The 67074-nt window shown below is 34.3% G+C and overlaps 1 protein-coding gene and 1 pseudogene across 3 annotated transcripts; one reads left to right on the forward strand and one right to left on the reverse strand.

Moving 5' to 3' along the window:
• Positions 1 to 19587: 19587 nt before the first annotated feature.
• On the reverse strand, positions 19588 to 24241 carry LOC130591118 (uncharacterized; annotated as a pseudogene).
• A 21941-nt stretch (positions 24242 to 46182) lies between these two features.
• LOC104907198 (uncharacterized) lies at positions 46183 to 50893 on the forward strand. 3 transcript variants are annotated; one of them, XR_008969025.1, is made up of 6 exons: positions 46183 to 46552; positions 46815 to 46919; positions 47148 to 47259; positions 48458 to 48564; positions 49842 to 50174; positions 50251 to 50893. XR_008969025.1 is itself a non-coding variant. In XM_048643031.2 (5 exons), exons 1-4 carry the CDS (start codon positions 47046 to 47048, stop codon positions 49872 to 49874), a joined length of 285 nt encoding a protein of 94 aa, XP_048498988.1. In that variant the 5' UTR covers positions 46940 to 47045; the 3' UTR covers positions 49875 to 50174; positions 50251 to 50893. The 3 variants fall into 3 exon arrangements, 2 of the variants coding, with proteins under 2 accessions (XP_048498987.1, XP_048498988.1); XM_048643031.2 differs by lacking the exons at positions 46183 to 46552; positions 46815 to 46919 and adding an exon at positions 46940 to 47078; XM_048643030.2 differs by lacking the exons at positions 46183 to 46552; positions 46815 to 46919 and adding an exon at positions 46931 to 47078 and having other exon boundaries at positions 48458 to 50893.
• The last annotated feature ends 16181 nt before the right edge of the window (positions 50894 to 67074 follow it).

The raw sequence follows: 67074 nt of genomic DNA on the forward strand, positions 1-67074 counted from the left end.
GAGGTTGAGCAAATTTTTCCGGACCATATTAGGTTCCTAAATGAGAAGGAGGTGCTGACAACCATTGATGTGATATACGAATGGAAACCTGAAAAATGTGGGAAGTGTGAACAATTTGGGCATTTGAGTAATAACTGTAAGAAGATGGAGGCGAATAGAGTGTGGCAAAAGAAGGTTACAGTAGAGATGCCACAGAAAATACAGCATACTGAGAAGGACATTGGGGAATTCAAAGAGGTGATTGGTCCTTCTAAAGTTAGGACTCAGAAAGCTAGTCCTGTACACATCCAGAACTCATTTCAGGGTTTGATAGAGGAGGTTCATGTGGGTGATGTAGCCTGCCAACTAGGTGAAAATGAAGATGGGAGGGTGGAAGGCCCTTCAGAGGGCAATGAGTAAGATTATCTGCTGGAATTTAAGGGGTATAAACAGTTCAACTAAGCAACGAGTAGTTAAGGAATTCATAGCTACTCATAAAGCTGGACTGGTTAGCCTCTTAGAAACTAAGGTAAAGGTGAATAGATGGGTGACCTTTACTTAGAGTTTGTCCGGGATGGTGCTTTACTATAATTCTAATTTCATAAGGGTGGGAGAATAATTCTGATGTGGAATCCATATTTCTTTAATGTGAGTATAGTATGTTGTACAAGTCAACTAATCCATTGTTACATTGAACCAAAGGTGGGCAGAGATTTTTATGGCACTTTGTGTATGCATTTAATGAGACTGGAAGTAGAATGGAGTTATGAAGGGACCTGGTGCACTTAGAAAGAGAATGAAGCATGTGTGTGGATGGTGACTTCAATAATGTTCTGAGTATGAATGAGAGAATTGGGGCACCTGTGAGAAATTCTGAAACTCTGGAATTCAGGAAGTGTGTGGAGCAATGTAACATGGATGATATGAAGGCTACAGGTTGTTTCTACACCTGGAATAACAAGCAAGAGGTTGAAAGTAGAGTGTACTCTAAAATAGATAGAGTAATGTGCAATGAGGAATGGGTTGAGGCTTATCCACATACTGAAGATTTTTTTCACCCTGAGGGTGACTTTGATCATTGTCCTGTAATCATGACTTCCTATCCTAACATGAATATGGCAAGGAAGCCATTTAGATACTTTGCAATGTGGAGGAATGCTGCTGATTTTGAAGCTCTGGTGATAGAAAGCTGGAACAGCCATTAATGGTACAATGTTTAAAGTGGTCCATAAGCTGAAGAGACTGAAGGGGGTGTTGAAGAAATTTAATGAAGAAGGGTTCCATGACCTGCAAGCAAAGGCTGTACAGCAAAGACAAATTTTAAAGCAATGTCAGGAACAGGTGCATAGACAACCTGAGAACATGATATTGAGAAGGCAAGAGGCAGAAGCTGCTATTGAATTAAGAATGCTGCAGAAATTATACATGCAATTTTTGCAAACAGAGAGCTAAAGGGGACTGGTTTAGAGATGGGGACTTAAACACCAAAGTCTTCCATAGAAGCATAAAAAGAGACAGTTACAGAATGCTATATTCAGCATTCATAATGAAGATGGAGTGTGGTTGGATGACCCTCAGGAGGTAAATGCTGCATTCCTTCAATATTATCAGGGGTTACTTGGCTCTAAAGTTGAGAGTAGGAAGACAATAAAGAGAAGGGTGGTTCAGTGAGGGCCTTTGGTGAGCCAAGATCATTGTGATTTGTTGTTAAGGCCAGTTAATGGTGAGGAAGTAAAACAGGTTGTGTGGTCTATTCATGGGGATAGGGCACCTGGCCCTGATGGATTGGAAGTCAGTTCTATAAGGACTGTTGGCACATAGTGGGGAGGGATGTTATAGATGCAGTGGTGGATTTCTTTCATAATGGAAGATTATTAAAAGAGATAAATTCAACCTCTATCACTTTGATCCCTAAAATCAAGTGTCCTAGTAATGTGGGAGATTATAGACCAATCTCATGTTGTAATGTGATATACAAATGTATCACAAAGGTGTTGTGTAACAGATTGAGAGAAGTTCTCCCTGATCTCATAATGGATACTCAAGGTGCATTTGTTCACAGTAGGAATATCATGGACAACATCATGATATGTCAAGATATGGTGCATCAGTATGGGAAAAGGAAGAGTAGGCCTAGTTGCATGAATGAAAATAGATATGAGAAAGGCCTATGACACTGTTGAGTGGAGGTTCTTGAGAGAGATGCTTGAAAATTTGGGGTTTCCTGATAGATTCATTGGATACATTATAACATGTGTGGAGACACCTAAGTTTTCCTTGATGATTAATGCGGTCATGCATGGGTATTTTCCTTCCCAAAGAGGGTTGAGACAAGGAGATCCCCTGTCCCCACTCCTCTTTGTTGTCTGTATGGAATACTTATCTAGAATTATGAAGAAGATAAGTGAAAAGGAGGACTTTGGGTTCCATCCTCAGTGCAAAGCAATGAGAATCACCCACTTATGCTTTGCTGATGATCTTCTCTTATGTTGTAAAGGGGAATTCACAGCAATTCATCTTGTTCTTAGAGGGTTTAAACTGTTCTCTGAAACATCAAGACTACAAGCAAATGTCAACAAATCAGCTATGTACTTCAGTGGTATGCAGGAGGAGGATATACAAAGGGCTTTAGACAGGTCAGGTTTCAGTAGAGAATTTTTAATTTGCCATTCAGGTACCTAGGGGTACCAATCTGCACAAAGAGAATATCAATAGCTAAATGTGAGAGTCTCACTGAGAAAATGGTGGCAAGAATAAGAACTTGGAGTACTCGAAATATTTCTTTTGCAGGAAGGGCATAGATCATCAATTCAGTTTTGATAAGCTTGCACTCATATTGGGCTCAGGTTATGATCTTACCTAAACAGGTGCTACAAGATGTCAGTAAAATATGTAGAGCTTTTTTGTGGTCAGGAAATCACTATAGTATGAAGGCAGGGTATGTGAAGTGGGAGAGTGTGTGCACTCCTAAAAGTGCAGGTGGGCTTGGTATAAGGAATGTGTATCTTTGGAATATAGCTGCTATGGGAAAGTATGTCTGGGCTGTTGAAAAGAAAATTGACAACCTGTGGGTTAAATGGGCTCATACTATACACATTAAACAACAGTCATGGTGGGAGTATAAGCCAAGAAGTAATAGTAGCTGGTACTGGAGACAGGTATGCTGTGTCAAAGATTATCTGAAAGGCCATTATACCCAGGCTCAGTTTCAATTGATGTCACAATATTCAATTATTGAGGTGAGTTTGAAAGGAAACACTGGAGTACTGTTATATGGGGAAGAATGGGAATTCCAAGACACCAGTTCTGCAGTTGGTTAGCAATTCAAGGAAGGCTAATGACAAGAGAGAAACTACAAAGCTGGGGGGTGTGTGACACTAATACTTGTTTGATATGTGATGATCATGTGGAGGATCATGGGCACTTATTCTTTAACTGTGAGTATAGCAGAAGACGCCTTAATGAAATCAAGCAATGGTGTGGAATTACAACAAGAAGTCAGGACTAGCAGCAAATAACACACTGGCTGGTTAGTAGAAGAAGAGGTACAAGATATAGGAGAATGGTTCAAGCAGCTGCATTAGAGGCTGTTATATACTGTATATGGCAGGCTAGAAACCAAGCTTTATGGGAGGGAAAAATTCCTTGTATAGATCATACTGTAAAGAAAAGCAAAGGTGATGTAAAGCATAGATGTATCACAGTCATGCCTAAGAAGATTAGTCAGACTGACAGGAGGTGGATAGAATCCTTGTAATAGCTTCAGGATCTTGGGTATGCAAGGTCGCTGTTAGGATGTATTGGTGTTTTGTTTGATATGAATTTCATACTTACTTATCAAAAAAAAAAAAAAATTATGGAGGCCTAATTCATAGTGGAAGAAAAGGAGGAAGTGGTCTCTTGTGAAGCAAAGGAAGCCACAATGATAGTGGAATTAGTAGAAGCACAACAACTCAAAAGTGAAGATCAAGAATTGGAAGAAGATTTCGAAGTTCCTATAATAGTATCTGAAAATTCTTGTTTTGCAGGTTTACCAAGGAAAGTTAAAAACTTTGATACAATTTTTGAACCTCTTCCAAGTTGGTTAATCAACACTTTTGGAGTTGAAGAACATATTGAAGATGAAAGGAGACAAGAAGAGGAGATTGTTGGTGAAAGTTCAAGCTTGCGATGTCCAAAAAGCACTTACAAGATTCTAGGACGAATCTTCTTTCAAGAAGGGGAGTATGATGCATACGCATCTAGTTGCTCTAAGCTAACCAATCCAAAGTTTTTAATAAGTTTATTTAATTATTGGTTATGGTTAGTTTTGAGAATAAAAAAGGTTTTCAAGGGCTTAATTTGCTCTAATCCAAGTGGTAATGAGCAAGAACAAGCACGACCTAAGCTTAGGAACAAGGGAACTTGTATCTGAAGCTAAAGTTCTTTTTTTTGGCTAAGCAAGATTAAGAGAGTTAATAGGAATTAATTAGCAATAATCTTGTTTAAGAGTTGTATAATTATCTTTAAGTAGCTTATTAGTACTAAACTTGTTTTGAATTAGCTTAGTTAGTTTAGCTATATGCTTAAACATGTAATGGAGCCTAAGCTAGTAACTGCCCATGAAAGAAGTAGAGGAGATTGCATCATCTTGACAAAGAGAAAGTTTTTTTTATGATGTAATGAAGAAAGAAGGTTAAGCAAGGAGCTTATTCATGCTTACATAGGTGTATACAGCCAAGAGTCCAATTACACCATTTCCTAGCAATGAAGGAAAGCTCCTTATTCAAGTGTTTTGTTTCACGTCATTTTAGGCGCTGGAACTGCTGCTACTTGTTCTGCTTTGGAAAGCCACTTTTCGTCATCATCTTGGGACGTGTGACCTATGTATGGAAATCTCTTCAAGTGTAGGAAACCCTCCAACTGGTTTCCTAGCCATTGGATAAGCTAATCATGAGATATGGGCAGAACGATGGACAAAGGTCCGAAAACCAGGTTCAGCAGCTCTTCCAACCTTTAGCTTATTTTAATAGTATTTATAGATCTTTGTTGGCTACGAAATTTTGACATATTGTATTATAAATAGTTAGCAGCTTGCTTGTAAAAATTAAGCCTTGTTGAATGGAAATTGAGAGAGTTATCTATTTTAGAAAACAGTTGTGTTTTCTGCCCAACTTTTAGCTTACTTTAATAGTATTTGTAGATATTTGCTGGCTACGAAATTTTGACATATTGTACTATAAATTGTTAGCAGCTTGTTTGTAAAATTTAAGCGTTGTTGAATGAAAATTGAGAGAGTTATCTCTTTTAGAAAACAGTTGTGTTTTCTGCCCAAAACTGGGAAGGTTTTGTTTATCTTCTAAATCTTTGATTGTATGCTCGTTTTTCATTGAATTGTGAGCTAAACTTCAAAGTAAGTTGAATAATAAGTTGTTTCACCTTATTATTACCTTTGTTTGGTCGTTATTTGGGTGGTGGAAGTGGTGGTTGTTCGTTCATTCGAACCGATTTGATACAATTATTCGATCCTTTGTTCTTTTTCATTTCGAATGCTCTCATGTGCTTAATCAATATGTATCATTTGGTATCAGAGCTATAGGTTGGTTGAGAGCATCTTAAACACCTCCTAAACTAATTCCTTAAGCCTAAACACAAAGCCTTAAACACAAAACTACCAGAAATTTAACTCTAAAGTTTGAGGCTATATCTGATTCATTTCTTTGAGTTTTTAGATGTATGATAAGTTATTTTGGGGGTTCAAGAAGTTATTTTTATGATGGTAAATTTTGAGGCTCGTCGGAGTTGATTTGCTATTAATCTGGGTTGGTTTTTCTTACGAGGTCCAAAACTGGCGATTTTTTTTAATACAACGAGAAAGCTTTTTATGAATTGTTCTAGTTCTTAAGCCATGGGTGCCTTATACCAGAACCACGAAAACACTCTAATTCCTAAATTTGATGGTTCACTTTGTCCATCCAAATTTCAGAAATGGCTTCACCAAGTTGATAAAGTTTATGAATGGTATGATCTTTCCGATTATGCTTTGATACAATTAATCAAATTTTCTTTTAGAAAACATGCTTTAGAATGGTGGGAAGACTTAAAGGCTAAGAGAAGAAGAGATGGAAAATAGAAAATAAGCACTTGGAGTAAGTTGAGAAGCGAACTCAAGAAGGAGTTTTTGTCATGTTCTTATCAAATGGGTTGTCTATGTAATTTATGTGCAAGAGAAAAACTCGATCTTTGTGCTCAACAACTTCAAAAGTGTATTTGTCAACTTCAAGCCATGAAAGAAGATCTCCATCAACTTCAACAACCTTTTGGAGACATTGAATTTGAAGTTACCAAAGAAATCATCCCCAATAAAGAAACAATTATGGAGGCCGAATTCATAGTGGAAGAAAAGGAGGAAGTGGTCTCTTGTGAAGCGAAGGAAGCCACAATGATAGTGGAATTAGTAGAAGCACAACAACTCAAAAATGAAGATCAAGAATCGGAAGAAGATTTCGAAGTTCCTATAATAGTATCTGAAAATTCTTGTTTTGCAGGTTTACCAAGGAAACTTAAAAATTTGATACAATTTTTGAACCTCTTCCAAGTTGGTTAATCAACACTTTTGGAATTGAAGAACATATTGAAGATGAAAGTAGACAAGAAGAGGAGATTGTTGGTGAAAGTTCAAGCTTTCGATGTCCAAAAAGCACTTACAAGATTCGAGGACGAATCTTCTTTCAAGAAGGGGAGTATGATGCATACGCATCTAGTTGCTCTAAGCTAACCAATCCAAAGTTTTTAATAAGTTTATTTAATTATTGGTTATGGTTAGTTTTGAGAATAAAAAAGCTTTTCAAGGGCTTAATTTGCTCTAATCCAAGTGGTAATGAGCAAGAACAAGCACGACCTAAGCTTAGGAACAAGGGAACTTGTATCTGAAGCTAAAGTTCTTTTTTTTTTTTTTACTAAGCAAGATTAAGAGAGTTAATAGGAATTAATTAGCAATAATCTTGTTTAAGAGTTGTATAATTATCTTTAAGTAGCTTATTAGTACTAAACTTGTTTTGAATTAGCTTAGATAGTTTAATTTAGTTATATGCTTAAACCTGTAATGGAGCCTAAGCTAGCAACTGCCCATGAAGGAAGTAGAGGAGATTGGATCATCTTGACAAAGAGAAAGTTCTTTTTATGATGTTATGAAGCAAGAAGGTTAAGCAAGGAGCTTATGCATGCTTACATAGGTGTATCCAGCCAAGGGTCCAATTACACCATTTTCTAGCAAGGAAGGAAAGCTCCTTATTCAAGTGTTTTGTTTCACGTCATTTTTGGCGCTGGAACTGCTGCTACTTGTTCTACTTTGGAAAGCCACTTTCTGTCATCATCTTGGGACGTGTGACCTGTGGATGGAAAGCTCTTCAAGTGTAGGAAACCTCCAACTGGTTTCCTAGCCATTGGATAAGCTAATCATGAGATATGGGCAGAAAGATGGACAAAGGTCCTAAAACCGGGTTCATCATCTCTTCCAACTTTTAACTTACTTTAATAGTATTTGTAGATATTTGCTGGCTTCGAAATTTTGACATATTGTACTATAAATTGTTAGCAGCTTGTTTGTAAAATTTAAGCCTTGTTGAATGAAAATTGAGAGAGTTATCTCTTTTAGAAAACAGTTGTGTTTTCTGCCCAAAACCGAGAATGTTTTGTGTATCTTCTAAATCTTTGATTGTATGCTCGTTTTTCATTGAATTGAGAGCTAAACTTCAAAGTAGGTTGAATAATAAGTTGTTTCACCTTATTATTACCTTTGTTTGGTGGTTATTTGGGTTGTGGAAGTGGTGGTTGTTCGTTCATTCGAACCGGTTTGATACAATTATTCTATCCTTTGTTCTTTTTCATTTCGAATGCTCTCATGTGCTTAATCAATATGTATCATTCGGTATCAGAGCTATAGGTTGGTTGAGAGCATCTTCAACACCTCCTAAACTAATTCCTTAAGCCTAAACACAAAGCCCTAAACACAAAACTACAAGAACTTTAACTCTAAAGTTTGAGGCTATATCTGATTCATTTCTTTGAGGTTTTAGACGTATGATAAGTTATTTTGGGGGTTCAAGAAGTTATTTTTATGATGGTAAATTTCGAGGCTCGTCGGAGTTGATTTGCTATTAATCTGGGTTGGTTTTTCTTAAGAGGTCCAAAACTGGCGATTTTTTTTAATACAACGAAAAAGCTTTTTATGAATTGTTCTAGTTCTTAAGCCATGGGTGCCTTATACCAGAACCACGAAAACACTCTAATTCCTAAATTTGATGGTTCACTTTGTCCATCCAAATTTCAGAAATGGCTTCACCAAGTTGATAAAGTTTATGAATGGTATGATCTTTCCGATTATGCTTTGAATCAACAAATCAAATTTTCTTTTAGAAAACATGCTTTAGAATGGTGGGAAGACTTAAAGGCTAAGAGAAGAAGAGATGGAAAATAGAAAATAAGCACTTGGAGTAAGTTGAGAAGCGAACTCAAGAAGGAGTTTTTGTCATGTTCTTATCAAATGGGTTGTATATGTAATTCATGTGAAAGAGAAAAACTCGATCTTTGTGCTCAACAACTTCAAAAGTGTATTTGTCAACTTCAAGCAATGAAAGAAGATCTCCATCAACTTCAACAACCTTTTGGAGACATTGAATTTGAAGTTACCAAAGAAATTATCCCCAATAAAGAAACAATTATGGAGGCCGAATTCATAGTGGAAGGAAAGGAGGAAGTGGTCTCTTCTGAAGCGAAGGAAGCCACAATGATAGTGGAATTAGTAGCAGCACAACAACTCAAAAGTGAAGATCAAGAATCGGAAGAAGATTTCGAAGTTCCTATAATAGTATCTGAAAATTCTTGTTTTGCAGGTTTACCAAGGAAAGTTAAAAACTTTGATACAATTTTTGAACCCCTTCCAAGTTGGTTAATCAACACTTTTGAAGTTGAAGAATATATTGAAGATGAAAGTAGACAAGAAGAGGAGATTGTTGGTGAAAGTTCAAGCTTTCGATGTCCAAAAAGCACTTACAAGATTCGGGGACGAATCTTCTTTCAAGAAGGGGAGTATGATGCATACGCATCTAGTTGCTCTAAGCTAACCAATCCAAAGTTTTTAATAAGTTTATTTAATTATTGGTTATGGTTAGTTTTGAGAATAAAAAGCTTTTCAAGGGCTTAATTTGCTCTAATCCAAGTGGTAATGAGCAAGAACAAGCACGACCTAAGCTTAGGAACAAGGGAACTTGTATCTGAAGCTAAAGTTCTTTTTTTTTTTTTACTAAGCAAGATTAAGAGAGTTAATAGGAATTAATTAGCAATAATCTTGTTTAAGAGTTGTATAATTATCTTTAAGTAGCTTATTAGTACTAAACTTGTTTTGAATTAGCTTAGATAGTTTAATTATATGCTTAAACCAGTAATGGAGCCTAAGCTAGCAACTGCCCATGAAGGAAGTAGAGGAGATTGGATCATCTTGACAAAGAGAAAGTTTTTTTATGATGTAATGAAGCAAGAAGGTTAATCAAGGAGCTTATGCATGCTTACATAGGTGTATCCAGCCAAGGGTCCAATTACACCATTTCCTAGCAAGGAAGGAAAGCTCCTTATTCAAGTGTTTTGTTTCACGTCATTTTTGGCGCTGGAACTGCTGCTACTTGTTCTGCTTTGGAAAGCCACTTTCTGTCATCATCTTGGGACGTGTGACCTGTGGATGGAAAGCTCTTCAAGTGTAGGAAACCTCCAACTGGTATCCTGGCCATTGGATAAGCTAATCATGAGATATGGGCAGAAAGATGGACAAAGGTCCTAAAACCGGGTTCATCATCTCTTCCAACTTTTAGCTTACTTTAATAGTATTTGTAGATATTTACTGGCTAAGAAATTTTGACATATTCTACTATAAATTGTTAGCAGCTTGTTTGTAAAATTTAAGCCTTGTTGAATGAAAATTGAGAGAGTTATCTCTTTTAGAAAACAGTTGTGTTTTCTGCCCAAAACCGGGAATGTTTTGTGTATCTTCTAAATCTTTGATTGTATGCTCGTTTTTCATTGAATTGAGAGCTAAAGTTCAAAGTAGGTTGAATAATAAGTCATTTCACCTTGTTATTACCTTTGTTTGGTGGTTATTTGGGTTGTGGAAGTGGTGGTTGTTCGTTCATTCGAACCGGTTTGATACAATTATTCTATCCTTTGTTCTTTTTCATTTCGAATGCTCTCATGTGCTTAATCAATATGTATCATTCGGTATCAGAGCTATAGGTTGGTTGAGAGCATCTTAAACACCTCCTAAACTAATTCCTTAAGCCTAAACACAAAGCCCTAAACACAAAACTACCAGAACTTTAACTCTAAAGTTTGAGGCTATATCTGATTCATTTTTTTGAGTTTTTAGACGTATGATAAGTTATTTTGGGGGTTCAAGAAGTTATTTTTATGATGGTAAATTTTGAGGCTCGTCGGAGTTGATTTGCTATTAATCTGGGTTGGTTTTTCCTAAGAGGTCCAAAACTGGCGATTTGTTTTAATACAACGAGAAAGCTTTTTATGAATTGTTCTTGTTCTTAAGCCATGGGTGCCTTATACCAGAACCACGAAAACACTCTAATTCCTAAATTTGATGGTTCACTTTGTCCATCCAAATTTCAGAAATGGCTTCACCAAGTTGATAAAGTTTATGAATGGTATGATCTTTCCGATTATGCTTTGAATCAACTAATCAAATTTTCTTTTAGAAAACATGCTTTAGAATGGTGGGAAGACTTAAAGGCTAAGAGAAGAAGAGATGGAAAATAGAAACTTATCTTCTCATAGTTTTTCTAGTAGATTCACTAGTAGAAAAAATGTTAATTGCGGCAGTTTTACCAATACACAACAATAAACTGAGTCAAAAGAAAAGGAAAAATAAAAAGTCAACCGGTGTAGTTCTGGATGGAAACCGCATCAATAGCAATAATTCGCCTCTGTAACTTATCTATAACTCATCTGAATTCCGCAAATTTTTCCGACAATCCACCATTTCCATCTTCAATCGAAATTTCTAGGGTTCCAATTCTTTGTAAGTTGTTCGGAATCAATTACAAAATCAGCTGAAATTTCGATGAAGAAATATGAATCTTTTCGTTCTTTTTTTTTTTTTTTTTTGTCTTTTTTTTCAAATTTGAGGTTAGTTGATGGTATTTTAGTTTTTGGATTCTTTACATTTTATTTTCATTTTTGTTGTTACTTTTTAGATCTCCTAATTTTTTTGGTTTGATATTATTATTTGTTTAGTTAGTACTAAGTCTAGTCTTTTCTTAATTATTTTCATTTTTGTTGCTATATTTTTCATCATATGTTACTCGGATCTTAATTCAAGTCGATGCAGCAATGAATCCTATAATGTTGCTTGGGTAAGGTATATGACATTAGAAATATATGAATATTGTTTTTTTTTAAAAAAAGCAACTTATTGTTGCTATTGTTTGGTAAAAATAACAGCAATAGGCTCACCTATTGATTGTAATAGCCCTGTTTTTTTTAAGAGCGTTTATTTAAAAACTAATTATAATTATTAAGTTAATTATGTTTCGGATACTTAATTATTTCTGAGTTGGAGTATGACATGTGTTATAATATATTTATTAATTAAATTTTGTGAGACTATTATTATTATGTAATATTTTTGTGTGAAATTAATTGAGTGGTATTTGCCAGAATTTAAAGCCAAAGTCGATTTTCCATTTCATTTATCATAGTTGGTTATTTTTGGAAGATAAACTCAAACCCCCCCTATTGTCGGTCAAAAATTGGTAAACCCAAATCCCTTAAACCCCTCCTCTCTCTACCGTGTCTTCTACTCCCAAAACCCCAAAACCAAAACCCAGTTACTCCTCTTCTCTCTCTCTTCTCGCGCGTCGGTGCCGGTGGCCACAGGCCGGCGGTGCTGTCGTCTTCAGTTATTGCTCGCCGGAATTCTCCTTTCTCTCCGTTCGCGTCGTTGCTGTCGATGATGTTTTTGCTGCTGTCCTATTTTTCTCTCTCCTCTATTGCTTTGATGCGTTGTGTTGTGCTGCTGCTTGTCTCGCCGGAGATTCGTCGTCTGTCGTCATCATTCCTCTCTTCTACCGGCGGTTGTGTTCAGTCGCTGCTGCCGCTGTTGTTGTGGTTGACGGTGCTCAGTCGCCGTCGAAGACTCGAACCCCCCTTCTATGCCCTGTTCTTCGCTGCTCCTAGTTAGCAGAGGTATATCAACCTCTTTATTTTCCTCTTTAAATTCTGATTTCCAGTTTTGTTTAGCCTAAGTTGCTGTTGTTATTGTTGTGGTATTGATGCATGGTGTCGATGTTGGTGTTTGTGTTATTGTTAGTGGTGAAGTTGTTGTTGCTGCGTTATTATTGTTGTGGTTGCTCTATTAGTTAGTTCGGTGTTGTTATGGTGGTTGGTGTTGCTAGGCTGGTTGTTGGCGTGGTTGTGCGTTGTTGATATTTTAATGGTGGTTGTTGTGTCGTTGTAGCGGTGGTTTACTATTAGTGGGTTATTGAAGTGTTGTAGTGTGTTGTGTTACTGTTAATATTACTAACTATCGTTATTCTCAAAAGGAGGAATGTTTTATAATTTCTTATTTGTGTGATTAAGTTTGCTAATTAAGTTTGGTTGACTCAGTTCCATGGTTTAGAGTTATAGTTACGAAGTGAGAATTAAGAGAAGATTAAGGTAGATAATTTCTGTATTGGAATTGGGTATGGTTTGGCTTCCTAGTATAAAATTAATTAGCTTCTAATTGGGAGATCTAGTTTAAATTAGTTCTTATTTAGTGAGGATCCTATTGATTATTGTTATTATTGTGAGGTTATAATGGAGTGATGATTATGGAGTTTCAGACTCATTTGGAGATGAAGATTATTGAAGGTGTTGTTGGAATCGGATCGCGTATGAGGTAACTTTTATGTTCAGTAAAATGTATTACTTATGCCCATGTGTGTGAATCTCTTTGTTATGTTTTCGTAAATAACTTCGTACTATGGCCATAGATATGAATGTGATGATGAAATGTCATTGTTTGATTATGAATACGCAAATGTTTTGCTGGCTTAGTTTATGAACTGAAAATAGAAAGTGGGCAAGGTATGAGTGGAGGATGGTTACTTCTTTTGACCTGATATGGTCGGCTACGCTCCATAACGAACCTTGGGGGTAGTATTGCTGGGCTCCATAACGAACCTTGGAGGCAGTGTTTGTCCTTTGTCCAAAGCTTGTACTTGCCACTGATTTGTTTAAGAGAGTGAGCTATGCCAGCGTTGTAATGAGATGAAAATGATTTGAGAAATAAAATGTCTATAACGGGCTGAAGTAAAGGTTACGAGTTTTCCACTCATTTTGGAATTGTGTTGTTTTGTATTTCTCCCTGAATTTGCAGGTTTGGTATCAAGAGCTCGAGAATGGAAGTGAAGCAAGATTAAGATGTCGTCGTGGCTTAAGGATTAAGTTTGTATTCTAGATAGTTGGTTTTTATTATTCGTTGTATATATATTTTGGGAATTTTAGTTCAATTATTGGTGTATTTGAGGATATTTTTCCGCTGCGATTTTATTAATTAAGAGTTAATTGTTGTTTATGGTTATTAAGTGTGTTTCGCTAGCAGCTCGGAAGAGCGGGCTGTTACATTGATGCTGTTTTTACAAGCAACAAGAGCAATAGGTTGCTTATAAATTTTTTATTATTATTATTGACACTACCCATTGCTACGATTTTGGGTAGGAACTACGCGGCGAACACCACCGCAATATGCCACTTAATGACCGCTGCAATTAGCATTTTATTCTACTAGTGATTAGTTTTATGAAGTTAATAGGTAATCTTATGTAATGCTAGGACTTGACATTTAGACTTATTTCAATTTTTGGAGACTTACATGGTTTATCACGAGTTCACGACTCTTAGGATGCTATGACTATGAGTCCCATTTACGGACGAAAGTCAATTTTGGGTCGTCAGTACTAGGGGTGCTTATCGAACGAGTCGAGCCCGAATTGCACTGGACTCGCCTCGAACTCGTTTAACTTTTCATAGGCTCGACTCGACGAGTGTGGGGGAGCCAAGCTCGACTCGAGCTCGTGATTAATTTTTGCTACTCGAGCTCTGCTGGTGAGCTCGACTAGGCTCGAACACGTTTTCAGGCTCGGCTCAAACTCGGATTTGATTATGGGCACTTAATATAACTTTTAATGATGTCTCTTGGTTGAATAAGTGCAGTTGACTATGGTTTTTTTTGGATATTTCTTTACTTGTTAAAAACCTTTATACTTTGTGTTGTTTTCTTTTGGAAGATATGAAAGCCTAAGTTTGAGTTTTTTTATATTGTGTTAGAGTAGCATATCCGTCCTGACGTTAATTCTGTTGACGTCTTTTAGTCAATTCAAAGTAGTATTTGTTAAGTATGTTAGTTGCAGAAGGATGTGGTATTACAAATGCAGTTTCTACATGATATATGTTCTTATTGATATTAGTAGTTTTTAAATGATATAGTGAATTGTTCATAAATAATATGTGTTTTTGGCGTGGTGCACACTAATGTTTACATGAACCGGTTACACGCAAGTCAGTTTGTACCTAAATAAGGAAAACAAAGGGTTGGCCTAAAACATCATTGTGGCATGTGGTGAGGAGACTCACTGGCACAAGCAAGTGACGAGTCACAACCACATAATTGCACTTTTGAGGGTTGTGTTTTAGTCAACTCCCAGCACATCTAATGGTATTTTGGGTATCTTTCAACTCCATAAGCCTCACATAAGGCATATAATAGAACTATCACGGTATGAATTTTTTGGTAGATTACAGTAAATAGTTGCACTGATAATAAATTTATGACCATATAATAGAAGTCTGCTGAAGTGGATGGAAATTAATTTGTCCACAAAAAAATTATTTTTCTTTGTAACTTTTTTGTGTATATTTATCATCAGTTCATCACTTTAAATAATGATATTAAATGGTTCTACAAAAAAAAAATTATGTCATCTCGCACAATATAGGGACCATGTGCTAAATTAAATTATAAAAATTGAGAATCTTTGTTAAATAGGAAGAGACCAAGGAATCGTTAATGAGTTTTTTTTTCGGAAAATAGGAAAACACGAAGCAAAACAATAGATAGAAATTAAGCTCTTTGAATATGCATTCAATACATACACTCAATAAATTAAAAAGAAACAATCCGTAATTAGATTTAGTTTTTTTTTTACTTTAAACAGATAACTAATACTCCCTCCGTTTCACAATATAAGGCACGCACGATGTTCGAGGTCGAACTTTGACCGTTAACTACTCTCAATTTATGTTGATAGAAATTTTTTTAAAAAAAATAGTATTATAGTATTTTTCAAGACAAATCCAACGGTATAATTTTTATAATTTTTACTTATCGTACTTGAGAGATATTTGTCGTCAAAGCAAATTTTCGTAAAGCGTAAATACCTTATATTTTGAAACAGAGGGAGTAGAACAAATAATTTATATTTTAAGAGCCTTATATAATTACTCATTCTAGACATGGTCGTAGCTGCGAGCTTGTCTTGGCGTCCAACCGTTTGAGTCTCTTAGGGGACTCAAACGGGGGTAATTTGGTCATTTTATGCGTTGGAAAATTTCACGCGCGTGTGACAAGGATTTGCTTGGTACCAATGCTAGGTTATAATGGTACCATTCTCCGAAAATATTGATACCTTGGTACCAGTCCTGATAACAATTTAATACCAATGTCAGGTTATAATGGTACCATTATGTTTTTTTTTTTGGTGTTTGAGTCTTTTTTGGACTCAAACAGTTGATTACCAAGCCTTTCTCTCTTAGTTGCCACCCAAACTATTTTATCTTTTATTACCATCTACAAACATGCTAAATCAACTACGCAAACACAGGCATATGGTTGGAAATGTTTACATTGAAGCCATTAAAAGTAAGTTTTGATTTTCCATGCAAAAAGAGCATAGAAGCAAAGACAGTAAAGAAAACAGGTGGCAAACACATAATACACCACAAAATTAGCAAGTGGCAGACAGAGCACCTCCCTTTACGACATCCCATTTAGACTGGTTTAGTGGTGTAAATTCAAAGTCAAAAGTGATTATTTGCAAAACTCAAAACCGTCATCAACTTTAAACTTCATCAACATGTACCGTTTAAACTTCTTCACACTCCACAGTCCACCCATCAATTCTTGGTGGAGTTTGCTCTTGCATCGATCTCCTGTGTGCTACATCACATAAATTCATCAAAAAAATAACTTATTAATGTAGTCCCTTTCTTCAAAAGTAGTTTTCACATTATTTTAATCCGATTAAATATAAGTCGATCTCTCCCTTTTATTTATTCACTTTGCTTTCTATAGTCTCCAAGAACAAACACTCATTATAATCTTTCTTTAATATACTTCCTCCGTGTACAAATATTTGCACAATTTCATATTTTTACACTTGCAATGGAAGGTTCCAAACGTTAATATCTTTAATTATTAATGAGTTAAAATTATAAAAAGTTAATATTAAAAAATATACATTGAAACGAATCTAACAAGATCCCATATGAATATGTTTTTCCTAAAATATAAATCACCAAAGATAATAAAAGTGTAGGATGTGAATAGTAAACACTATGCAAATAGTGCAACTTTTGATGAATGGATGAAGTATGATAGTGAATAATAGAATATTAGTTGTTTGTGCCAATTTTAGTCTGACGACATTCATTGACTTGGGACGGGAACAGTACACACTAATGGATGATGATGATGCAAATGAATATGCAAGTAAATAAAAGCAAGAAAACAGAAGGGATACAAGAGATAATGACGTGGAAAACCCTAATAAAGGTGGGTGAAATCTACGGGTGGCAATGATTCCAACAATCCAATAAGTAATATTCTTCACCAAGTACAATCATCAATTTGTAGTGGAAGATTAAATGAAAGAATTGTTATTCTAATTACAATTAGATGAGCTTAATTTCTAATTATGAAAAATAACCTAGACAATATTAAATGGTTTGCTTGTGAATTTCTTTCTCCTTCCTTAGATAATCCTTTTCCTTTCCTAGCTAATTTCAAATGGGATTCTTCTTGATTTTCGGATTTAGTTAGGATAATCTACTCCTTTTCTCTAGCTGGTTAAATAATGGGAGAGTACCTCCTAATATTGTGGAACCACCTAAAACATGCCCCCTTTAATAACAATAAACATGCTTGATTGGAAACATATCTCCATCCTCCGCTCTTATAATATTTTTATACTAGTGACATATGATCTCGACATAACCTATAGACAAGAACTAGCAACAAAAAATTATCATGTCATAACAATAGCCCCCAAACATCGAAATTAAAATAATAATTTAACAGTTCTGTAACATTTATCAAAAACGCTTCCCAAGGTAAGGGTATTAAATTTCTTGCAAATGATAAGATAAGTGAAAAATTACAAAGATAAAATTGTCGATTGTCCCACTGTTGATGGGTATTATCAAGGTATATGTACCTCATGCATGCATAATTATCTTACTTTTGCTTCTCAAACCTCCAATTTCTCTCTCTCTCCTTCTTTCTATCTTGTCAAATCGGTTTCCCTTGGGCTTCTCCGAGCTAATTCTGGCATATGCGACATCACCGACAGTTAGATATAGCTGTAACATTTCACCTTCCTTAGGTTTTGACAGGAGGATGGTGACATGAGGTACTGTTTCAAACTTTGCAACGCTTTATCATGCTCGTCCGTCTAGTCGAAACCTTTGTTCCGTGTTAGGACGTTGTAAGATAGATGACATTTGTCTGCAGACGTGAAGTAAAGCGATTTAGTGCCACCACTCTTCTTATCAGTTTTTTAAAACTTTTTTAATGTCCTTTGGTGACTGAATTCTAGTGATAGCTCCTACCTGGTTAGGACTGGCTTCGATTCCTCTATATGTTACTATGTAATCGAGGAACTTAACTATAGACTCACCCAAATGAACATTTAGTTGGGTTTAGTTTTATATCAGATCCGCATAGTTTCGACTTGAGAAGCATGTCGCCGATGTAGGCTTACATGGTGTTGCCTAGGTGGTTCTTGAACATGTTGATCACGATTCTTCAATATGTTGATTCTACATTCTTTAGTCCAAAGGGCATAACTTTATAACAATATATACCTTTGCCGTCATAAATGTTATCTTTTTATTGATTGTCGGGATGCATGCATAAGGATTTAATTTTAGCCGGAATAGGTATCCATGAACGTCAACAATTCATGTCCAGTAGTGGCGTCGGCCATGGCATCAATGTGTGGTAATGGATATAAATCTTTTGGACAGGCTCTTTTTAAGTTAGTGAAGTCCATGCAGTCTCTCCACTTATCATTTTTCTTACTGATGATGGCGACTTTGGCGAGCCAGTCGAGATACTTGACTTCTCTTATTTTGCATGTCGCTAATAATTTGTTGACTTTGTCGTTTGTTATTTGGTTTCTCTCTAGCACGAACTTTCTTTGCTTTTGCTTGACTGGTTTGTGACTTGAGTCCGCATCTAGCTTATATGAAACAATATGTGGATCTATACCAATCATGTCATCATCGGACCAAGCAAAGCAGTCAACATTTAACTTAAGTACTTCTATTACTTGTTTCTAATGTTGTCAGCCGCTGATGATCCGATCCTCACTATTTGTGAGGCCTTGGTTGGGTCTGACACCACTTCATCTATTTGATGACCATCTATATCATCTGGAGTTAGGTCGTACTGCAGTTGCTATGCCCCTAATTTGGATGGTTTCAACGTTGTTTTATAACATTCTTTGGCTACCTCCTGTTCACTCTTGATCTCCTGGACTCCACATTTCGTCGGAAACTTGATCGTCTAGTGATACGTCGGGGGTACAACTCACATGGCATGGATCCATGGTTGTCAATGATGATTTTACACGCAGACAAGAAATCGACGATGTTGAATTCCGTCGACATATTCACTCCAAAAATGAATGTTGGCTGCTTGATTTCTCCAATGGTGTACAATGTGTCGTCACTCAATGGACGAGAATTGTCGACCTTCTAAATATGCTCTCGTCGTTGAGTCCCATATCTTCTAAGGCATTTTTGAATAGGACATTTGCGGAGCTTTTGTTGTCGATCAGGTCCCTTTTTATTAAATTGTTGGTGATAGTCAATGAGATCACTAGGCCTTTGTGGGCTTTTCTTCAAAAATAGTCTCCAAAGTCGTTGTCAGCAAAAGTTGTTGTCGTGTTTTTTAACTCTTTGCATCGTTTTGGACGAGCCTCTATGAGGACAGCATTATTGGACGTGCTTTCCCGCACTATTCTCTTTGTTGTAGAATATGTTAATCCACAAATATCTGAACCACCATAAATGACATTGATTTCCCTAACATGGGATGACGGTCTAAGAGGTTGCTGCTTTTTTCTGTCTTTATTAACGTCTTCTTTTCCTTTTTGGGTAAGGAACCCTTTAGATGCCCTTATTTTAAGACATTGACGAGTTCCTTTCTTAAGGCAAAATATTCATCATTCTGATGTATGTGATATTGATGGAAGTCACACCAACTTGTCTGGTCTTTTGTGATATATGTTTATCACTCTTTTGTGGCTAGTTCACTGGAGGTCCAAGGTTACTAAGAGCGTTGACGATGCCTCCTATGTCGACATTGAATCCATATTCCTCGATCATTGGTGGCATGTTAGGATTGCTCTTCCAATCATCATACTCTAGTCCCTGCACATTATCAACATTTTGTACCAGATTTGAGGGACTAAAAGGTTTTAATCCCCAATTATTATTTTACCGTCAAGGAGTGAAGGGTCTCTTATTTTTGTTATTGTTGTTAGTAGGGAGTTTCCCTCTAGCGATGAGATCATCCTCGAGCCTCATAAGCACCATAGCTCTGGATGTGACATCTTTAAAAGTAGCGCATGAGTATTTGGTGAGCTTCTTGTAGAGGTCAACGTCGTCTTGCTACCTTTTTTGGAGGCTTCTATTACCATATGCACGTCGCAGTCTTTGATACCTATCATTTCATAGTTAAACTTGTTAAAATATTTGCGAATAGTTTCATTTGAGTTTTAAACGACTCTATATAGGCCGGTAATTTTCTTCTCGAGTTTACGACTATTGGCGAATGTTGCTAGCACTGGTTAATGAAGTTGGTGAATGATGTTACTGTCGACGGTATGAGGTTGATGAGCAATTGAGTGTTGGTCCTCTCAAGGTTAAACCAAAGCTTTTACACAGGCATATTTCCCTCTGATTTCAAGGAATAAAGATAGACCACATATCATACTTTTATTTGGCAACATGCTCATGAAGATCAGTATTCCCGTCATAGTAGGAACCTTGAGCCTCTTTAGGATCCGTGTCACCAGCAAGGCACATAAAGTGATGTGATGTCACAGATATTTTTTGCCATTCCATCTTTCTGTTAACTGAGACACTCATTCTCTTGCCAGATAGTAGCTTCTTCAGAGTTCAACTTATCAAGGGTAAATTTCATTTCCTCAGGATAAAATTGTTTAGCAACTTCGAAACCAAATGACACCTTTATTGAATAGTGTTTGAGATCCGAAGGAATTTAGTCATTTCCTTAGGGTAGGATCCAAATTGTTTATACCAATATTTGCCTTATAACGTCAAATGACTTAGGACAGGATCGACTAAACTAATGCATGATGTTAATGATGCATAATTTGTAAGTAAATAAGAGCAAGAAAATAGAAGAGATACAAGAGATAGTGAAGCGGAAAACCCCATAGAAGGTGGGTAAAAATCGCGCGTGACAAATAGTCTACTAATCCACTAAGCGATATTCGTTGCCAAGTACACTAATTAACCAATTTATAATGCCAGATTAAATGAAAGAACATTTATTCTAATTACAATTGAATGAGCTTTCTAATTATTGAAAATAACATAGAGAATATTGAATGGTTTGGTTGTGAATGCTTTGTGTCCTTCCTTTAATAATCCTCTTCCCTTGATAGCTAAATTCCAAGAGGATCCTTAGCTGCCTTCACGCCTTGATATTTGGATTTAGCTAGGATCCTCTACTTCCTCTCCAGGTGGTTAGATAATGGGAGAGTGCCTCCTAATATTGTCGAACCACCTACGAACATCCTCCTCGTGTTAACAATAATCATGCTGAATTGGAAACATATCTCCATTCTCCGCTAATTGTATACTGGTGACATATGATCTCGACATAACCTGTTGACAACAACTAGCGACAAAAGAATTCATGTCATAACATATTAACATTAGTGTCATAATAATTCTGCAAACAAATGGGTCAATGATCATTTTATAATGCGAATTATTTCCATTACTAATTATTAAAGGTCAAAGTTTATAAGACCATATGATTTAAATAAAGAATAACAAAAAGGACCAGATGAAATATGTTACCAAAAATAGATATAACATCATGTATAGTATATATTATAATATTAAGGAGGAAATATTGACAAGAATAGTCCTAAATATAAGAATTCCACTAATATCATTCCGAACTTTTGATTAATCCTCGACGGTACCAATTATGGTGTATGATTTAATAAAATGGTCCTAGAAGGTTAATGACCTATTATAACAGGTAAAACGTTCTAAACCACAAACCTCCACCACTTATGCCACCCGTAGCCACCACCCTCCCTTGCACACCCACTTCCTCCCCCACCCCTGAAACCTCCTCCCCTACCCTACCACCACCTTCTATACCCCCAAAACCCCTCTCCCGCTCTTGAAACCTCCTGTCTTATCTTGCCACCGCCTCCCTTGCCCTCGAAACCCCCTACCTTGCACTGCCACCCCCTCCCCTGCCCCCGAAACCCCCTCCTCAACCCTCAAAACCCCTACTTTGCCACTCTTTCTCCCGTCCTTGAAATCCCCTTCAAAAAAAACAAGTTTTTAAAAATATTTGACTGGTTATTGGTGAATCCGATTCATTTTTGTATAACATACCCCAAAGTCGGAATTGTTGAGGATTAATCAAAAGTTGCGATTGTTATTGGTTGAAAGCCCAAAGTTAAGATTGTTCTTGTCAATTTTTTCTATTAAAGATGGTTGACAAATAAAGTTAAGCTAAAGTAGTATTCCCTCTCTCTCAAAGTAAAATTTTCATTTTCTTCGAAATTATACCTCATTAATTTGATCAATACATACAAAAACAATATAGACGAAGCTAATTGTTAGATTCATCGTGATGTGTATATTTAAATATAAATATTTTGATATTTTGATTAATTTTTTTTAGTAAAGATGAAATATCCTACTGAAATGATACATTTCGCAAGTATAATAACCAATCAGGTTTACAAGTCATACTCCTTGGAAGGGAAGGGAATGGTAAGGGAATTATCACCCCCGAAGATTCCTTAGGAGATTTAATCCCATGATCTTGAAGTCATGAGGCTAAACCTTACTCCATGTGTTGCTTAGTTAGTTTTAATATGAACTTTTTATAACTTTCATTAATTTTTTTTGTAATATGAATGGCTCTTAGCACCTTTTGCGGGTATAACAAGCCATATTTGAAAGTTAGAGTCCTTAGGAGAAACGGGTGATGGTAAGTAAAACCTTACCGCCATAAAGCAATTTTATTAATTTATATCCAAATTAATGGTTAATTTTGTATAGTACCTTAAATTCTATTCAAGGAGCAAATGATAACCTTAATACGCGATGGAAAAAAAGTATGCCACGAAAAAAATATAGTACTACTATGTTCTAAGACCAAGAGATTGGCTTAAAACACTTTAGGATGAGAGGAGTATGTGTCATTTCCAAAGTTCATTCTTATTCGAGAGAAGAAACAAAAAGAAACATAATTCAATTGTGAGAAATTGGCCTCTAGAAAAGGAAATATTGAATGAATTGATTGGAAATTATAAGATTTTACTAAAGCTTATATTTTGCAAATACTTTCTTTGCTTTCAAGTATTATAACTATTATTTGGATCTGGGAAATGCCTTAGATGGGATAGTACCCCCGTCCCAAAATATAATTCTCATTTTTTTTAAAAGTCCCAATACATAACTTTGACCATCAATATCTGTATTTCCGTATTAATAAAAATTATAAAAAAGTTGATTATAAAACTACATATTGAGAATAATCTAACAAGATGACATATATATATATATATATATATATATATATATATATATATATATATATATATATATATATATATTATATATATATATATATATATAATATATATTATATATATATATATATCAATAAGAATATTGGTAAAAGTTTTAAAGTTTGACCATGAAATATGAAACGAGAGCTATAATTTGGGACGGAGAGAGTCATTCTTAACAAACTTGTATACTTTTGTAACTTAGGCCTATTCTCTTCTACATACAACAATTGAACTAAACTGATTGCAACTAAACTGAAATGATTATTAATAATATTAATACTATTGTTGTTGTTATTGTTGCTGTTGTAGTTGTTGTTGTCACTGTTGTTGTTATTGCTGCTGTTTTTGTTGTTGTTGTTGTTGTTGTTGTTGTTTTTGTTGTTGTTGTTGTCGTTGAGGTTGTTGTTGTTGTTGTTGTTGTTAGTGGTGGTGGTGTTGTTGTAGCTATTGATGTTGTTGTTGCTGTTGTTGTTGTTGTTGGTGGTGGTGGTGATGGTGGTGCTGCTGTTGTTGTTGTAAATGTAGATGTAGCTATAGATGTAGCTGTTGTTGTTGGTGGTGGTATTGGTGTTGATGTTGATGTTGCAGCAGTTGCTGCTGTTATTGTTGTTGTTGTTGATGTTGTTGCTAGTGTTACTGATGTTGTTGTTGCTATTGTTGATGTTGCTATTGTTGTTGCTGTTTTTCTTGATGTTATTTTTGATTTTGTTTTTTGTTCTTGTTGTTGTTCTTATTGTTGTTGTTGTTGTTCTTGTTGTTGTTGTTGATTTTAATGATGTTTTTTTGTTGTTGTTGTTTTGGTTGTTGTTGTTGTTATTGTTGTTGTTGTTGTTGTTGCGGCTCCTATTGTTGATGTAATTGTTGTTGTTGTTGTTACTGTTGTTTTTATTGTTGTTGTTGCTGTTCTTGTTATTCTTTTTGTTGTTGTTGTTGTTGGTTTTGTGTTGTTGATATTGTTGTAATTGTTGTTGTTGCTGTTGTTGTTGTTGTTGATGATGGTGTTGCTGTTGTTGTTGATGATGTTATTGTTGTTGTTGTTGTTGTTTTTGTTGTTTTTGCTGCTGTTGTTGTTGTCGCTGTTGTTGCTGCTGGTGTTGTTATTGTTGCTGCTGGTGTTGTTATTGTTGCTGCTGGTGTTGTTGTTGTTGTTGCTGTTATTGTTGTGACTGTTGGTACTGTTGTTGTTGTTGTAGTTGTTATTGTTGTTGTTGTATATTTTTGCTTCTATTTTTGTTGCTACTGTTTTTGTTATTGTTGTTGTTGTTTTTGTTGCTGATGTTGTTGTTGGTGCTGTTGCGGTTGTGGTTGTTGTTGGTGTTGTTGTTGTTTTGCTGCTGTTGTTGTTGCTGCTACTGTTGTAGGTGCTGTTGTTTTTGCTGTTGATGCTGCTATTGTTGCTACTTTTGTTGTTGTTGTTGCTAATGTTGTTGTTTTTGTTGGTGGTGGTGGTGGTGGTGTTCCTGCTGCTGTTGTTACTGATGTTGTTGTTATTGTTGTTGTCGTGGTGGTGGTGGTGGTGGTTGTTGTTGTTGTCGTTCTTCTTCTTCTTGTTGGTGGTGGTGGTGGTCGTGGTGGTGGTCGTGGTGGTGGTTGTTGTTGTTGTTGTTGTTCTTCTTCTTCTTCTTCTTGTTGGTGGTGGTGGTGATGGGGGTGGTGATATTGATGAACCTGTTGATGTTGTTGTTGTTGTTGTTGTTGTTGTTGTTGTTGTTGTTGTTGTTGTTGTTGTTGTTGTTGCTGTTGCTGCTATAGTTGTTGTTGGTGTTGGTGTCTACCATGGATGATGTATAATGGAGTTCTTATTCTCCTTTAAGGAGGGAAAAACTTTCTAGTTACGAATCGGGTATGGAACCTATGAGGGATGCTTGCTTATAATTTTGAATCCTTTATTATATGTTTGCTTTTGTTTTTTTTGTCTTTGATGTTGAAACGGTTTTTCTTTATCCATGGGTAATGAGTTTTGATATATCGGGTGTATCCGTATTTATAGAAGCTTTAATTTTCGTGCTTATCCTAATTGTTGGTTTAGTTTATGCCTGGCGAAAAGGAGCACTGGAATGGTCTTAATTCCCAGATATTCCGACAATAAAAAGAAAAAAGGAAAAAAAAATACGATTGAAACAATTATGAATTCCATCAAATTTCCAGTACTTGATCAGATAGCCAAAATTCAGTTATTTCAACTACATTAAATGATCTTTCAAATTGATCAAGACTCTCCAGTTTATGGCCCATTCTCTACGGTACTAGTTATTGCTTCATCGAATTTGCTTCAATAATAGGTCTGCGAGTCGACTTTAATTTGATCGTTATGGACTGGTACCAAGTTCGAGCCCTTGATAAGCGAACCTAATTAACCGCCAGTACTATAACAATGAAAGTGAAATGGCCCCTTCTTTAGTGCGATTATATGAGCAAATGCCTGAACCAAAATATGTTATTGCTATAGGAGCATGTACAATTACAAAGGGACGTTCAGTACCGATTCTTATAGTACTGTTCGAGGGGTCGATAAACTAATTCCCGTGGATGTCTATTTTCTAGGCTCTCCACCTAAACTGGGAGCAGTTATAGATGCTATAATAAAGTTTCGTAAGAAAATATCTCGGGAAATCTATAAAGATAGAATTAAGTCTCAACCAAAGAATTGATGTTTTACCATCAATCACAAGTTTCTTGTTGGGCGTACTATTCATACCGAAAATTATGATCAAGGATTACTATATAAATATAAATTGTCATCGACTTCAGAGATTCCTCCTGAACCATTTTCCAGACACAAAAGCTCAGTATCTTCCCACAAATTAATGAATTAAACAAGATTCTTGTTTTTTTTAATTGAAAGCAACATGTCAATTTTCCGAAATTATTATTATTATTATTGTTATTATTATTATTATTATTATTATTATTATTATTATTATTATTATTATTATATTTTATTATCTCATTATCATTATCATTATCATTATCATTATTATTATTATTATTATTATTATTATTATTATTATTATTATTATTATTATTATTATTATTATTATTATTATTATTATTATTATTATTATTATTATTATTATATGTTGCTTTGATGTATAGTATAACGTTAAATGAAGCACTTGATAAATTTGGGGTTTACAAATCAAGACTTGTGTTTTTAGTGCATGGTAGAATTAATGGTGACATTGTTAACTAATACTCTTAACTGTTCAATTTATTTTATCTTATTTTTGAAAAAAATAAGTTTCGATAAGATAACTTCAGATAAGATATGATAAGATAATATAGAATAAGATAAGATAAGTTCAGGTAAGATACAATAAGATAAGACAAGATAAAATTAGATAAGATAAGATAAGATTAGATAAAATAAAAATAAGTCAAATAATATGATTAACTACATTAGACAATACAATTAAGGAAAAGTTGTCAAGAATAAGTCAACCTTTAAGCCATACGCTAAAAACAAGTCAACCTTTTGATTATCCTAGAATAAGTCAACCTTTAATACCAATTTGTTTTAAACAAGTCATTGCATGTTATTAACTTATTTAACCGCTTAAATATGATATGTGTAACCCTCCAAAGGAATGAGAAAGAAAACAAAAAAAAATTGATTCAGATTATTTGTAATTTAACTTGTTTAGAATTGATAAGTACTAAAGATAGACTTATTCAGGAAATAATCAAAAGATGACTTATTTTTAGGGGACGGGACAAAGATTAACATATTATTGACAATTATTCCTATAACTGACTATAAAATAAGTTCAGAAAAGATAAACAGTTTTTCCACCAAATACCTCCGACAAATTAAAAAATTCACCATATACCTTCAATGTTCCAAAAATTCACCTTATACCCTTGAGTTTTCAAAAACGTTCACCAAATGCCTTTTTAACCCACTGTTAGCTTTATTTACCTTTTTGCCATTATTAATCATAATCTAACCCTAACCCTAATCCTAAACCTAAACCTAAATCCTTACCCTAACCTTAAACCCTTACCCTAACCCTAACACCACTTCTAACCATAACCCCATGGCAGCCCCACCCCTTCCCCTCCAACCCCCAGCCCCCACCCCTCCTCTCCCCCACCGCTGCAGCACCCCTCCCCCTCCCCTCCACTATCGCAACCCTCACCCCCACCTACTCCCTTGATTTCGTCGGAAAAACATAGCCCAAAGATACCCAAAGAAACACAGCTGGGAAATCGGTGATGAAAGGAAAGGCAATTGTGGGGGGAATCAACGATGAATGAAGAGGGGGTGGGGGGAATCGACAGTGAACGAAGAGGGGGTGGGGAAAATCGACGGTGAACGAAGAGCAACCCAAAGAAATCAACGGTGAACGAAGAAGGGGTGGGGGAAATCGGCGATGAACGATGAGGGGGTGGGAGAGGGGTTGCGGCTAGGGGGTGGGGGCTACGGCTGGGGTGGGGTGGAGGGGGAGAGGGAGGGGTGGGGGCTGGCAGAGGGTTAGGGTTTGTGTGGGCTAGGGTTTGGGTGGGTTAGGGCTTACATGTTAGGGTTAGGGCTTAATGATAGCAAAATCGTAAATAACGCTAACGGTGAATCGAAAGTTAGAAAAAGGGCATTTGGTGAACGTTTTCGAAAACTCAAGAGTATATGGTGAATTTTTGGAACATTGAGGGTATATGGTGAATTTTTTAATTTGTCGGCGATATTTGGTGAAAAAACCGTTCAGATAGGATAAGATAAGAAGATGTCACAAAATATAAGGTAAGATATAATAAGATAAGATAAGTTCAAATAATATAAGTTCAGATAAGATAAGATACGATAAGATAAGTGCAGATAACAAAAGATAAAATAAGACAACTCAAAAGAAGTTGAATCAAATAGAACTGATCATATCATATTAAACTATTTTATTTTGTAAAGCAAGTTGTTGTGTGATGCAATATAATACACGACGTCATGTCAGCATATATAGTTTGGTGGCACGTGACGGACATCTAACGTTCTTCACACGTTCTAATAATAGTATAGATTGTCAATTATATGTATATGTATATGTATATGTATATGTATATGTATATGTATATGTATATGTATATGTATATGTATATGTATATGTATATGTATATGTATATGTATATGTATATGTATATGTATATGTATATGTATATGTATATGTATATGTATATGTATATGTATATGTATATGTATATGTATATGTATATGTACATACACACATATATATGTGTATATATATACATATACATATACTTCGTGAGAACCACGCTTATGATGAGGACCGTGAGAATCAATCATTTTTCCTTATTTATCGAAGATTTGGCTAATTTTCCTTATTTTATATTGGCGCGCGTGCACACACACACACACACACACACACACACACACACACACACACACAGAGATAAATATATATATATATGTATATATATATATATAGATATGTATATATATATATATAGATATGTATATATATATATATAGATATGTATATGTATATATATATATATAGATATGTATATATATATATATAGATATGTATATATATATATAGATATGTATATATATATATATATAGATATGTATATATATATATATAGATATGTACATATATATATAGATATGTATATATATATATATGTATATATATATATATATATATATATTATATATATATATAATATATTAATATATATAATATATATATATATAGTATTATGTATATATATATATATGTATATATATATATATTATGTATATATATATATATATATGTATATATATATATATATATGTATATATATATATAATATGTATATATATATATATATGTATATATATATAATATATATGTATATATATAATATTATATGTATATTATATATATATATATATATATATATATATATAGATATGTATATATATACATATACATATGTGTATATATATATATATACATATGTGTATATATATATGTACTAGCTTTTTATGCACGCGATGCGTGCGATGACATTTTTAGGCCTAATTATTACTAAGTAGTAAACAAAAAGAAAATGCAAGTTAGTATTTTAAGTTCACCTCCATTTTGTGAATACTTTGAAATACAATCAAATAGTACTCCTTCTACAACCTGTTATTTCTTTTGCAGTCATTAACTCTTTGCATTTAAGTAGCATTACAATATTACTCCCTTAGTTAAACTTATCTATATTGAACAAAAAAAATTGAGTCCATATTATCTGTTACGTTGAATTTCCAATGCAACAATATTATAATTTGGCTAATTTATACTTTGATCTACACTTGTATTTGAAACCCATATTATAATTTGGCTACTTTATACTTTGATCAACACTTGTATTTAAAACCCAAAATTTTGAGTGACGTGTTGTAGCCCGTAGGCACATCCTTCTAGAATTTTAATAAAAAATATTTCACTACCTTTTCCACTATTTGGCAACATCAGTATAGTTCCACTACTTTTGCTAGTCATTTTCTCTCTCCTCTCACTACAAATCTACAAACCATATTATCAAGGAACCTAGTTCATCAAACTATACACTATACAATAAGAAAATCAACCTTTTCAAGTATTAAGCAAAGCAGTAGATCTAATTCATCACAAATCTATCAGCCGTATCAACCACTTTTGAAGGAAGCAAACCAACTTCAGTTATTTCTTGGGTTGATTTTCTGACAAAGAAAGATGATTTCTTAAATCAACTCCAGTTTAATCTTGGATCGATTTTCTATCATCCCAAAATTTAATTCGAAAAGTATGAATCAATTTCAGTTTTTTTTTCCATTGCCTAACATCTAAATTATGATTTCAGAAACTTATATTTAAAATTTTCATCAGTCTCATATTTAAAATTATATTTGAGATAAAATTGTAAATTTTCATTCACAATTTGATATTGGAATTTTTGTAAAAAACAAAAATCGTTTCTTTTATCTTGTTTTCTGATTTAACATGAAAATAAATTAAATTTAAATTGTATAAAAGCCCTTTTTTGCATTTCAAAATTTTACAGTTGTCTTGATGCTTAATTTCAATATTTGTTTTCGCAAAATAATTTAATTTTTTTTTCTGAAAATGGTTTTAGCAAATTAATTTAATTTTTTTTTCTAAAAATTGATTTTTGCAAAAATCGTTCGCGAAAACTTTGATTTTGGATATTTTTTTCAAAATTTATTTGTTGAAAATGGTTTTTTTGCAAAAGTTATGAGCATAATTTTTAATATTGGAATTTAAAAAAAAAAAACTAAATTTGTTACTTTTATCTTGTTATCTCCTTTCATGTGAAAATAAAGGGTTAAATTTAAGTCTTTTTTTAACTAATTGCTATCATCTCCCTTTTTTCTGTTAGTCGCTACATAACAATTGCTATTGTTTTTTCAACTAATTTGAAATAACTTGGAAAATTAAAAAAATAATTATGTACCTTTTTGGAAGTTTGCAAATTGCCCAATGGACAAATGTGTGATATCCTCGTCGAATTTTTTTTTTTTTTTTTACAGATTTTTATGCATAGCGTGTATAGGTAAATAATAATTTGTAAGTGAAATTTGTGAGTTATTGAGAACAATGATTTGTAAGTGAATTTTGTGAATTTTTTTTTTTTTTTATGTATTTACGCCTTACTATATTAGTTTTGGTTTGTAAGTTAATTTTTAGTTTTTTGTAATGTTTAGTGATTTGCGGGATATCTTGAACGTGATTTAGAAAGGGATTTGTAAAGTTTCCTAACATAAGTGATTTGGGAGTGATGTTGAAATTAATTTCCGGTAGCTTTGTTTGAATCCCCATTTTGGTATTGATATTATTTTTGTAATTTAGTAAGGGAAAGGGGGGCAAAATAGTCAGTTCAAAAAAGGACACCATAGGTCCCCCCTTCCCTTATGTAATAGAGATATATATATATATATGTATATATATATATATATACACATATGTATATATATATATATATATACACATATGTATAATATAATATATATACACATATGTATATTATTATATATATATATATATATATATATACATATATATATATATATATATATACATATATATATATATACATACATACATATATAATATATATATATATATATACATATATATATATATATATACATACATATATATATACATACATACATATATATTCACATACATATATATATACATACATACATATATATATACATATATATATATATATAATATATATATATATATATATATATATATATATATATATACATATACATATATATATATATACATATACATATATATATATATACATATATATATATATATATATACATATATATATATAATAATATACATATATATATATACATGTATATACATATATATACATATATATACATGTATATACATGTATATACATATATATATACATGTATATATATGTATATATATATATATATATATATATATATATATATATATATATATATGTATATATATGTATATGTATACATATATATATACATATATATGTATATATATATGTGTGTGTGTATATATATATATGTGATAAAAGTTATTCGGATAAAATCCAAAATCCAATCCAATCCGAATTAGTAATTCGGATCGGATTCAGATTGAGATATTTAGAAAAATTAGATTTTCGGATAGGATTGGATTGAGGGTAATTGGATCCAAAAATGCAATATAACTGAATAGCAATATGCCCTATAATCTGTATCTGGATTGGGCATAAGTTCTTGACTGATTTTTTTTATAGAAAAGCCTAGTCCATAGCCCAATAGGCGTATCATTTCAACCTTTCTCCTAAAACCCTAACAACACTTAATTCCTCATTTCCAAAATTTACTATGCTATTGTTTTGCTTAATTTATTTTATCGAAAGCTACAGTTTGAAAAAATTGAATTCTCGGATCGGATCCAATCTAGAGTATGAAAATTCGGATTAGATTGGATCTGATTGGATCGGATTCAAATTCTAATCGGTTTGGATTCGTATTGGAAAGATTTTGTTCGGGTGAGATTGGATTAAGCCCTAATCCCAACCGTACACCGAACTTTAAGGTGCAATCATCATATATGAAATTAGGTACCAATTATGAGAATAATGTCATTAACTAACTACCTCATATTTATCAGTTATGTTTAGCAAAAGTAAAAACAAATAATGCCATGTTATGTTATTTATAGCAAAATTCAAAATGCGGACCCTGTGTGTTTTAAATTTGCAAGTGGTGACTCTTAATAAAGTAACTTTGGTTACCTTATGTTAATAACAATTCCTAAATTAAAGAAAAAGGTTTTGTTTAAAAATTATATCTTTGTCCATTCACGATATATTTTCAATAAGGTTAGATCTCGAATCTATATCCTATCCTAGCTCTAGTTTTCATAGGGAGATTGCTATATCTACCCACTGGGTAAACTACCCATTAGAAATAGATAATTAAAAAATAAAAACACTAATATGAACCCGGTGCACACTAATTAGTGTGCACCCGATCCATATCACGTGAGTTTAGGATAGTTATTGTTACACTTTTCTGTTTTTGGCGCCTTCAATTTTTATCTCTCCTCAGATTTTCTCTCTCATCAGATTTGTTCAGATATTCTCTCTCGTGTGATTTTCTCTCTCCTCATAACTTCTTCCCACTACTTCGTTTTGTGGTAACTTCTACATTTTTTCTCTCAATTAAAACTTCTTTGCCTGAACTTCTTCATTTTCTCTCTCTTCATGTGTAATCTTCTCTGCCTTAAGTTCTTCAATTTGAGTTCTGGTTAATCCTACTCGTTTGAATTTAGCAATGGGAAAGAAGACGATCGGTAATCGGAATTTTCCAAAACGTAGAGGTTTGCGTTCATCTCTTGGTGATCGTGCAAAGGATCCCGAGGTTACTGGTGTTACTGGAGCTTCTCATACTGATGGTAATTATGTTGTTGATTTTTGTTTTTACTATAATTTTTTATAATTTTTGGATTTTTGATCTTTTTTAGTTTGAATTACTCTTCGTTCATTCTTTGTGCGATTTTTATTTTTTGCATGATAAATTTATGTTGATTTTTGTTCGATTTTTGGAGTTCTGCTTTTTTAAGTTTATTTTTGAATTAATATTTTGTAATTGTGTTATTCCTGTGATGATATAGTATATTTAACATACACTATAGTGTATGTTAAAATGATATACTGTTTGGATAGTGTTTGTTGATATGATATAGTGTGTTTTGACATTATAGTGTATTTTCAGATGATATAGTGTATGTTAAAATGATATAGTGTATTTTGAAATGATAGTGTTGCTGTGATAGGTTTCTAACGGTGTTTTGGATGATAGTGTATTTTGACATCATATAGTGTGTTTGGATATGATATAGTGTATGTTAAAATGATATAGTGTATTTTTACATGATATTATGTTAGTGTTTTGTTAGTGTTTTTGGCTATGATAGAGTATGTCTTGACATTATATAGTGTGTTTTAGGCTAATATAGTGTATGTTCTCTATAATTGTTTGTTGTAGAGCACATTGGACAGCAGAATGGAAGAAGTGATGCTTCTAATCCTGGTGTTAGTGAAGGAATTCATTCTGGTAAAGTTCCTGGTAATGAAGGAACTGATGCTGGTAAACAGGTTGTAACAAAAGAACTAGTAAGAAGAGGGTAAAAGCTGTAGCTCTGAAGGATACCTTGCAATCTTTGAAGAAGAGGAAAATATCCACTGATGCTCAAGAAAAGACAGTAAACCCGTTCAAAACTAATTGTTGTAGTAAAAGGCTTTTTGAGTTGAATGAAGCTTTTAGTTTTGAGCTGAAAAAAGTTGTTACTGAAATTGGTTTTGGATCTTTGTTGGATTTAAAGATTTCCAGGACTAATAATGCTTTGAGTAAATGGTTGGTGGAGAGGTTTGATGGTGGTTCTGGGATGTTTAAGGTTGGTTATGGAAAAGAGTTCAGGGTGAACCAATTTGATGTGTATGACGTGCTTCAGTTCCCTCTAGTTGAAGGAGAGGAAGTGATGGATGTGTCTAGGGGACCTAATGCAGAGAATCCGCATTTTGAGTTGAAAGCTAGTTGGAGGGAGTACTTTGGAGTTGATCGGGAGAAAGGCCAGATTCCTTTGAGTGTTGTTTATTCGATGTTAAAGAAGTTAGTTGATGGTGGGGAGGTTTTTCAAAAGCTTTATGTGTTATTTGCCTTTTCTTCTTTTTTAGCTCCAGTTGCAAATAACACACTGGATTTGAGGCTTGTTCTTGTTGTAAATGAGGTTCGGAGAATTTATCGTTTGAATTGGTGTAAATATATTTTAGGTAGGATGATGTATGCAAATGTTTTGTTCAAGAATTCACTGTGGTCTAAAGGTGTTCGGGGGCATTATACTGGCTGTATAATTTTGTTGCAATTGATTTACTTCCATCACCTACAAATTGGTTATGGGGTGCCTCCAACTCGACTGCCTCTGTTGGCTCATTGGGATATATAATGAGTCAATTGCCAAGAGAATTCGTCGTGAAGTATTATGTGATAAGTTTGGCAGTGGTTTGCTTGATGAAACTTATCCAATAAGTGTCAAGTTTTACTTCACTGATGATGGGTAAGTTGATTTCAGCCAGATGAAGTCGGTTCAAAAAAAAATTGAAGTTCAATATGTACCACGTCCTCTATTGAGTGATGATACAGGAAGTGGTGGAAGTAGTGGTACTGATGCACCAAAGAAGGTTTCGTCCAAGAGAAAAGTGAAGGGCAAGCTTCATATTCAGTTTGAGCTTCCACCAGGAAGTCTCACTGATGAAGAAATTACTGCTCAAGCTAGACATGTAAGTTCAAATTTTTGATACAGTAGAGTTTTGAGTGATATAGTGTGGTTATATGTGATATAGTGTGGTTATATGTGATATAGTATGGTTATATGTGATATGGTGTGGTTTTAGGTGATTGTGTGGTTATGTGATGCTGGTATGTGATATGTTTTTATTTGATATAGTGATGTTGTATTTGATATAGTGTATTTTAGACTAATATAGTGCTGGTCTATATGATATAGTGTATGTATGTGGTATAGTGTGTGGTTTTCATATTTGATAGTTGTAAAAATTGAATAATGTGTCGTTTTGATATAGTGTAGTTTTGAATGATATAGTGTAGTTTTGAATGATATGGTGTATGTGATAGTGTATGTGCTTCTGTTCTAATAAAGTTGGTGTTATTTTCATATAGTGTAGCTTTGAATGATATAGTGTAGTTTTGAATGATATAGTGTATGTGTTTATGTTATAATATAGTTGGTGTTTTTTTCATATAGTTGGTGTTATTTTCATATAGTGTACTTTTGAATGATATAGTGTAGTTTTGAATGGTATAGTGTATGTGATAGTAATTTGTTTTGATTTTTGTAGGAGCTTCATGCTATGTGGTTGCTGTGGAAGAGGGGTTTGGAAGTTGTCTCTCATTGCCACATAAATTCGTTAAAGAGTTGGAAGGACTCTTATGTGGCTGGCAATCCTCCTTCTGATAATCCTTCCCAAGATGATCTTGACAAAATTTTGTCAAGTTCAATTTATCAGAATTACTTTGATGAAATGGTATCAATTGCATATGTTGTGAAGGATTTGCCAGCTGGTTGGGAAGAGGTGTTTAATCCTTCTACTACTGCATTCTCTAGCTTTATAGTGACTCAAATGAGTCAGAAGACCAATGATATCATCAACAAAGTTGTCAATAACGTTTTTTATGATGCAAGTGACAACATGTCTGTGGAGGAAAATACATGGACTGTTTTCCAAAATGTTGTGTCTAGGGGTCCAGCCAAGTCAACTCTAAGGCTGAATGAATATGCAGTTGAGGGTCCTTTCACTCATCTTTCTAAGATGATGAAAGATTTTGAAGATGTGATGCAAGATCTCCCAATATTTTTAAGGGAGACTGTTGATTATTGTTCTGAAAATCAACATCCTTTTAGATAGGAGGTAAATTTTTGAATGAAATTTTTTTAATGTATTATTTTTATTGAGAATATTCTTACAATTTGTGTTACTTGTTGCAGTGAAGAGATATTTCGGTTGGATGAGGTGTTCTTCTCTATACCTCGGAGTGAGATTTGGTCGATTGCTACTGAGACTGAGATGTTCGAATCAATTTTAGATAATTGGGCAAGAATGTTGAATATCAACGAACTCAATCTCTCTTCTCCTCGAAAAAAGTTTTACTTTACTTCTTCTCATGGTGTAAGAACTTTTTGTAATATATTTTTCCTGTTGTTGAATTCTTTATCTTTGCATGCATTAATCATAATATGAGTTCTTATGCTACAGGCTGCATTATTCCATGTGCTTGAAGATGAAACTGATGCTAAACGCATTGATGATTTGATCCCATGTTGGAAGTTTCAAATTGAAGACTTGAATAACATTTCAAAAGTGGATGCTGGTGTTGAATTGGTGAGACAAATTCTGTTTTTGAAATTATGATTAAGGCATTTCTTAGTATAAATTGACAAATATATAGTGTGTTTGTATATAATATAGTGCTTTTAGATATCATATAGTGGATTTGTTTATGATATAGTGTGTTTCTTTTTTATAGTGTATTTTTATGTGCTAGTGTAGATATAGTATAAGACAAACGTATAGTGGATTTATATGTGATATAGTGTATTTTTTTATGATATAGTCTTACATAAACATATAGTGCATTTGTGTGTGATATAGTGTGTTTGTATATGATATAGTGTAGTTTATACTTCTTTTCATTTTGTAGGTTTTTTTTTCCTATTTTGCTGAAAGGAGGTAATCATTTTGTCCTGTTTGTGCTGGACACAAAGAAAAGGATTGTTTTTTATATTGATAATAAGATTTGGGATGATGATGAGGAATATAAGAAAATGATGAAGACTCTCAGTTCAATCATTGCTAATGGATTTTCAAGTCTTTTCCAACATTATGAAATCCCACAATCTCAAGCTGATGATATGGGTTTATGGAGAATGACAGAAGTCAAAGTGTTAGTCGAGTACACACTTGAGCAACTACAAGAGAGGGGGGGGGGGGTTGAATTGTTGTTGGGGATATTTTCTATCTTTTTGCGGAAATAAAACAATCTTTAACTAAGAAAGAGATAAGTACATAAACTTGAAAGAAAAAAGAGCACGAGAATTTTTACAAGGAAAACTTCCTAGGCCCAATAGGAAGAAAAACCTTGACCATGAGGGATTTTGACTCAATTCTCTTTAATATACTTAGGCCAAAAGACTCTCTTTTGTACAACCTAATCTTGGACCTTCTTTGTTCCCCCTAAACAAGTGACTTTGTCTCTTGACTTCACTCGAAGTCTTTCTTTTTCTCTCTTTTCTTTCTCTTTCTCTTTTTCTCTCGAAATGATTACAGGTTTTGTGTCACACAACCCAATCTCTAATACAATGAATAATAATGAAAGAAGAGATGAAACCGAGAATACTTTCACATAAAATATTACAATAAAATTCTGAAAGCCTATCTTTTTTTGTTCGTTACACACAACTATTTGTAGATAACAGATTTCCCATGATCTTCTCCACAAACATAGTGGGAGCTGAATTTCAGCCTCACTCATCGACTTTCTAGCCGTTAGTGAATCCGTTGGAAATTATGTTGTTACGGTTCCAAATCTTCAGCCACGATCACACGCCCTAGAAGTAGGTGGGCTGTTGTGGGTTGTGGTAGTTCCTAAAATCTAGGAACTACTTCAACAACCCTCCTTTTTAGGTGCAGGAAGTTCGCGCCTCACAAATCTTCTCATCAATTATCTGTTTCAATTTCTGCGCATATACTAACTTCCAAGAGCATTGTAGATTCATATATTTTCACAAATCAACGCCCATATATATATATAATATTAATTATTGGACAAAAACACAAATACAGTTAATAACTTAATTTTTGATTAAACTCCAAATCAATTCTCCATAAGTTATAAAACATGATATTTGTGATATAAAATAATAAACCTAAGATAAAATAACAAACCAAAATTATAAAATAAATAAATCTAATAACACAAAATAAAATAAATAAAACACACGAAATAAAAGAAACTAAATTAATCAAAGATAAATATTTGTCATCTTCAAAATAGTGAATACAACAATATTCCCCCTTTTTGATGATGGCAAATAATTGGTAATAAAAATTTCAATTTTTCGTTTTTAGCAAAAGAAAATAAAAACAGAAAAAAAATAACACACAACTTAAGTAACTAGACTCAACTAGGACTGGGAACAGGATCAGGATCTACTAGGAACAAGAATGAGAAAAACATGCATAGGAACTAAGGAAATAATTTGACTTATACCAATAACATCTCTTCCCCCTTTTGTTATTATCAAAACTAAGTATATGAACCTGCAGCACGAGAGAGTCAACAGTCTAGGCAACAAGCAAGTAGCTCAAACATGTATCTTATAATATTAGCCATCCAAGCACACCAAAAATACGAACAGTATAAAGCAATATGGACAGCAGGTAATAATCAATATGCAGAGCACAAGAGTAAAGAGAAAATAGTAGAGATTAAAATGGTTCATGTGTCTCTAAAGGACACATAAAGTGATAATAGAAAAAGAGATTGTTTAACAAATATTACAGCCACAAAACTTGTCCAATTATGCATAGTTAAAAAGAGATTAGGGCTTGGGGCGCTTAAAGAGGGTGGTGACCACAGAATCAATTTTGGAGACGACACCATCTACTTTGTTCCTGATCCCCGTATCAGCTTGCTTAATGGCCACCAGTTGTTGCTGCTGCTGAGAATCCAGAGTAGAGACAGTGGCCTCTATGACATTAATCCTTGAGTGCAGGAGAGTCAGAGAGTCTTGAATTTCCCGGAGCACTCAATGTAGTCCAGTGGTAGACAGCAAAGGGAAATCAACAGTTGTGGAGGGAACTGGATCCGAGTCTAGGTGAATAAACACAGCTTCACCTTGATCCTGCTCCTTTAGAGACTTGGACCCAGCAATTCTTTGACTCTTCCTCACAGACCCACTAGGAACTCCCTCTTCACCCAGTTTTCTATACCACCCACTTCCACCTTAACAGGTGTCTCTTCCCTCTCAAAGTCCAGCTTTCCATTAACCAACCTTAAACTGAGTCTTGACAATGTGTCCTTGGTCAGGTAATTTTCAGGTTCAAGACAGAAGGAGGGACTGGCAGGCAATTTTACTTTGCAATTTTTGAAGATGGTAGAGAGAAGGTTTCCATAGCCAACTTTTGTATTATGAGAAATGCAATGAGATAGATGAGAAATTATCAAAGAAGGAAGGTTAATGTTGATGTTCTTGGCAAGGCAGTACATAATAGAGAGATCCATTAAACTAGCCTGGGTTCTTTTTGAGGAGCGGGATAAAACAAAACGCCACACAAATTGAAATAACAGTTTATGAAAGGGGGAAAGTTTTTTTTTTGATCTAGGGACAATGCATTCGGATTTCCATTGAAGAAAGCAAGAACTTTGTCATTAGAGACTCCATTGATGTTCAGTTTTGCTCTACCCTTAACATACTCTTTATAACCCTCAATTGGAACTTCAAACCACTCTCCCAACTTCTTCTCAGTTATGGTGACAACACTTCCATTTACATACTCACACAGACTCCCTCAGTGATATTAAAACTGGAACAAAATCACAGCATTTCTTTTTCATATAATCCATCATCTAAGCTAACAACTTTCCACCATTTTTAAAATTTTAAAATGTTCAGCAGTTCCATCCATTTGGACTTTTTGCACCATGCAACATCAATACAAAAACCCACAAGAACTTGAGATGATTTTGTTTTCTACCTCTCTTCGTAGGAATAATAATTTCCTTTTCTTGTTCACTTTCCACTTCATTTTCACCTTCTTCTTGTTTAGGAGAGAGAGAGACAGGGGCAGAGGATTCGACTTTTGACCCAGTTGAATCTTCTTTTGTTTTTGATGATTCTTGAGCGCTAATGTCGTCAAGTGATGATGTTTTCTCCCTTGGAAAGTTTTCTTGATCACCGAAATTTTTGTTGTGGGAAGACATGGTGAAAAGGTTTTGGAGAGAGGTTGAATGAGAGAGAGATGAATTGATGTGAGAGTAGAGAGTTGTGAGGGGTCAGATGTGATGGGTTGGGGTTTAAAAGCAATGATGAAGCCGTGTTAAAGTAAATAAAAGGGTAGGTCCAATGAAACGATTTATGGGGTTTTGGGAAGAATTTAATGAAATTTCTTCTTTAACTCAGATTAACAACTTGAATTGTGGCCATAATACATGTTAACGCATTTATGTACAGAATTTAGGAGAGATAAAAAATAATAAAGGAATTTTGGAGGAAAAATTAAGAAAGAAAAAAATAGAAAAAGGAAAAATTACTCTTGCATATAATAAAATTTGTCCACATTATACAAACTACTTACGTACCAAATTATGTGCAAGGACAATAAGGGTAATATTCAAAGACAAATGTGAGTCCTTATACTTGACCCTAGGTGTATGAAATTTATTCATGAAAGTTGCAGGGCATACTTAGTAAGAAACAATTCTTGGGAATTAACATCATTGGTACATTCAAACAATTCTTATCATTCCTAGTTCCAAACGTATCTTTTCAAACCTGTCCCTAGAGAGAGGTTTGTCAATATGTCAGCTATTTGATTTTCAGTTGGACAAAAATCAACTTTGACTAATCCCTTTTTACTTGTCTTTTAAGAAATGATGACGAATGTGAATATGCTTGACCTAGAGTGATGAACTGGATCCTTGGAAATGCATATGGCACTAGTATTATCACAGAGTATAGGAACACACTTAAATTTATGCCAAAGTCACGTACCTGTTGTTTGATCCATAATACCTGAGAACAGCATGCAGCAGCTGCCACATATCAGCTTCGGCTGTTGAAAAGCAACATGTTTTGCTTCTTTGAGCTCCAAGAAACTAAGCTTGATCCTAGGAACTGGGCAATACCTGAAGTGCTTTTAGATTCACCAAGTCTCCAGCATAGTCAGCATCAGAGTAGCTAACTAGATCAAAGATGTCACTTCGAGGATAGAATAAACAAAGATCATCACTTCCTTTCAAATATCTAAGGATCCTTTTGACTGCTGTCAAATGAGATTCCTTAGGATTTGATTGGAATCTAGCACATAAACCAACACTAAAGGAAATTCAGGCCTACTAGCAGTTAGATAAAGTAAGGACCAATCATACCTCTGTAGAGTTTCTGATCTATGGACTTACCACTTGGATCCTCATCTAACCTTGTTCCTTTCCTATTGGAGTATGGTTGGTTTTTGCTTGATCCAGCCCATATTTTTCAATAACTCCTTCACATATTTTTGCTGATGGATCATTGTTCCTCTTTCAGTTTGCTTGATTTGCAAGCCGAGAAAGAAGTTTAATTCTCCCATCATGCTCATTTCAAATTCACTACGCATTAACTCAGCAAATTCCTTACAAAGAGATTCGTTAGTTGCACCAAAGATTATATCATCCACATAAATCTGAACTACTAGAATGTTGTTCCTTTAGATCTAAGGAACAGGGTTCTATCAACTTTCCTCTTAAATAAATCATTAGAAAGTAAGAATTTTGAGAGTCTTTCATACCATGATCTAGGAGCTTGCTTAACCCATAAAGAGCTTTATCTAGCTTATAGACATGGTTAGGAAGATCAGGTTTTCAACCAGGAGGTTGTTTCCACATAGACGTCTTCTATTAAATACCCATTTAAAAAGGCACATTTGACGTCCATTTGGTACAACCTAAAACCCATGAATGCAGCAAAGGCAATCAAAATTCTTATTGCTTCTATTCTAGCTACAGGAGCAAAGTTTCATCGAAATCAATACCTTCTTGTTGATTGTACCCTTTTGCTACGAGTCTGGTTTTGTTCCTTATGACTGTTCCACACTCATGCAGCTTGTTTCTGAAGACCCATTTCAGCCCAATCACCTTTTGGTTTTTAGGCTTGGTCTCAAGATGCCAGACCTTGTTCCTCTGGAACTCATTCAGTTCCTCTTGCATGGCATTATCCAGTCAGACTCCAGTAGGGCATCATTGTGATCTCGTTTCGTCATGCAAAAAGGCTTGGAAAGCAACGAATTTTTTAGTTGGGATCTCGTCTGAGTTCCCTTTTCAATATCACTTACGATTAAATCCAAGGGATGGGATTTCAGGTGTTTCCATGGTCTTGGTTCAAATCTCCTTGTCTCTGCTCCTTCAGCTTGAGGATCTTCATTGTTTCATTTTCTGGATGAATTTCTTTGCTGTTCCTCCTGATGACAGGATCAGGAACACTTATCTCTTCTTCAGGAATATGCTTTCTGTCAGTACCTGCAGGTGTTAGTTCCTCATCAAGGTTCACTGACTCTTCAGAGCGAGTCAGTCCTATTTCAAAGTCATTTTCATGACTTGTTCCTGCATGGAGTTAGTTTCATCAAAATAATATGACATTTCCTCAACACACATTGTTCTTTTGTTGTAAACTCTATATGCTTTACTATTTAAAGCATATCCTATAAAAACAGCCTCATCACTTCTAGCATCAAACTTTCCTAAATTGTCTTTACCATTGTTGTGTACAAAACATTTACAACCAAAGATTCTAAAGTATGAGATATTGGGTTTTCTTCCTTTAGTAGCTCTAAGGGGTCTTCAGACAATGGGTCTCAGCATGACTCTATTAATGATATAGCATGCGTGTTCACTGCTTCAGCCCAGAATTCTTCGGAAGATTGCTGGCTATTATCATTGTTCTTGCCATGTCCTCCAAAGTCGATTCTTCCTCTCCACCACGCCATTTTGTTGTGGGTCCTAGGAGCTGAGAAGTTGTGTCAGTCCTTCATTACTGCAAAACTCATCAAACTTGGAGTTTTCAAACTCCTTACCATGATCAGAACGCAATGCTTAATTTTAAAACCACTTATTCTTTGTATTCTTTTAGCAAAGTTTAAAAATTCATCAAATGTTTCATCTTTGCTATGAAGAAAAATAACCCAAGTGTATCTTGAAAAATCATCAACTATAACAAGTACATATCTCTTACCAGATCTGCTTTGGATTCGAACAGGGCCACATAAGTCCATATGAATCAATTCAAGAGGACTTTGGTGTCTTACCATCTTCTTTGGTTTGAACGAGGATCTAACTTGTTTTCCTTTTCACATGGTCCACAAACTTCATGATTTGAGACTTGATTGTTGGTAGACCAACAACTAAGTCCTTACCACTTAGCTTCTGGAGCAAGGTCATACTTGCGTGACAACACCTTTTATGCCAAAGAAGTTCATTGTCGACGCACTTAAACAAGTTAGATTGTTCCTAGGAACAAGGTTTAGTCAACAACATAAGTGTTTCCCTTCCTAGTTCCTTCCAGAATCTTGGTACCTGTTCCTGTATACTTACTACACCACTCTCATGTAAACTTCACATTGTTCCCTTTATCACAAAATTAGAAATATAAGATTGTGTTTCAAACCCTCGACCAAAAATACATTATCTATGGAATGTGACTTAGACTTTCCTACCTTACCTACAGCTACAATATTACCTGTAAGATTGTCTCAAATGTCACAGTTCCTCCATCATAGGCTGAAAGCGAGAGAAATTTAATTTTTTCTCCAGTCATGTGTTTAGAACAACCGCTATCGAGGTACCACAGGTTGTTCCCCCTCACTTTAGCCTGTATCCAAAACAATTAGTCAGTGGTAGGAACCCAGTCTGACTTAGGTTCCTCGTCGGGCTTTATTTCTCTTAACTTTCCACACTTGCTTAACTAAGCGAGTGTTCATCTCAATATGTTCTTCTCTGAGGAACAGTCAGACACTAAGTGCACCACTGTTCCCACAGTAAGAGCATACTCGGCTGCTTGGAAGATCAACATATTTTTTCATTTTGTTTTTCTTCTTGTGATTGAAACCTAATCCATTCCTTCCTTCATTTTTTACTTTTTTATCCAACTCACTGGATCAGGAAGTTTTGTTCTTGAAGATTCCAATTTCCCTTTAAGTACCAGATATTCATTTAAAACTTTATCATGTTTGAATTTTAAATTTTTCGAAATCAGATCTGGTATTTAAGGAGGAACTGGTTCCTTCAGGAACAAATAGTTTCAATTCAGCCATCTCCATATTCAAGAAATAATTTTCATTTTTAGCATTTTCAAAAGCTTCTCGAATACGTCGGTTTTCATCAAAAATTCAAAGAATCTCCTCAATATTTGCATTTATGTTTTAAACCAATTTGAAGTTCTTTGGTGACTTCCAAGGCTTTTCTAGATTTCTTCTTAATGCAGATTGCCTTGTAGTCATCCAAAGTTTCCAAAAGTAGTTTTATTAAGTTGATTCATTGAAAGTTCTTTTAACTCTTCTTCAATAACATTAATGCTTACCTTATTGTTTGGCAAGTCTTCTTCATCATCTGTCTTTGCCATGAGACACAGATGAGTTGTTTCCTCTTCGGTTTCCTGCTCCTGCTTCAGAGTCGATTCTCCCCAGGAGCAACCATGGCCCTTTCATATCAACTTTTGAGAAAGTTTTATGTTGTTCCTTTCCTTTCTCCTTGTATTTACCTTTACCTTTGTCATTTTCCCAAAGTGGACACTCCTTTATAAAGTGATCAGGATTTCCACACTTATGATAGCTTCGCTTTGCAGACTTTTCGTGTTTTTCCCTTTATAATTCTTATTAAAGAATTTCTTAAACTTTTTCACGATCAATGCTGCTTCCTCATCATCAGTTTCTGAATCATCTTGCTCTTCTGATTTGAGAGCCAAAGCTTTAGGTCTACTAGGGTCAGCCTCATGAGTTCCCAGATGTAGCTCATGAGTCAACAAGGAACCTGCAAGTTGTTCAATATTGAAGGTGGTGAAATCTTTGGTTTCTTGCAGAGCCGTAACTATTGCCATCCACTTGTCGTCCTGTGGGAGACTCCTAAGTACTTTCTGTACTTGTTCCTCTTGAGTGATAGCCTTTCCTAGAGAGTCAAGCTCATTGATGATGTTGGAAAACCTAGTGAGCATATCATGAACTGACTTCTTAGGCTTCATTTGGAACAACTCATACCTGTGCATGAGCATGTCTATCTTCGATCTTTTGACTTCGCTTGTTACTTCATGAGTAACCTGTAGAAGTTCCCACATCTGCTTGGCAGATTTGCACCCCATGATTCTATTGTGTTCATGGGGACGAAGACCATAGTGGAGAATCTTCTTGGCTAAGTTATTCATCTCCATCTTGTCGAAATCATCTTTATCATATTTTGAGAGTGGTTTGGGGATGGTCTCGCCTTTTTCGTTTTTCTCAATGACTTCAAAATCACCAATTTCTATCACTCTCCAAACTTGATAGTTCTCAGCTTTGATGAAGATTTCCATACGGTTCTTCCAGTATGGATAATGCTTGCCATTGAACATAGGTGGACGTTGAGTTGAGTAACCTTCATCCAATCTTTCTCCCGTAGTGTTCCTGATTACCAGGTACTAGCTCCTCAGTGTTAACTGATTTTGGAGGAACCGGGCTCTGTTACCAATTGTTAGTCGAGTACAAACACTTGAGCAACTACAAGAGGGGGGTTAATTATAGTTGGGGAGATTTTCTATCTTTTTGCGGAAATAAAACAATCTTTAACTAAGAAAGAGATAAGTACATAAACTTGAAAGAAATAAGAACACGAGAATTTTTACAAGGAAAACTTCCTAGGCCCAATAGGAAGAACAACCTTGACCACGAGGGATTTTGACTCAATTCTCTTTAGCATACTTAGGCCAAAAGACTCTCTTTTGTACAACCTAATCTTGGACCTTCTCTGTTCCTCTAGGAATTTGTTCCCTATCACCTTGTTCCCCCTGAACAAGTGACTTTCTCTCTTTTCTTTCTCTTTCTCTTTTTCTCTCGAAATGATTACAGGTTTTGTGTCACATAACAATCTCTAATATAATCTTACACCCTTAAAAAGTTGGAAGATGAGCACTGTTCCTTTCTACAGTGTTCTGAGTCACAAACATCCGCAATTCACTGTTCATAAGCGCCAACCAATCTGAGCCATCTATTGTCCTTCACTTTCAACCACCCGATTATTCTCCTCCTCTCTTGTGTCCTCTCCTAACCCTTCTTTCTCTGTCTTTGGTTTTTCTTCCACACAACCGCCAACATCAATTTCTCTATCCTCTTTCTCTTCGTCTTTGAATTTCTTTATTCAATTTCTAGGGTTTCATCTGGTAGGAATTTTACCTTCTCTCTCAAGAAGACTTCAATTTCATCGACAATCGCAGATGCCTGGGGTTTTGTTTTGGCAGGCCATGAAGGAAGCAATTCTCTACTAGGATGTAATTGGGCTTTGAAGAAACCTCACATTATTCTCATGGATTTCATAAATCGAAACTCGAATTTCCGAAAAATCGAAGGTATGTTTACGAGTAATTCTTCATACAAGCTTTAAGATTGAACACTTGTATTTTTCACACTAATTTGAGTGAGAAATCATAATCTTTTCCATGACTCTCCATTATCACTCTCCTTCATTCATTTCTGTGTTACAGTGAGCAAATCCTCTCCTTTTTTTTAGTTATTTGCGAATTTTAGGTTTCTATTTTTTTGGTTTAATCTTCTTCCTCCCATTTAGTTGATGTGGATTCTCATCCTTTTCTGTTTATTTTCGAGTTTCAGGGTTTCAATTTGATGAGATGTGATTGTGAAGGAGAAGAGGAATCCTAGATCAGAAAGCAACCAAAGCCCAGGGGACTTTGATCCGACTTAAAGCAAAGCAAAGTGGTATTCTTCTAATTTGATATTTGTTATTTTAAAGCCCTAATTTTTCATATATTGAATTTTTTTGAATGACTTTTTTACTGTTTTAAGGCTTACTTTTGGTTTAATTTTTATGGGTTTTATGGGGGGATGGGTGTTTCAAGTTTGCAGTTCAAGTGGCTGGTAAGCATTTTATTCCGTAAATAAACGTTTTTGTGCCATAATGATCTGAAACCATTGTTCTCTATGTAGTATTTCCATCCAGACAACATGTCCGCTGAGGAAAAATTAAAGCTTGAGCTAAAAAGAATTCGGGATGAATTCAAAATGCACGAGTCAGATTGTGGCTCAACACGTGTTCAAAGTAAGCAGGCTAACTTCATTATATTCATATTTCAATCTTGTTCCAGGTCTCCTAAGATTTTGTTCTTTATAATTCTGAAAGTGCCAGAATAGAAATCATTTCCGTTTCTGGATTTATTTGGAAGCTTGTTGTTTGTTTGCTTATATCTTTTTATGATATACTGTATTCCTAAAGTACCTAAGTTGAATCAATACTTTTGGTAGGCTGCATATTTGTAGACCAAATATATTAACAAAAATATTGTGATGTGTGTCATGTTGAAGAAAGATGGATGATGGAAAGTTATCTTTCCCGGCTGTGTGCAGATAATGCTCTTGTGGGTAATTTTATATGATGTCTCTTACGAGGAAGAATGGAATATCATTTGGAATATCCTTCTTCCTCCGTATGTCTTGGTGTGTGGTTAACAGTTTTTTGTTAGTTTTTTTGTTACAAGGTGCTGGCTTATTTGATGTGCAGGATTGGGTGTTGACTTAGTTGTGAATTTGTGATGTGTTGCGCTTATGTTTTTAAGTATTTATCACTCATAATTACATTACGGGGACAGCAAATACTTTGGCTACTTAGTCATATTCCTCCCTTTCCTCCCTATAAAATATTGATATATTTCCTTTTTGCGGATACTTATGCTCCGTTTGGTTGGGTGAAAAATATTTTTTAATGGAATATGGATTTCTTTGAAACGCTATATACCTAAGGAAAATACAATTGTAGCTTAGTATTATGATGTTTACTTCCCTCCATGAAAAGTTATGGAGAACAGGAAGAATGAAATGGATTGAGGGAAGATGGATAGGAGAAAGGTGAAGAATAGGGAGGAAGATGTGTTATACTTCCTTCGAGAAGGAAAATGTTTTTCACCATTACAAAAAAATTTCTCCACTAATTGGAAAATTGTTTTCCACCCTTAAACAACAAGATAGTTAGCAAGATAAAAAATTGTATTAACGCAAGATCAATGAAACCTTCCTAATTTCACCCTTAATTTCGAGAGGTGAGGACTCTCAAACTACAGACTTCTCTTCACTCAGTTTTTGGATACCCTTAACAAAGAGCTGATCTTCTATTTAATACATTTACAGCCAGGATTTTCTTTCTCTACTGACACTGCTTACTCACATAACTAATTCTGTTATGATAGGTCAGGGAATATTCTGCTCAGTTAACCTTACTGGCTTTTCCTTGTTTGTTGTAACAGACGCTGAAAGTGATGATGCAAATGATGATTTCACAGCTGGTAAAGAGACTTATGATCTCAGAGAAATAAAGAGAGTAGATCATATTGAAAAGGAGACGCATTATATGGTACGCCTCTTATTGTTTTTGTCCTTTATTAACAAAGTTTGTGACCAAGATGGTAGTGAACACAGATGGTTTCGAGTATGTATCTCTCTGATTTCTAATTTATATCTTATTCATTCACTTTTGATTGTTATGAAATCTTGTGGCAACAACAGAGTTACATTTTTTTCCCTATAATATAATTTTTGCATAGGTGTGTTTTTTAGATAAATATGTGTGGTTTCATAAGGTTTACTATGATTCATAAATCAAGCTATTCTAAGAGGCGAAGGTCTTCACAAGATGATTATTTGTGTCAGCTTATTGTATGCTTCCAATTCCTTTTTTCCCGTTCCTATTTTTTGTTTGTATTTATATTAGCTAGGATATGCGCTCAAATTCTTGTGCTTTTCAAATGAGAATTCGAACTCAAATCTTAGATCCTTTTCTTTTTTTGAGTTTTAAAATAGATTTCAAATCCAAAATCTTTGGGTGGGTTCTTTTTCAGATCCGAAGATGGTTAGAGGCTAAACTGTTTGTGCATTGAATTTGGATTTGATTTTTTCCGGATTTCCAATATTCTATCCTCTATCAAATTTTCAGTTCTTGGAACCTCATTTTATTCGTGAAATCATATTTGTAGTGGTTCTCTATTGTTTAGTACGTAACGATCTATTTTGTCATTGAACCTCGACTTTCGATTGTGGATTGCCTGAGGAATTATAAAATTTAATTCTAGGGATAACTAATACAACTCTTCCTTCACTAATTCTATTTAAGTTTTGTTTTCTAGATCAAAACTTATGTTTTTGGCAAATGATCAAATTTAGAATACAAAAATAGTCTTGCTCTTGTACTGAAACTTAGCTCTCTATTTGAAATTACTATATTAGCATGAATATTAAGAATTCCTATATGAGGATAATTCCCAAATTCTGCACAATTTTTATTTTCCACAATAAATAATCATAAGATACATGGAGATGAAAAATGAAAAAGTATAACGCACTCTGATATTTTGCATTCTTTTCATTTCTGTAATCATATATATTTGGAAGAAAAAAGAAAATTGTGGACTGGAAAAAAGAAAGGAGCATAAGCAATTCCAAAGATTGAGTGTTGATGTGGCCTGACCATCTTTAGCGTGTTCTGTTACCTGTGTCCACTTCCTAGAAAAAGCATATTTGAAGCTTATTTGTCTATAGAATACTGTTGTTCGTGGTTAGTTTTCGCCTAATTACAGCTTTTCAACTTATTTGACTGCAACACACTGCATTCATCAATCTCTCTATGTCTGGCAGACTGAGCTACTTCTGGAGCTACCAAGAGAGTAACTCCTCAATTGGATCTTTCATTGCTTAACAGAACTTCATGCTTGTTTATCAACCCTTATCAAGTATTAGTTGGTTCTTGTGCATATGTGGTTGGATTCAAATTTGGACTCCTTGTTCATTCTAGACAAAGAGAAAGTTCAAGGAAGTCAGACCATTGTGGCTTCTATGTCTTGCATCCTCCTGAGTTGGGGAAGCTGGGATAGCTACATAGATCGAAAAAAGATGTCAGAACAAGTCAACAACACTACATGGATAATATGTATATATGAAACCCATATTTGGAAGGATATATGTAGCCAGGTAAACCTTCTCCCAGATACCTGTATATTTCTGGCTTATGTGTCATATTAATGCTGCTGGTTCGTGCTTGTTTCAGAATAACAGAGGTTTATATGTAAGAGACAGTGTAACCCTGCTAGATATTAAGCTGCTTGCACCAAATTACTTCACCAAATTACTTCACTGTGAATGCTGAGATGGACTTATTATGAAGTGAAAAAAAGGCACATCAGCTGATTATTTAGCCAATCATATCTCTCTACGTGCATTTCTTTCACCTCATTTTCTTCGGTTTCCTAGCAGGCAAAATTTTACCGTCAAGGTCTCAAGGAAGTAGGCTGACACCGCAGTCGCGTAAGTTAACAATCGTTTAAAGATATTGAATTGGAATCAAAAGGAGTATTCTTTAGTCGGCATTACAAAAGATTGTAGTTTGCTGGATTGAAAAATGGGAGATTTAAGTATACGAAATTGACCTTTGACAATTAGCTAATAGTTAGATGATAACTTATTTCGTTAGTTGTTCGCTGTTACGAGATTCTTTATGTTAATTTGTAGAATGATGTTTGGTAAAAAAATAACGTAGTTGACGGATATTAGCTATTAGCTGTTTGATTGTATAAATGTCATATAAGAATATTGATATGTAAGTGACTTGCCATCGATATTTTGGCAATTTTGGAAGGTAAATTACAATCTTGTCTTGCAAAAAATAGCTCATGTTCCTCCGCTCTTGAAAGCACTCTACTAGAGAGGCAATGGCTAAGGACAATGATTTGTGAAACTCAGGCCACTTCTTTTCAACCTTGCTAAATGAGGTCTTCATTTCTGGAGTAATTGCATAATGTGGTTCGAGTACTAAAACTCAGGACCACTTCTATTGTGATGTATGATGCCGCAGAGGATTTGGACTTAGGGCAATTTGTATATCTGAGTATGATGCCTAAGAGGAATTGTGTTGATCATGGGAGTCTAAGATTTTCCTACACATCGATGAACCAAAAACAAGTTCATGCCTCCCTCTCTATAACTTTATCCTCTGAAATTAAATGTCATGACTTATGACTATTCACAAAATCATTCCAGTCATGAACAAAATAAAAACCTTCATCATCCACACCTATTTTCTATCTCTCATTGCACTATATATAAGTATATTATGGTCTACAAATCAAGGTTGACCTATTTGATTGGAGGCACTCTTTCCACTCTTGTGACAAGGGTTTGATTTTTGCCCCTTATAAAGTGGGATCCTCAATTCTCCCCTCCCCCCCCCCCCCACCCCCATTTTTTATCAATTGAGATTTGAGTGCAGGATCACATAATATAAAGTACTATTAGAGATCTAGAATTATAAATTTAATTTCCCTCCCATCTCCACCTCTCAAAGCATGACGAAAATGTCTTTTATGTTCATGGATTAGTAATTAGTTCTTGGAATATAACAACTACTAACATTTATCACACCGATTCTCAAATATGTGAGTGACTAACCTTATTTTGAATTTCTGAAAAATCAAGTGTGTTTTTTTCTAAGAGATAGTGCGTCACTGCATCTTCTTTATTCAAAACTTGATTTTAGACAGCTAAGTTGGCACATAGTTCTCACATTTCTATTTTTATGGACTGAAATCATATTGTGTGCAGTTAAATTGCTCCCCAATAGTTGATGTGAGATGAGCCAATGATAACAAACTAAGAACCTTAGGCAGGGTATTTGGAACTCTTCTTATGTCTGAGAAACGGTGCCTGAGCCTCTGTAATGTTTCATGGAACTTTTTTGCTATATATGTATCTTTTTTGCAGCTAAAATTATTCCTAAACTATGAACTCGTATTATTTTAACTAGCTAGCTATAATTAGGAAACTTGAACAAAATTATACTGCTACATTCACTAGATCATTGTGAAAAGACTTATTCTTTTTTTTTTGACATCGAGAAAACGTGCATTGATTAAAAAACGAAGTACAACTTATTATTAATACAACCATACAGAAACAAAGGAAAACTTAAGGGAGCTTTATGAGCTCTTACAAGTCCTAAAAAACAGATACAAGCAAAGCCGATAAAGAGTCGCCTATTAAGTAGCGCGCCGCTGGTCCATGAATGTGCTGGTGGAATCAATACTCTGAAGACTGATGGATGTGGTAGCAGAAGCAAATGTCGAACACGATCCGGAGAAAGAACCAAAGGCAAGATTCGCGTCTCGCCACATGAGCAATCCCAACGAACTTCTGACGCGTGGGGTTCTTGGCTCATGATCTGATGAGGAGTCACATTCCTAGGTGACTCAAGACTCTCTTTCGAGAGTCTGTAATGTTTCTCCGTAATGGAGGAGAAACAGGGCATGCTGAAATCCACCTGATGAAACTGGGGTGCCGCATACAGATTTGAATTTTCAATGCAAAGACCCGTAAGATCATTGCCAAGCGAAATGAGAGCTAAATATGATGAGCTCTCGAACACACCTTCGGTTTATGAAATCGAAAAACACTAACTCAAACCATGAATGACGAACACCGCCTCGACCATACCCACACTTCTCATCCATCTGACGTACCAGTTCCTTCAACAAACATTTCAAAGAAACTGTAGATTTTACTACTACAACCTTACACCACCATCCCTGATTCAACTAGGACGTCACATTTTTTAGAAGGCAGGATATTTGGTTTTGCTTAAATTAGGTTTTCCTTTTCCCCCTCTGCTTTTCCGCTTCCTTCACCAAATTTTGCATATCAACTATTCCCTACTTACTCATAATATAATCGAATTATAAATTCTTCCTTGACTTTAGTTTAAATTTTTTTCTCTCTACAAACAAATTGAGAAGAAGGTGACATTAGGTAAATTGCAGGTTTAAAATTCTAATTGATTGAGTTAATCTCTACTAATTTTAGGTTAAAAAAGGCTCAATTGTATAGCCATCCTTTCAAAGATCAAGTTAGTTACCTTATAAAGCATTCCAACATTTGCTTTAAATTATTTGGCCTCTGAAGTTACCCTCATATTTCACTTACAAGTTAGTTATCCTCTAAAGTTACCCTCGTATTTCACTTACAAGTTACAAGGCATTGATCTCTTCTATAGTACTGGAAATTTGGGATATATCAGGAAAAGTTCGTGACTTATCATTGGTGGTGTTTTAAAAGGTTAATGTAGCTTTAATTTCTTCTACTCGCTTAGTAGTGCCTCCTTTCTACGTGATATTTCTTCATTTTATTTGAACTTGAAGGGTGTTGAGATATTAGTGTTATGCCTAAACATCACTTATAGTAGCATGGTAAATAATGAAGATAAGATACTTGAGGAAGGTACGTGTAATATCAACTAAGTAAGAATGAGGGAAGTGGAAGTGGGAAATGCGCCCTCAAGATGGAGAGCAAAGAATGTAGAATTATAAGTGATAAGGGAAGAGAATAACAGAAATAAATAACTACTCATGAGCAAATAATGTTGTGATCCCAACCATTATTGTTAAAATATTTGCAACCATAGTGGGTAAAGTCTCAAAAGAGAGAAAGCTTTTAATTGTGTACTTCTATATATATATATATATATATTTATTGCCCTTAGGCTTTAAGCTTTTCATGGCTGTAGATCGATGAAAAAGCAGATGTACGTTTTGGTCATCTAGGATGAATCACTATATTTGGATAAGCATCATTGTTTCTTGTATTCTAGATTCTAAAGATTTCCAAAATCAAGTTCTAACTTCGTATAAATTCTTTCTAAACATAAAATTCAAAAAATCATAAAAGACGAGATAGAAGGAAGGACATGAAATGGAAAAGAGAGGCAGAGCGGATAATGTTGTATTTGATGTTATAAACAAAAACATAACAACCAAGAAAGAGGGGAGGACAAAGAGAGAGGATCACTTTCAACGATCTTCTATAGTCGCAAAAACAAATATCGGAAGAAGGATAGAGATCGAGAAATAGACATATAGGAAGAAGGATAAAGATCAAGAGGTAGGAACGTAGGTTTGGGACTCTAATAGTCTAATGTATGCATCACACACACACGCACGCACTCGCACGCACGCACGCACGCACTACGCTCATGCGCATACACACACACATCGCTTACAATATCTAATATAGTATAAAGCATCCATATCTTTTTTAAGAGAAAAAGCATCTATTATCTTAGCATATAGCTTGGCATTAATATACTAATTGTATTTAACTTAATTCGAATATCACAAATACAACCTTCTTGGATAATTGTTGCCTATGAACAATGTGAAGTGCTTTTCAAAATGTCAGCCGAACATGTTAGCAATTTGTCGACTAATGTAAGCATTCTTGCACTTAACACTTTTGCTTACTTTGCACACATACTCATACTTGATTTAATGTACATTGATCTGATTCCTTGACTATTAGCATCCTCTTTCTAGGCCTTTATCAACATCTTTTGTGAACTAATGAAAACAAGGTACTTGATCCAAATCACAGCAACTACATCAATTTCCAGAAATAGGGTGCTGCAGTGGGGAGCATACTATCTACATGAATATATTATAGCTCCATTTCAAAAACACTTCAAAGGCACGCGAGAAACGTACAAGTTAACAACAAGTTCAAAATCAAAGTTGTTACCTTAGCTATTGGAATTGCACTTTAAATAAACTTAATTATGTATTCTCTTTTCAAATGAAATTAACGAGTAAATAAATCGTGTTTGCACACCGTACTTCATTGGTTTGCCTGATGCAACTAATACAATGTGTGTACTCAACGTCTGTTTGGAATACGTGCTAAATAGATATTTCACCAGTTAAGGCGAACGGACTACAAATATCACAATTATACTAATTGGTATTTTGTTTCCAAATCAAATGAACAAGTAAATTAATCGTATTTGCACACCAACCTTCCTTGGTTTGCCTAATGAAACTCAAATACCAAGTGTACTTACTACCTATTTGAAATAACTGCAAAATGAACATCTTACAAATTAAGGCCAGCATACTTCGAATAGCACAATTATACTATTTTGGGGTGCCGCGCGCGTAGGCGCGTGGTGCAACAACTAGTGAATAAAAATGAAAGAAGAGATGAAACCGATAATACTTTCACAGAAAATATTACAATAAAATTCTAAAAGCCTATCTTTTTTTGTTCGTTACACACAACTATTTGTAGATAACATATTTCCCATGATCTTCTCCACGAACATAGTGGAAGCTGAATTTCAGCTTCACTCATCCACTTTCTAGCCGTTAGTGAATTCGTTGGAAGTTATGCTGTTACGATTCCAAATCTTCAGCCACGATCACACGCCTTAGAAGTAGGTGGGATGTTGTGGGTTGTGGTAGTTTCTAAAATCTAGGAACTACTTCAACAGCCCTCCTTTTTAGGTGCTGGAAGTTCGCGCCACACAAATCTTCTCATCAATTATCTGTTTCAATTTTTGCGCATATACTAACTTCCAAGAGCATTATAGATTCATATATTTTCACAAATTAACGTCCAAAATATTAATTATTGGACAAAAACACAAATACAGTTTATAACTTAATTTTTTATTAAACTCCTAATCAATTCTCCATAAGTTATTAGACATGATATTTGTGATATAAAATAATAAACCTAAGATAAAATAACATACCTAAATTATAAAATAAATAAATCTAATAACACAAAATAAAATAAATAAAACACATGAAATAAAAGAAACTAAATTAATCAAAGATAAATATTTGTCATCATCAAAATAGTGAATACAACACAAAGGAAGCTGGAAAAGAGGTGCATATGATTTTGATTGTGGTGTGTACATACTTGTCCATATGCTACTTTTTGAAGGCTCGAGTTTGAATGCCCATATTTTAATGATGTAAGTTTAATATTATTTCTAACTGAGTTTCTATTTATATATATATATATATATATATATAATATATATATATATATATATATATATATATATATATATAGTTTCTTACTCATTTTATTTATTTTCAGGAGAAGATTAGGAAAGCAGCAAGAGTCTCCTTGTGTGGTTGCATGATTTTGTCTTATCTGAATAAGAATAGAAGTGAGCTTGTGAAGAAGGTGATATCATTCAGATCAAAGAGATCAGAGACTGTTGCTTTTATTGAAGAAAATAAAAGGAAGAAAGTTGAAGAGAGTAAGAGGACTGAAGAGGAGTTGAGACAGAAAATGCAGCAGGAGAAGAAGAAGAAACAAGTTGAGGATGGAAAGAAGAAGAAGAAGACAGGAAATAAAAAGTTAACTGTCAAATTTGGAAAGTAAAACTATATTGATGTATTTCATTCATTTTACAAACAATGTTACTGATCTAGTAATAGGTTTAGGTTGGTATAATAGGTTTACAAACAATGTTTCTTTATGTAATTATGTAGTTTTGAATGATTTGACAAACAGTGTTAGTATTCTAACAGTAGTTTTCAATGATATAGTGTAGTTTTCAATGATATAGTGTTATTCTATATGATATAGTGTACTTTTACTTGTTGACATATAGAGTATAACAAATTAGTAATTTGTGTAAATATAATGGGGAACACAGCAGGTTTGTGTAAATATATTGGGTTTACAAACAGTTTTTCATAAGAATTTATTTATATAATGTACTTCATAACTATATCAAATGATTAAAAATATTGCATAGTTCTCTTGGTAAAGTATTTTAGAACATATGTTCTTTTGGAGTTATACTTCCAAACTCCTTGTGTCTTTTTTTACCTTTTTTTGATGCCTTCTTGTATAAATTATAGTGTCCTTTTATTCGCTTTTTGTCTCTTCCTTTTGTGACTGCTCTATCTGGATCCAAGACTATTGGTATTGGTGTTGATTCTTGTGCATTGTTTTCTTGACTCTCATTAGCTTGTAATGTTGCAGCTGCTTCTTGTAATGCTTTCTCATGAGCTTTAGCTTTTTCTGCTGATGCTTTTGCTTCTTCAATCTTTATTAATTCTTCAACTTTTGAAGTTGTTTTCTTGAAACTTTCCTCTATCACTACTCTAGCTGGTTCTATTATGTGGCTCTTTAATATGAGGTTGTAGTACCTTATGGCATTGATGTGTTAGTATATAGACGAACATAGAGTAGATTTCTATGTGATATAGTGTGTTTATGGATCATATAGTGTATTTGTGTGTGATATAATGTAGATATAGTATATAGAGTGGAATTCTATGTGATATAGTGTGTTTACAAATCATATAGTGTATTTGTATGTGATATAGTGCGTTTATTGATCATAGTGTATTTCTGTCTGATATAGTGTAGATATAGTATTAGACAAACATAGAGTGTATTTCTATGTCATATAGTTTGTTTATAGATCATATAGTGTATTTGTGTGTGATATAGTGTATATATAGTATTAGACAAACATAGAGTGGATTTCTATGTGATATAGTGTGTTTACAAATCATATAGTGTTTTTGTATGTGATATAGTGTGTTCATAGATCATATAGTGTATTTTTGTGTGATATAGTGTAGATATAGTATTAGACAAACATATAGTGTATTTCTATGTGATATAGTGTGTTTATAGATCATATAGTGTATTTGTGTGTGATATAGTGTAGATATAGTATTAGACAAACATATAGTGGATTTCTATGTGATATAGTGTGTTTTAAGATCATATAGTGTATTTCCGTTTGATATAGTGTATTGTTGTTCTGGTGTATAGTGTGTTTACATACCTCCTTACCATGTGCATCCTCCATGGTGTGAAGCTGTTTATTTCTCCTTTTTCTCTATTTTCATTATCAAATTTCTCCCAAACTTCTTTTTTTACAAATCTTGTCCACCTTGATGATATATATTTCTCTGGAATTTTTTGGATAGAATGTAAGTGTATAACACTTATGGCATGAAAGCACAACCAACCTGATTCTTCAAAATTTCTGCATCCACACTCAATTGTCTTCTCTGGGTAATTGAAGAAGACTTGTTGAGAAGAACCATCAATGCCATTCAGGAAAACTCTGTATGTCAGAATGTTCTCTTGTGTACCAACTAATTCAATTGCACTTGCCATTGCATGTTTGAATTCGTCCTCGAAATCTCGGAAAAGAGTATGTGTGTACTGTGAAGCAGCATGTTTTAATAGTGGACTCATGCAGAGGTCTGATTTTGGTATTCCCTTTGTACAATCAAAATCATCCCTTTCTTCCTTTCTTCTCCACCTTATTACTGTCTGTTGAAATATTGAAAAGAAGTCAGTTAAGCTAGTGGTTTTGCTTGCCTTAAACCCAATAGCATGATTTGTGCTTTCACTTCTCTGCGAAGATAGTATTCTGGCAGAGAAGAAGTCTTTGCTAAATGTTGTACACCATTTTTCTTTCAAACTACACAATCTCTTGAACCAACGATCATCTTTTAGTTTGTATTTTTTTGTCATTGTGCTCCAAGTTTGTTCAAATTATGTTATTGTAATGCAACCACTCGGACACTTGTGAAAAATGTTCTTGAATTCCTTATCTGCTTTCCTCAATCCAAATTGTTGATTTGCATTTTGACTCAAATGCCATAAACATAGCCTGGGTCTTGAGGTTAAAAGTCTGTCAATGAGTTCATTTAGTTAGTTTTTCATGTAATATATATTGCTCTTTCAATAATACATAACAGAAGTTGCGCAAATGTCACATAAACATGAGTACCTTTTTTTATTGCTCCTGCAATTGTAGCATCTTGGTCGCTGAATATAGTTATTGGACATTTACCTTTCATTGACTTTTTGAATGTTTCAAAAACCCATTCAAATGATGGTATTGTCTCATCCGCAAGAAATGCACATGCAAACATTGTGTTTTTCCAATGGTTATTAATTCCTACAAATGGTGCACAAATAAGATTATACTTGTTTGTCTATATGTAGTATCAAAAACTATAACATCTCCAAAGATTGTATAGTCCTCAAGCATCATAGAGTCTCTCCAAAGCAAGCAGCAAACCTTTCCTTCATCATTCAATCTTACTCTAAAGAAGAAGTTACTATCTGTTTGCATCTGCTCATAAAGGTTATCAACAACATTTTGTGAATCCTTTCCCTCAGTTGGTTTTATTTTGAGTTTATAACATCAGTTGAAGTGGTCCTTCATGGAATTACCCAATACATCTTCACCACCTGCTTCTGTACTCACATATTTGAATGAATCTATCGGTCTCAGTCCACACTCTTGCATAGCTTGTATGGTTTGTTTCTTTGGATCACTCATCTAACGCTCAGATCTATGAAGGTAATTTAGTGGTTCTCTTGTAAGTGGATGATTGTGTTTTATAACATGCTGCACAATTTCATAGTGTCCTTCAGGGTTCATCCTTGCTCTAATCAGAGCAGGACATTCAGTTCTTGTGATCATAACTCTTCTTGTCCTTTGTTTCTTTGAATTGTTGTCTTGAATCATTATATCTGTATTATTTTCTCCCTGTTTTTTTAAATTTTGGTATTTCTTTTCCCTTGAGCAGAACAGACAAAGTACTTTTGATGCACAACTGATGTCCCTTCTTTTTTTTCTGTTTTTGGATTTTCTAACACTAAATCCTATTATAGCAGCATGTTGACAATATAGCTCATGTATATCATCCAATGTTGATCTTACTTGACCAAGTAAAACTCCTCCAATTTCATGTTTATTCAGTGATTGTTTAGTTGAACCTATTATAAAAGAATGAAGATATTTTTGTCACTTTTATTATAGTGTGTGTATATATTATATAGTGTATCAATTTATGATATAGTGTATGGGTTTGTGATATAGTGTATTTGTGGATTTTAGTTCATTTTTGAGTTCCATAGTACGCAATATTTTTGTTATATTCTATAGTGTATTTTTGTGTGGTATAGTGTATCTATATATGATATAGTGTATTTATGTATGATATAGTGTATGTTCCTATAATGCGTTTACGTAAATATTTTCTACATCTGCTAGTGTGTTCCTATATGATATAGTGTACCTATTTATGATAGTGTATTTTCATATGATATAGTCTATGTTAAAATGATATAGTATATTTTGTGATGATATAGTGTATTTTGAAATGATAGTGTATTTTGTGATGATATAGTGTATGTTAAAATGATATAGTGTGTGTTAAAATGATATAGTGTATGTTAAAATGATATAGTGTATATTGATATGATATAGTGTATGTATATATTATATAGTGTATTTATGATATAGTGTACCTATGTATTAATATAGTGTATGAACGTTACAATTTATCTGATATAGCATAATAATCTATAGTGTATTTCTATGTGATATAATGTGTTTATAGATCATAAAGTGTATTTATGTATGCTATAGTGTATGTGAGTTAAGCATAAATAAAGGACTTAACATTTGGTATTTTTCAACTTTACGGACGTAACGTTTACTATGGCCATAATTAAATAAAACTAACTCAAGTGTAGTTAAGCCATGGTTAAATGACATAAAGTAATAATTACGTGTATTGGGTAGCGCGCATAATCTTGTGATGATCTTCTGAACTGCAGTCACTTCACTTAAAAAGAATGGCACCCTTTCATTTCTTGTCACCTATTCCAAAAAGAAACCCACCATACGAAGCAAGGCGATTTTGAAGCGATTTTGGAACTCATGTTGTTAATTTAGCAAGGTACATTCATAATTCTGTTATTGTTTTTGTTTATGATAGATTTTATGAGAAAATTTTTTCGGGTAATCATGGGGTTTAGGTTTTTGTGATGATTATTTGAATTTTTTTGTCGAATTGTTATTAGTTGTTAGTAAACAAGTTGATAACAAGTGTATCGTGTTTAATGATTATATATCATTTACATTTGTTGTGAATTGATGAAGTGAAACTCAACAAGTTAAATTAAAACAGGGGGTAAACAGGGGGTAGTGTAGTGGTGGCTTGAAATTGGCTTTATGTTGATTTTTGGTGTTTTTTCGAAGGAAAAATATGGCTTCTTTTGATGAACTTCACCCAGTCCTCTCTATGCATGAGATTTTGCGATTACATGTTTTCCCTCGACTTTCAGACCCAAGGGATAGAGAGTGTGTGGAAAATGTATGCAGGGAGTGGAGGAGGATTTCGCGATATAGTTTAGAAGATACCCACCAACTATTGGGAATCGACGAGATTATGTGCTTTCATGTGTTTTCTAAACTTGACTACTGGAGGTCAAGAATTGTGAAGAATGTTTACAAGCAATGAAGGAGGATGTGGATTGTAAGGGAGTCGGTTCATTGGAGGCCCAACCAGGACAATACCTCCACCAAGATGTGGGCTCTGAAGTCCATCATTGAAGGTGATGGGGTTGATTTCTGGGCTCACATTACTGGTAAATGGTGAGCTTACTGTGATGGGTTCCTAGTGTTGTTTGGTGAAGAATGAAACTGATCAAGATGAGGGTTAGTTAGGGCTAGGGGTTTTGTAGTTTGTTTTTTGGATGGCATTGTAAGTAAAGAGCCCTATTGATCTAAAGAACTCCTTTTTTTATGATCATGAATGTTTAAACTGTGATTATTTGTCACTGAATAATGACATTGTGATGTTGGAAGTTGTAACACAATGTCATATCAGTGACAAATCTTTTGTAATTAATTTATGAATGCTATATATATATATATATATATATATATATATATATGAAGTTGGTTAATTTTTTTTCTGTTATGTATATATGAATAATTGTGTGGTTATAGTGGTGTTGTATTTGATATAGTGTATTTTAGACTGATATAGTGTTGGTCTATATGATATAGTGTATGTATGTGGTATAGTGAGTGGTTTTAATATTTGATAGTTGTAAAAATTGAATAATGTCCGTTTTGATATAGTGTAGTTTTGAATGATATAGTGTATGTGATAGTGTATGTTGTTAGTCTTGGACGAACACTTAAACAATTACAAGAGGGGGGGTGAATTGTAGTTGGAGAGATTTTCAAACTTTTTGTGGAAATAAAAGAATGATTAAGTAAGAAAGAAATAATTGCATGAATTAAGAAAGAACTAGGAACACGAGATTTTTACAAGGAAAACTTCGTCCTAGGCCCAATAGGAAGAAAAACCTTGACCACGAGGGATTTTGACTCAATTCTCTTTAATAACTTTTAGGCCAAAAGACTCTCATTTGTACAACCTAAACTCGGACCAACTCAGTTCCTCTAGGAACTGGTTCCCTGTCAGCCAGTTCCCCCTGAACAGTTGACTTCTCCCTTGACTTCACTCAAAGTCTTTTCTCTTTCTCTCTTCTCTTTCTCTTTCTCTTTTTCTCTCAAATTGATTACAGACTTAGATTCACTCAACCTAATCTATAATACATCAATTTCTAAGAAGAAGAAAACCGAATGTACTTTCTCTAAGAATATTACATAAAATTCTGAAAGTATTACTAAAAGATCCGTTACAAATGTCTATTTGTAGAGACCTAATTTCCCAAGCACTTCTCCACGATTTTCTCCAAAAACTTCTCCATGATCACACGTAGCTTCAGCTACTTCTCCATAATCTATCCGTTGCATTTTTTACCGTTGGCAGTTTGTTCAGCTTGGCTTCCACGATCTCAGCCACTTCTCCACGTTCACACGCCTCACAAATAGTTAGGTTGTTGCGGTTCCTAAATTATAGGAACTACCTCAACGTTCTTTTTGTAAGCGCCTCCTTAGGTTAGTGTTTTGCGGCTCCTAGATTGTAGGTAACAATAGATGCTGCACATACACTAACTAAAAACAATATTATGGAATCTTAATATTTTCATTTGTTACATCCATAATATTAATCGGATACCACAAATAAGTTATAAACAACTTAATCTTGATTAAACACCTAATCAAATCTTCATAAGTTATTTAACATGTTATTTGTGAAATCTGAAGATAATTAAACTAATTAAAACTAGAATAATAAACTCAACATAACAAAAATAAACTGGAGAAATGAATCTAAGACATATACAAATTACTTCTACAATAAAACTAAAAACCGAATTAATAAACTAAAAACATGTAAACTTTAATTATATGTCATTATCAAAATAGTGAAATAACAATATTCCTCCTTTTTAATTATGACAATTAATTAAAATTTTTTTTAAGGTTTTTATGTTTTTTAAAAAAAACACTAAACTACACAGAAAATAAACTACACAAACTATCCACAATCTAACCTACTTAAAAACTCTACTGAGACTGGGAACAGGTCAGACATGTTTAGGAACAAAGATGAGCAAAATATACAAGGAACTATGATAAAAAAATTTGTTGTGTTACACACTATCTCTTCCCCCTTTGTCATTATCAAAACCAAATATTGTACCTGCAGCACTAGAGAGTCAACAGTCTAGGCAACAAGCAAGTTGCTCAAACAAACATCTCATAATATTAGCCATCCAAACACACAAACATAATATGCAGGCAGAGAGTAATATTAGAGACAGCAATAATCAGTCAATATGCAGAGTAAGGCAAAAAGAAAGTGAAGAAAGCAAAGAGAATATTAAAAGTACTTCATATGTCTCAGAAGGACATAAGAAGAGGAATCCAAAAGATTGTTTAATAATTACAGCCCCAAAAAAATTTATCCAAAGGTAAGAGAAGTTAGGATTTGGTTCTTTTGAAGAGAGAGGAAACCACAGAATCTATCTTGGATAGCACACCATCCACCTTGTTCCTGATCCCAGTATCAGCATTCTTGATTGCAAGCATTTGATCTTGCTGCTGAGAGTCCAGAACATGAAATGCTTCAATGGCATTGATCTTGGTGTGCAGGAGGGTCAAGGAGTCCTGAATTTCCCGGAGCAGCTTGTTAAGCCCAGTTGTAGAGAGTAAGGGAAAATCAACTGCAGTAGAAAGGACAGGATCAGAATCTAGGTGAATAAAGACTATGTCACCTTGATCCTGCTCCTTCTGGAACTTGGACCCAGCCAACCTTTGGCTTTTTCTGACAGACCCACTGGCAACCCCTTCTTCATCCAACTTTCTCTTACTCCCACTTCAACCTTAACCGGATTTTCTTCTCTCAAAATCTATCTTCCCATTCACCAACCTCAAGTCAGCCTAGTCAAAGTTTCTTTTGTAAGATAGTTTTCTGGCTCAATGGAAAAGGAGGGACTAGAAGGTAGTTTAACCTTGCATTGTTTGAAAACATAGGACAGAAGATTTCCATAACCCACTTTGGTGTTATGGGTAATGCAGTGAGAGAGATGTGAAATTATCAGGGAGGGAAGGTTGATTTTTATGTTTTCAGCAAGGCAATACATAATGGAAAGATCCATTAGACTTGCCTGGGTTCTTTTGGAGGAACGAGGTAAAATAAAACGCCAAACCAACTGAAACAGCAGCTTATGAAATGGAGACAATTCTTTTTGATCTAAAGATAAAGCATTAGAATTGCCGTTAAAGAAAGCAAGAATTTTAGCATTGGTGACTCCATTTATGTTCAACTTAGCCCTACCCTTAATGTAGTCCTTGTAACCCTCATTCGGAACATCAAACCATTCCCCAGTTTCTTCTTAGTAATGTAACTACAGACCCATTAACAATGACACACACAACCTCTGTTATGTAAACCCAGAAACAAAAGCTTTCATCTCCTTCTCATAAAGACCCTCATCTATGCTAACAATTTTTAACCACTTCTGAAATTTTAAAATTTTCAACAACTCATTCCACTTAGACTTTTTGCACCATGCAATGTCTACACAAAAGCCCACAAGAAATTGTGAAGATTTTGTTTTCTTACCTCGTTTAGTAGGTACAGCGTTTCTTGCTTGTTCGTGTTCAATCTCATGATCACCGTCTTCCTTTTTCGGGAGAAGAAACTGGTGCAGAGGATGCCGATTTTGACCCAGAAGAATCTGCGTCATTCTTGGATGATTCTTGAGCACTTAATCCTCAGGAGATGGTGTTTTCTCTTTCAGGAAATTTGCATGAGCATCAGAATTTTTTGTTTTGGAAGACATGTTGACAGAGTTTTGGTGAGGTTGAAGATGAGAATTGGGAGAGAGAGAGAGAGAGAGAGAGACTTGTGAATTGATGTGTGAGAAATTATGAAGGTGGTGATTTGATGTGTTAGGTTTATAAAGTAATCATAATCCGTGTGGAAAAGAAGTGGAAAGATAGGTTTAATGAAACGGTTTATGGGTTTTCGGAAGGCAATTAATGAAGTTACTTCACTTAACCTTAGATTAATTGAACGCTTAATTTTGGGCATAATTCAGATTAATGTTTTTATTTTTGGACGGAAAGGTGTGAAAAGAAAAAGAAACAAGGAAATTTTGAGGTAAATTAGAGAGAAAAAAAATTTACTCTTGCATATGATAAAAATGTGTCCATAATATACAAACTACATACATACCAAATATGTGCAAGGACACTAAGGGTAATATTCAGAGACATATGTGAGTCCTTATACTTGACCCTAGGTGTATGAAAATTAATTCATGAAGATTGCAGGACATACTTAGTAAGAAACAATTTGGGGGGAAACAACATTATGTGTACATTTAAACAATTTTTATCATTCCTAGTTCCAAGCGTATCTTTTCAAACCTGTCCCTAGATAGAGGTTTAGTCAATATGTCAGCTATTTGATTTTCAGTAGGACAAAAATCAACTTTGACTAATCCCTTTCTACATTGTCTTTTAGGAAATGATGTCTATGTGAATATGCTTGACTCTAGAGTGATGAACTGGATCCTTGGAAATACAAATAGCACTAGTGTTATCACAAATATAGGAACACACTTGAATTTATGCCAAAGTCACGTACCTGTTGCTTGATCCACAATACCTGAGAACAGCATGCAGCAGCTGCCACGTATTCAGCTTCTGCTGTGGAAAGAGCAACGTGTTTTGTTTCTTTGAGCTCCAAGAAACCAAGCTTGATCCTAGGAACTGGATAATACCCGATGTACTTTTGCGATTCACCAAGTCTCCAGCATAGTCAGCATCGGAATAGCTTACTAGATCAAAGATGTCACTTCGAGGATAGAACAAACAAAGGTCATCACTTCCTTTCAAATATCTAAGAATCCTTTTAACAGCTGTCAAATGGGATTCCTTAGGATTTGATTGGAATCTTGCACATAAACCAACACTAAAGGATATATCAGGCCTACTAGCAGTTAGATAGAGTAAGGAGCCAATCATACCTCTATAGAGTTTCTGATCTACGGACTTACCACTTTGATCCTCATCTAACCTTGTACCTGTTCCTATAGGAGTATGGTTTGTTTTTGCTTGATCCATTCCATATTTTTTCAATAACTCTTTTACGTATTTTTGTTGATGGATCATTGTTCCTCTTTCAGTTTGCTTGATTTGCAAACCAAGAAAGAAGTTTAATTCTCCCATCATACTCATTTCAAATTCACTACGCATTAACTCAGCAAATTCTTTACAAAGAGATTCGTTAGTTGCACCAAAAATTATATCATCCACATAAATCTGAACCACTAGGATGTTTGTTCCTTTGGATCGAAGGAACAGGGTCCTATCAACTTTGCCTCGTATAAAATCATTAGAAAGTAAGAATTTTGAAAGTCTTTCATACCATGATCTAGGAGCTTGCTTAAGCCCATAAAGAGCTTTATCTAGCTTATAGACATGATTTGGAAGATCCGGGTTTTAAAACCGGAGGTTGTTCCACATAGACGTCTTCAATCAAATATCCATTTAAAAAGGCACATTTGACGTCCATCTGGTACAACCTAAAACCCATGAATGATGCAAAGGCAATCAAAATTCTTATTGCTTCTATTCTAGCTAGGGAGCAAAAGTTTCATCAAAGTCAATACCTTCTTGTTGATTGTACCCTTTGGCTAGAGTCTGGCTTTGTTCTTATGACTGTTCCATGTCGTCTAGCTTGTTCCTGAAGACCCATTTTAGTCCAATTACCTTTTGGTTTTGGCTTGGTCTCAAGGTGCCAGACCTTGTTCCTCTGGAACTCAT

The sequence above is a fragment of the Beta vulgaris genome, chromosome 4, assembly GCF_026745355.1.
Source record: "Beta vulgaris subsp. vulgaris cultivar EL10 chromosome 4, EL10.2, whole genome shotgun sequence".
NCBI lineage: Eukaryota > Viridiplantae > Streptophyta > Magnoliopsida > Caryophyllales > Amaranthaceae > Beta > Beta vulgaris.

Coding starts and splice junctions, on each gene's coding strand:
- LOC104907198 (XM_048643030.2), top strand. CDS start 47,046: ATGGGTGTTTCAAGTTTGCAGTTCAAGTGGCTG. Junction 47,079..47,147: donor GTTTGCAGTTCAAGTGGCTG/GTAAGCATTTTA, acceptor TTCTCTATGTAG/TATTTCCATCCAGACAACAT. Junction 47,260..48,457: donor TGGCTCAACACGTGTTCAAA/GTAAGCAGGCTA, acceptor TTGTTGTAACAG/ACGCTGAAAGTGATGATGCA.